At 40.3% G+C, this 63795-nt stretch overlaps 1 protein-coding gene and 1 long non-coding RNA gene across 3 annotated transcripts; one reads left to right on the top strand and one right to left on the bottom strand.

Moving 5' to 3' along the window:
- Window positions 1–19811: 19811 nt before the first annotated feature.
- Window positions 19812–60606, top strand: RAB11FIP2 (RAB11 family interacting protein 2). Of its 2 annotated transcripts, none has more exons than XM_077779514.1 (5): window positions 19812–20325; window positions 25922–26364; window positions 27091–27559; window positions 51893–51954; window positions 57730–60606. In XM_077779514.1, exons 1-5 carry the CDS (start codon window positions 19973–19975, stop codon window positions 57942–57944), a joined length of 1542 nt encoding a protein of 513 aa, XP_077635640.1. In that variant the 5' UTR covers window positions 19812–19972; the 3' UTR covers window positions 57945–60606. The 2 variants fall into 2 exon arrangements, with proteins under 2 accessions (XP_077635640.1, XP_077635639.1); XM_077779513.1 differs by lacking the exon at window positions 57730–60606 and adding an exon at window positions 52226–52473 and having other exon boundaries at window positions 51893–51938.
- LOC144244255 (uncharacterized) lies at window positions 48758–56456 on the bottom strand. The gene is made up of 4 exons (XR_013338882.1): window positions 56266–56456; window positions 55513–55552; window positions 52011–52091; window positions 48758–49328 (listed from the first exon to the last, which is right to left on the bottom strand). It is a non-coding gene; the product is annotated as an uncharacterized LOC144244255 (long non-coding RNA).
- Window positions 60607–63795: the final 3189 nt, after the last annotated feature.

Genomic DNA, 63795 nt, shown 5'->3' on the forward strand with positions numbered 1-63795 from the left:
CAACTGTTCTTATAATTAAATAAATAATCAAGATAATAATAAAATATAAATGTGCATAGGTACCATTGGAAAGATAAAAGAAAAAGGTTTGTAATCTCAAGAGCTTCCCAGGATATGAGAAAATGAGTACTCATATATTTAGTGAAAAGATAAGCTTTTTGGAAGGCAATTTACCAAAACCTATAAAATTTTTAAAAACCTTACTATTTGGCCCAGCATTTTCATTTCTGGGAAACTATCCTAAAGAAACACTCCCACTTTTCAAAAAAGCAATACACAAGGATATTCATTGTAGAATTTTATAACAGTAAAATACCAGAAATAACTTAAATGTAGTATAATAAGGAACCGAATGTGATAGATTCATGGTATGGAATTCTATGTAGCCAATAAAAAGAAAGACTTTGATTTGTGGGTAGTTCCCTTGAAAGAAAGTTCCATGACATATGGAGTGAAAAAGACTAAAGAACAACATATAAATTATGGTCTTATGCATATAAATAAGATATGCATAGATATGTACCTATATGTGTGAAGCACATGGAAAGAAAACTGAAAGCATCTATGTTCAGCTCTCAACCACCCCTACCTTTGCGTGGGATGTAGCAGTGGGAGGGCGAGCAGACAGATTCTCATGCTGTGTTTGTGAACTTGATTTGTTTGGCTCATGTGCACTGAGAACAGGAAATAAATAAAGGTGGTACCACCTTTTTCTTTGCCGTTCTAAATGGAAAAAAAACCCACCACTTCAATAATTAAAAAATAATAAATACTTAAAAAACCAACCACCTAAATTTATTTCTGTCCTTCCTTGCACACTTCTTTCTGGGTCTGCTAATTTTCTGGCTTCTGATAAACATAAGCAGGAAATGTAAAATTTAAGGGAAAGTTCTAGTATCTACCTATTGATTGACCTATCTGCCTACCTATCTAACAATGTCCTAATTCCGGTATGTATGTTCTCTGCCTTTCCTGGTCTGTACTGCCTTGTTGCCAGTCCTAAAATGTATACCATTTTCTCCCTCATAAGTTTTATTTTTCTTTTTTTAAAGCATTTTTGTTTCTTTTTATTTATTTTTTAATTTTTTTAAATTTATTTCTGAGAGAGAGAGAGAAACAGTGCGAGCAGGGGAGGGTCAGAGAGAGAGGGAGATGCAGAATCTGAAACAGGCTCTAGGCTCTGAGCTAGCTGTCAGCACAGAGCCCAACACAGGGCTCGAACCCATGAACCATGAGATCATGACCTGAGCCAAAGTCGGATGCTTAACTAACTGAACCACCCAGGTGCCCCTAAGTTTTATTTTTCAAAAGCCATGAAATAATGGAAGAATAGCAAGAATACAGTAACAAAAGCAACAAGATTACTAGAAGAACTGTATAAAAATACAGTTTTCGAATTGTGGCATCATCTGAAAACCTTTCTTGCCTGTGTTCAGCTTCTATGTCAGAAAGATTCAGTAGCTCTGTTTTCTTAGCGAAATGATAAAAAGCTGCAAGGGGTTTGCCGTATAATTCTGATTTATTTTGTCATTGTAAAGAATGCTTTTATTGTGGACTCATGTCACTTTTTCCTGATATGAGTGTTTATTGGCATCCTTGGTGCATTTTATTATGATACAAGCAACCTTTAAAAAAAAAAAGCGAACCCAACTTCTTTTACATCAAAAACGCAACTAAAGCGCTTAAAAATTAAACCAAAAATTAGAAACACATGGCTTTGGATCTTTGGATTTGATTGGGTAAATATGTATATAAATTATACTTAGACTTGAACGCACTCTTTGCCTATTTTTACTTTATGATTACCTTAAGTCAGCATAGTGCCTTGTAAAAATGTACCTATGCTGCACCCATTCCATAAAACCTATGAAATAAAACACATCTCCCCGGCTCAGTGAAGTTCAGAAAATCTGGGTCTTCGCTCCTATAAATGTATCATGTTACATTTACTGCCTAATAAAGTCTCAAAGAACAAGATTGCCCTTCTTTTCACAACTTGATCCTTTACAAATTTACAAATGTAATGCTTTAACCTATTTGAACTCAACTCTGGCTCCCTGAGGGAAGATGCTTAACCAAGTCAAAGTGTCTGTTCTCGGTTAGTTGGGCCTTGGCTAGCGGCCGTGGGTATCAGGAGGGGTGGCCGCCTGCCGGGGGCGTACAGCTGTCGTCCTGGCCTCTGCTAGAGGTCTGTGCGGCCTCAGTCAATGAGGTCAAAAGAAGAAGACAAAAGGAGTGGGCACTGAGAAAGCAAAAATAAGGCCCTGGTACCAGGAGGCTAGGTCACAAGGAAGGGCAAGCATTGTTATCGAGCTGAAGGCCAACTCCCTGAAAACCAAACACGAGATAAAACCAAATAGGTGACATTCTTCAGAATTGAGGTATTCATTCCTTCCTAGCCGGCAAATGCTTAGAGAACGATTTCTCCCCAGAGCTTCTGGATTTAGACAACCTCAGCCCGAAAAGAAGTCGGGACATTCAGGGGGCTTTGTGGAGGGGCCTGCAATAAAAAGCTCTGACTCGAAGCCCTCCCAGAACAAGTCAGTTTAGTTTATTTCTTTGTTAAAAGGTTATAGTTTAAAAAGAGAAGCTTCAGAGGAGGTAAATATGTGAGGAGGGAACTATAATAACATTGTAGGCGGTGACTTGAATGTGACTTCGTATGAAAATGGAAATTTCTTTATCGAACAACGACATGTTTTGTCTACACAACTCAAAGCATTCTGACCACGGGGCCGTGAAACAAGTGAGTTTGTGTAGGAAGCAGAGGCAGGTGGAGAAAGTAAAGGCCAGGGAAGAGAGAAGAAAGAAGCGGTAGGCAGACTATAGATGAAAACATTCGCTCTCAGGAGCGGGGGAACACTTCACCTGTCATGTAAAAAGAGCCAGGCTCTGCTCTGACCTCCAAGGTCTGAAAATTATCCTCATGTAAGACTGGATATTTTCTGAACTCCCTGGATGTTAGGCATCAAGACCGTGCTCTTAGTAAAATGGACAGCTAAAGCTGTTTCCTAAATAATTCAAAGAATTGCTTGAACCACACCTCCCAAAATGCAGCACATATATCATCTAGATACTTTCAAATCAAAGCAATTGTATCTAAAATGATTCTCTAGCTTCCCATTCTGCCCTGTTAGTTGATGTACACCAGAAAAGGTACAAATGATTTTTTTAGAGTGTGAAATGCATGTACCCCATATGTATTGAAGTTTTTAACGGGCAGATGCTCCCTTCCCTGGTGGTTAAGAGCCCCCTCTAACTACCTTGTTACCTTCTCAAAGAAAAAGCCGCCCATGATCACCATCAAAATGCTGACAATAGAATCTGTCTGTTTCACTAAGCTTCAAAACAGACCACTGCAAGCACTCAATGGCCACTGGCCACCTCATACATGTTTCTTCCATCTTTTAACAATTCAAAGTCTTATGGAAAGCAAGTAATTTTCATCAAAATGGTTGTAGTTCTGGCTGTTTCTAGATGAATGTGGGGCCCTCAGGAAATAACTTTTCATAAGGTCTCCAATGACCAACATTTAATCCAGGTGAAAAATCAAGTTACATGAATCACCGTGGCAACCCTAAAGAATGAAGGCAGATCAACCTGAAGGTGGTATGTGGAGGTGAGGAGGGGCAGGTGAGGAAATACCAAAAGGCCATATTCTCCGAAGAATGTTCTCAGAGAAACAAACACCGCCCCCCCCATTCCCTTTTCTGTCTCTACTCCATTCCCTATGATATAAAAGATGGGTTTCTTTTCTTTCTTTCTTTTCTTTTTTTAAAGCATCGATGGGGAACCACCTCTATCATCCCATGAGTTGCTGCCTTAGCTCACAGGGCAGGGGGCTGAAACGAACATCTTTGATTAACATAAGGAGAATAAAATCCACCCTAGGTTTTTGAGCTGAAATACCAGTTGGTCTTTGTTTTACAAAGCTTTCTGTAGTTTTTTTTTTTTTTAATTTTTTTTTAAGTTTTTTTTAATTGATTTCTAGAGAGAGAGAGAGCGTGAGCAGGGGAGGGTCAGAGAGAGAGGGAGTCACAGACTGAAATAGGCTCCAGGCTCTGAGCCGGCAGTCAGCACAGAGCCCGACGCGGGGCTCGAACCCACGAACCGTGAGATCATGACCTAAGCGAAAGTCGGACGCTTAACCGACTAAGCCACCCAGGCGCCCCAAGCTTTCTGTAGTTTTATCTTTATTTCTGATGCAGTTGAGACGCTGTGTGTGTGTGTGTGTGTGTGTGTGTGTGTGTGTGTAATATTTTGAACGTAAGTGAAAAGCTTTCAGGTGAAAAAATCTGTTCACAATGGTAACGTGCAAAATAATGTGTCCATCTGATCCAGAAGACAGTTGTTCTAGAAGACTATAGTCCCATTCTGGAAGATAAGACTGTATACCTGTAAATAGCTTACTGATTAAGCCTAGCAACTTGTTCAACAAGATTCCCTTCAAAACCCTAGCCTTGCTTTGCCCTTATCCAGAGCCATTCTGGCACAAACTGCCCAATTCCCCCCCGCCCCCCCCAGTGGCCTCCTACTTACCACACTCCCTTCAAAGCACCAGCTCAGATGTTCATCCCTTTCCCAAGTTCTCCACTTTGAGACATCACTGAGACTGTGTCCAAGTGGTGTTCATTCTCATTGTAATAGATCTAATAAACTTCTCTTGGCTTGACCAATTGTGTTTTCTGGTGGTTTTTGAAGATGTTAATGGTTTGCACATCCCTTAACAATATCTGCAGCAGGTTTCACATAGGCCCCTCTGGAATGAAAACACATACCTATCTGGTCTGGTTTACAAGCTTTAGTTTACATCCTCTTCAAAGCCCTTACCGAGCCTCACCTCCCCCAGATGAATGGCTAGCTTAAGGGACCTGAGCTGGGGAGGTAGCTTGGCTTTCTCTTTAAGTCAGGGTGGGACAAGAGCTGAGAGACATGTGGTTTGAGGAGACCTTATCCTGTCTGAAGATGGAACACCTCTCGGAAGAGGAAGGATCTTTTTGGGTAACTGGTCACTAGTCAGCGGTGTGGAGAGGTTCACTGTCATGTTTCTGCTCTGGTAGGTTCCATGTTTCTCCATCTACCAATATGGCGGCCCCTGTGTAGATAGTGCACGTGGCTTTCTCTGAGCAGAGCCAGCACCACACTGGCCCCTCCGTCACGGGTGTCCCACCCAAAGAGGATCGTCTTCTCTATCAGTTTCTTGGCTCCAAAGCCCTTCATGCATTTTTTACCTCTTCTTCCCCTTCTTATAATCTTTGTTCCCCTTTGCAAGGAGACACAGGAACCAATGAGAAAGTGAGAATAAAATGAAATATTGTTCTGAGAATTAAATACACTTTTCAAATGTTTGCCCCATAGGCAGTAACTAGGTAATCTTTCTTTCCTACTATACACAATGCACCATGTTGGCAATATTACTTTTGTAATTAAGAATGAAATGTGAGGCCATTGTATTAATTTACCAAGTTTAAGAATATAAGGAAAGGTTCATAAACATTTATACTTCAAGAACTAAGTGACTTTGATTTCATCAAAACACAAACCAATGCAAATTTACCAAGTATTTTCAAATTCTAGTTCAGATCAAGGAGGAAGAAAATGCTGACGCTGGAGTTGCACTCTCTTTTGGCTTTTTTTGTTGTTGCCTCTTAATAAGTGCTCTTCAGGGGCACCTGGGTGGCTTAGTCGGTTAAGCGTCCGACTTCGGCTCAGGTCATGATCTCGCAGTTCGTGGGTTCGAGCCCCGCGTCGGGCTCTGTGCTGACAGCTAGCTCAGAGTCTGGAGCCTGTTTCGGATTCTGTGTCTCCCTCTCTCTCTGACCCTCCCCTGCTCACGCTGTCTGTCTCTCTCAGAAATAAATAAAACATAAAAAAAAATTAAAAAAAAAATAAATGCTCTTCAATTTTCTTTAAGACATGGGTATTTCATTGTTGATGTGGTTAGATTCGATTCAAGGTGTGAAATTAGTATGCGCCAACATGAAAGGGGGATAGTTCTCTGCCTAACATTTTCCATGACATGTCTTAAGCGCTGTGGCTATTTGGGGGAGACCCAAAAGAGCAGAGTGAGAAATATTTATAGCATATGAGTGTAATAAAATATGTAATCATGAACAAACAATACATTAAATTGGTAGGACACAGTTTACATTAGATCACAGGAACGAATATCAAAAATATAGTCAATATTTTTGAAAAAACAACCAGCAGTGAAAAATTTATTTGTAATACAAACCAGACACTCCAAAATAATTTGTGGTTTACTTAATTCTTACCGTTCATCCTATATTCTTTTGAATAAGTTGAAGGAAGGCACCCGAGTAACTACCTCAGCTGTTTTTAATTTTGATATTGAAGTTTCAGTGAGATGAAAATTCTGGTCTATATAACAAAAAGAGATGGCGTGTCATTTTTAGAAATTTGGATTTTTCCCCCCTCAATGTAGATTCCTATTAAAAAGAAATGTATTACAATAAATTACTATATTTCCAAATTGTCTCATTATTTCTGGGCAAACAATAATTGCAAATAAATTCTGAATAGAGGAATATCACATTGCATCTTATGTGTTCTGCAATATGCACTCATAGAAAATCATTACAGTAACAAAACCAGCTGCATGTAATAGAAAGCAAATGATTTACAATGTTCCGATGAGAAACTACTTTATTTCATATTATCATAAAAAGAGCAGAACTGAATATTTGCATGACAAACAGAAGAATCCAGGAAATTCCAAAAGCAACTCAGTTTTTTTAATAGGTATTAATGCTGGAAGGTGATTTGAAAGCCTTCTACTCTAGAGAATATTAGCAATTATAATTTGCAGTCATTATTAGGCCAGCAATTGAGAAAGGAAAAATCTACAAACATTAATAGAATATAGAAAGAAATACTTGAAGTAGTATGTTGTGTTTCTATCATAGGACATTTATGTTACAAGAGCTTACATTTAGTGATGTTGAACGCTTTCTTTCATTTAAGCTGCGAAGTAGAATGTGTTTTCGTTCCTTAAAGAAAGCTGGATCCTGAAATTTGAACCACACCCCAAATCTTCAACGTCTGTATTTTAGTATGCTTTGCATACTAAACGTATTGCCAATCAACGTATCTGCCTGTCAAAGGTCCAGTCCAAGGGAATTGGCCCCGCCCACATACCGAATAAAAGGGGTACTATGTGCCGCCCGCAGGGCTCACGCGCTCTCTCCTTCCACGCGACATGTGCACAGGGGGCAGAGGCAGAGCTACGACGTGGCTTGCAGAAGAAAAGATGAGCTCTGTCGAGGAGACTCCCTCTCAGCCATGAGCCTAAGTCCTGGCAAGAAGCATTCAGATGAGGAAGAGGTGACACACGAGAGGCAGAGATAAGATACGAGTCCAAGGTGGGAGTGGATAGTTGGCCACACAGCAGGAAGCTGAAAGTAGCCGAGAGGAGAGGGTACATCAGTGCTGGATCACCGGTGCCATACATGCATTCCTGCGGCCAAGAACCCCAAACGTCCCCAACTCCAGCTCTGATCTCCAGGTCACCAAGCCCAGAATTCACTCCTAGACTTAAATATCCAGATCTCTAGTACCCATCTCTAATTTTACTCCATGTATTACCAGTGTACTAAACCATCCTAAACAAATTAACTGGTTGGAGCCTCAGTTTGTCCAGCTCCCCCGAAACCTATAAATTATATATATGTATGAAATAATACATTTTAATTATATATCCTATACATAATTCATAAATAATAGAATAACTGGTATATAAAATGATATGATTGTATATTTTATATATATAATATAGTATAATACTTATCTGTATATTTTTATAATATATTATAGAATAGTAAATATGTGGTAACCACATATATGTATATACTGTATTTACATATATAACATTGTATATTCTTATATAAAAATATATTTATGTATAAATATATAAAATCAGAGAATATACATTGCATATATAAAACTGTATGTTCAAATTAGTGATCACACTTTTTGGAGAATCAACTGGTTCAAGTTATTTAATAAACTTTATGGTGGGAGCAGGGGATGAATATAAAACATATTTTAAACATAATTTTACCAATGCACTAAATGAACACTATATCTCACAGTGACCTTAAGCTACCACACACCAGATGCTACAACAGAGCAGGCCATCCCTTGGTGTTCTTCTAGGATGTCTTTGCTTTATAAACTTGAACATTAATGGTCCCTAAAGGATGAAAGATATAAGTGATTAACTGTGTCAAGTGCTGCTAGTCAGCCAAGGAAGATGACTGAAAATGGACTCAGGCAATATGTAGGTGAAGAGTGGCCCAGAAAAGAATCTGATTGGAGCATGTTCAAGAGAAAATGGGAGAAGGAAAGAGCAAGTATGAAGTCTTTCAGGACATCTCTGTTTGAAAACAGAGAAGTAGAAGTGGGGTGGTAGCTGGAGGGCATAGAGGGTCAAACGAGTTGTTGCTCTAATATGAGAAATATTAGAGAATTTGTATGTGGATGAGATGTCAGCCAGCAGAGAAGAAAACAATTGAGGATGAGGAGGGAGAAGGGATAATGGCAGACGCAAAATACTGAGAACACATGAGGAGATGAGACCCATTACTCTGTGCTGAGGAACTGTCCTCAGATGAAAACACAGATAGGCAATCGCTGTAACAGGAGAGGAGAAGGAAGGAGAGTATTGGGGTGACTTCACGGACTATTTTTCCATGAATGAGCCCAAAATTTGCATTAGTTGTGAGAGAAGCTACACCACAATATCAATTTCAGCGGCAGTTGGGTTCAACCATGGCCCTATATCTCTGTATGCTGTTGAGAGGTCGTCCAGTCCACCTGCAGGTGGTTTTTAAGGCCAAGTTCATTAGAGGCTTCACTTCAGGTTAATACATTTGTATATGTTTTACCTATGTTCATACATTTGAACAGTTAGCCCTACTGCACACCCATAAGCTGACAGAAAAGATCCAACACCATCTCGTAACATCATGGAGGGGCCTCTCAAACCCACGGGTTCTGGCAGTTTCCCCACTTTTCTTACAATGTAGCATCCCTTCTAGCAAGTGTAGCATTTCAGGGCACGAACTTGGGTAACACGCAAGATGTGTAACTCCCTTTCCCTGTCATTCATCTTCATCTCTATTTGGATTCTCCCACCGCTCCTGTCAAAATTCATCCAGAAAATATCCTAACTGGATATATTCAGTCATTTCAGGTTTCATGCTCAGTAAGGTAAGAATCTCTGCCTCCCTATCCTTCTCCCCAGGACAGATCTGAGATTCGAAGGGCTAAATTGAAGTGGAGGCCCCAGGGGAGGAGCCCAGATGAGTCAATGTCTGTCCAGTCTATTCTCACTAGCCTGTCCTTGCGTACAGACATGTCCTGTCATGGTGGGGCCCTGGTCCTTGACCCTTATACTCCATCTATATCTGCCGGATCTCTTGACTTGGACAATCATTTAGGTCTACGAGTGGTTTCTTAGTCATTTTCACAACTTTGTGGGGAAGACAAAATTCTCAGAGGTTATCTGGTGCTTCTGATAACCAGATGCTCCCTGATGACAGGGAGCTCATGCGGTTTCCTCCAGGCTTCTCCGCCTGGGGCATCTCTGCCCTGCTAATCTGCTGCCACTGTTGTTGCTTCAAGTCAGCATGGTACAAGGCACTGGGGTTAGCGGGGGGAGGGGGGAGCTCTCAGACCTTGCTCACTTTCAAGGACCCTCCTAGGAAACAAGATTCAACTGAGGACTGCCTTTGGTGCTCAAATTGGTCTGGAGGCTCTATCAGCAATTTGCCAAGGTCCCATGCCTACAAGGGGGAAACGGAAAGGTCTTGGAGGCATTTAAAAATGTGCAGTAAACTTGATCTTCTCTCCCAGTCTTTTTTTCCTTCCCCCTGACCAGTGACATCTTTGTCAGATGCCGCTCTTTCTTCAACAGGATTCTTCCAAAATTCATTTACTGCATAAGCTTTGGTTTTTATACCTCTTCCCCTACTGGCTACTATGAGATGAGAAAGCTGAAAATGGACCCTGGAACAGCAGTAAAGTCTGGCTCTGCCTAATCCTGCCTGAAACTTGGGAGAAAGGTCACAGGGGACCAGGTACTATCGGAAATGAAAAACACACCACTTATTATCAACATATTATCAACCTTGCAGCCACATGAGCTTGTGAAAGTGTGTTTTTCCGAGAAGGCACTAGGCTTTTCATTCCACAGTAAAGTTTAAATTCAACCTGTCAATACAACATAATCTATCTGTTCCGAAGTGGTCAACCAGGGGTCCCTCACATATAATTATCCACTTAGCTATCTAATTCTTCTTTATTCACTGCCCTTATAAAGTTGATTGTATTTAACACAGAGTTTTCGTGCTTTTAGATCTGTTCAACTCAATCATTTTAAGCAACTGTGGATTCCAGAAGAATGTGTGGATGCTAAGAGGTATATATTTCATAGATACTTGCCTAAAAATTGATAAAATCTTACGTTTGTAAAATTCTTCACAGTTTAACCAAATGCTTTTCCATACATTGTTGTGTTTTGCTCTCCAGCAAATGTCCAAGAAGCATAATGGGTAGGTTGCAATGTGTGAGTTTTGTTCTCCCAAATGAATAAAAATCCAGTATTTTCTTCTTTTTTTAATGTTTGTTTATTTTGAGAGTTGAGAGAGAGGAGCAGAGAGAGCAAATCCCAAGCAAGCTCCGTGCTTCCATGAGGCTCAATCCCACAAACTGTGAGCTCATGCCCTGAGCCAAAATCAAGAGTCAGATGCCTAACCATCTGAGCCAGCCAGGAGCCCTAAGAACCCAGTATTTTTCTACAAGAGACTAGGTATTAGCATTTGGTCTTTTGATTATGAAAGTGGAAGAACGTGGTGATGTAAAAAGTGATTTTTTTTCTCAGTGCGTTCACTAATACATTTCAATCGCTCTGCAGTTTATGGGTGCCCAACACCACAGTCCAGGCTGGGCTGCTTCACAGAAGATGCTGTTGAGTTGCAAAATAAATCAATTGCCTTTTTGCTTTCCACTAAAGCGGTGCTAGGCTCTGGGATTGTGTCAAGGATATTTTGATAATGCTCAAAGCCAATTGAAGTACAAGGGTTGTTTAAAGGGTATGAAGGATTTGGTGTCCAAGTTTCCTGCCTCATCCCCATGTGAACAATGCCTGAAGATGAAGATGAGAGAGTCCACCACACAAACTCCCTTCATTCTTTGTGATGGGATAGGAAAAGCCAATCGTAGTATTGTATTGATTTTAGTGTTACCTCTTTGAAATTAAATGAGATTGTGATGTCACAGACTTTAGCATAAGGTTAGCGATCAGCAAATGTTAGCTATTGCTTTTATTTATTTATTTTTAAATGTTTTATTTATTTCTAGGAGAGAGAGAGAGAGAGACAGCGTGAGCAGGGGAGGGCCAGAGAGAGAGGGAGTCACAGACTGAAACAGGCTCCAGGCTCTGAGCTGGCAGTCAGCACAGAGCCCGACGCGGGGCTCGAACCCACGAACCGCGAGATCATGACCTAAGTGAAAGTCGGACGCTTTACCGACTAAGCCACCCAGGCGCCCCAACTTTTATTAAAATAGATATCATGCTTAAAATTAGAGGAGTACATGGGAGTCAGAAAACGCCGATTAGTTGCTAAATGTTTGCAGCTAGGTGTACCAAGGGGTGTCACACTGGTGTTTTTAAATTCATATTTCAATGTGAAAATCTAGTATATTAAAATAGTATCTGGTATCTGATCTATTACTTAAGTTTCTAATTCAGCTACTTGTAGCGATGGAAGCTAGATGATTTAGGGAGTCATTTTTCTGCAACTCAGAAATCAGTAATTCTTAGGAAGATGTTAAAATGATAGTTTAAAAAAAATCATTAAATTTCAAATGAAGGTTTGAAATATTACTAAGAGAGTAGAAATATTCATTTCTATTTTTGTTTGGAAATGTGTCTGATAGCGTTGGGTTTGGCTTACGACAAAAGTAACTCAGGGTCTCCATTCCCTGGCTCCTGCCTGCTGGGCTGGAAGGGCACCTGCTGCACACCCGGATCCTTAATTACATGGTGAAGAGCAGCCCAGAACGAGCGTGCTGTCCAGTCTGCCTTCAGACACAAGGAGAGCAGTTGCAAAGAGAAGTGGGGTTGATGATCAAACTCACAGCAACAAACATCTTCTGAGCACTTCCTAAGCATCAGGCTGTCCCTGAATTGTGTCCGATCCTTCATTTAATCCTCCCAAAAACCTATTTACATTTAGAGAGTTTACATGATTTGCCCAAAGTCACACTGGTAGCGAGTGCTCAAGGGACAAAACCTATCCTGGGATAGCCACTCAAGGGAAGCTGAAAGAGTGTCTGCATCCTGGGAACTTCGGAGAAAATCTTGTCTTTGAACATGTTGCCAGTCCTTGATTCCTGATGTGCCTAATGCACCAGACTTTGCTTGCATGAGGCCTGTTGACACCTTCATATAATGCACTTCATACATGGATGGGAATAATTTTTTTTAATTTCATCATTTGTAAGACCTCAGTTTACAAGAGTACAGTTACAGACACAAGTTACACAATGTAAATACCCTATCCTCCTGCGTAAGCCTGACAAACAACTACAGTAAAACACAATGGCTCATTGATGGGAGTCTACTGAGAAGACATTTTAGGTAAGCTGAGATCCAAGTTGGGAGGGAGGAGAAATTTACAAGTTGCTGTTTTACTGAGGAAGAATTTAAGCTGCTCAAGGTCATACAAGCCATTAGTTATTTGAACCAAATGACTTCGCTCAGTTCAATATTCCTTTCGTTATACCACTTACCTTCCTGGAAGCAGGTATTTCCTCTCGGTCTACATTGCCCAGCTAAGTCCTATGCTTAATTTTGCATCATCAATGATTCCTATAACTAGAAAGTGATTATAATACGGTCTCATAACAGTCCTGTTCTTTATCATAACCTATAAATGCTCTGAAGGTGACCTAATCCAGACTGGGTAAAAGATAAGCACCCAGTGCCAAGTCAAAACTATCAGATATTCAGATAGACTAAAACATTGTTCAGGATGGTTGAAAATTGCGTAGCAGAAACAGTATAAAATCTGACTCTGGAACAAGGAGAGTTGGATCCATCCCTCAAAATGCTCCACCCAGTCAAGCTTTCTATCACACACACAGACACGTGCACACATCAAATACTTTTAAAGCCCTTTGCTTTGTCTAGCATAGATTAAATAAGTATACAGGGAGAGATTACTAGATCTTACGCAGGGGAAAAAAATACAAGCACCAAATGTTTTTGCCAGCTGCCCACCAGTTTGATGTCCTCCAAATGAACATATATATTAGTTTCAGAAATATTATAAGTCTAATTCCTTATTATTTGTCAAGAAATTCTCCATCCTGGATTGTAACTGAACATGAAAAAATGCTAACATGTTTACAAAGTAGAAAGATACTAAGTTTACATAACTTTGATAAACATTACTTTCAATAATATTCAAAAGTTTCCAGTGTCTGTTAACCTCTACATAAATCCATATAAGTTGCAATGTTCTGGGAGATTTCAGAAAGGCTCATGATGATGAGACCATTGAAACTGGAAGATAAATATCTAAGTTTCACAAAACTTTCTTCCAGAACCATAATCTTTGCTCTTCAGTAATTTTACATACATGTAAATTTATTTTATTTTATGTATAAGTATATAGAAACAAATCATATACAAGTTAGTATGCTATATATATATATATGATACATGATATAACTTAAAAGAATATACTATAAATTGCACATATATATATTAGTAGCATATATGGTTTAATTAGATAATAAATAGTATATATAAGGAATTAACAGATATTATATAGCATATATATGTATCATTTTCAATATATATTGTATGTTAAATTTACTATGTAATATAGAATATGTATTATACACAATATTATACCTAAATACTATATATTTATATATGATAATATACATGTTATAATATAAATGTATATAAAATTATAATACATAATATATACAATATAAATATATATTACATACACTATACTTAATATAAAATACATGTAACATGTGTGTATATATATTTATATATATAATACTTATAGGTGACTTTGAGAATTTTGAAGATGGAAAGAAACTCCGTCGCGCAGAAAGATTATGACTTGTCAGGATTACACTCCTTAGTTATAGATCCAGGATTAGAACACAGATCTGATGTCCTAGATTTTTCACACTACTGTTCACAAACTCATAATAATTTCACTGTTAGTTGTCAAAAAGAGGCACGATTATGAAAAAGCATTCCCTGTACACACGCACAGGAAACATATACAGATATCTCTGCCGCATTGTTTATGATAGTAAAAAACTGGAAACATTTAAACGTCCTTTGGAAAGACAAAGAGCAAATGAGACTTATTCATCGTGCCCAATACCATATAACAGCTAAAGTACAGGAATTCACGCTCTGTGCATTGACACGGGTGAATTTTGTTTAGGGAACAAAAATTGCACAACATAATAGTATGATAGCATGAGGAGGAAATGAAAAGACATCCACACAAAACTTTCTGATGTGTAAATATCTATTCTGGTCCATAAATTCTTGCCCTCCTCAGTCAGCATGTCTTCATAGTTTGAAAAAGCTACAAAGAACACCGATAGAACTTAATGTTTATTACCACTAGTGAAAAGTCTTTCTAAAACCACTTAAACTTACATGTAATTTCTTCTAAATCCGGAGCTGTTAGTGTCAATTTCCTTATGCAGAGTCTGCTAATAAGTTATATGTACTTCCTTTCTGTGATGATCATTTTCATTTGGGAGAAAGAACTCTCAAGACATTTTGAAGACTTTTTCTCCTGAATTAGAAGATCCTTTATTAATAGGTTACATAGAAAGGGAATCTACTTTAGTGTATCGACTGAATTCAATTAGAAAATTAAAATGCAATTTGCTTTTTTGTGTTGTGGGCATACTACTTAGAATTATTAAGTATTACAGAATCCTTTAGTGGTTCCTATTATAGACTCTTATTTTACAGATGAAGAAACAGAGGTCCAAGGAAGGAAAATTACTTCCCTAAAGATATGCAGCGAGTAATAGGCAGACTGGGGATTAAGACCCAAGTTGCTGACTAGAGCTCTTTACATTGCACACCACACTGCTTCCAGTGCACTACAAGCTGTGTCCGTATACTGCCCAATCCCAGAAGACAGATCAACCATCACTGGGTGATGAGAACAAAACAATCATCAACACCCTCCAATAGTATTTTATTGTGATGATAATTTCAAATCAGCTTGCCAAATACTCTTATTTTTTGACTGGTCATGTGAAAATTAATCTATGTATATATCGTCAACGTGATTCTCAAGTTTTGCCATATGTATAAGTTATATATATGTTTGAGTCATATATGTATTTGAAGTGTGTGTGTGTGTGTGTGTGTGTGTGTGTGTGTGTGTGTGTGTGTCTGAAGTCTGAAGATTGTAATGATACTTTGGGAAAGCTTCTTGCTGCCTTTATGTCCCTTATGCCCTTATGCCCTCCAACTGAAAATAATTAACATCTGCTACATAATGTACATGGGAGAGACCTAGTGGGTTATTAAAACACTAAGAGCATTGTAATTGTCCTGCAATAGATTTGCAAGCTGCAATTTTCGAGATGCTGCTGCCCAAAGGGAAGAATCTTTCACAGTGCTTGGAATAAGTTTCCCTATGGGATTTTACTTAAAGGTGTAGCACTTAGTAAATATTTTAAACTGAGAAATCTTCCACTATTGGAGAATAAATAGTGACTTTACTTTCTGATCCAATTTTTCTTAATCATTCCAACTGGCATTGTAACTGTTTAAAATGAGAAATTTCAGCATTTTAAGATGTGTTATTTTCCCAAGCCCTGGTATTTGGTTTCCCAATGCTAAACATTTCTGCACATATCATTAGTCATAGGATAGTAAAAAGTGACCCTCTTCAACTCTGGTATGTTGTCTTATGTATGTAATCTTTCTTCCTTTTTTACAAAAATTTTTTTAATGTTTTTATTATATTTGAGAGAGAGAGAGAGAAAGCATGAGCAGGGGAGGGGCAGAGAGAGAGGGAGACACAGAATCCAAAGCAGGTTCCAGGCTCTGAGCTGTCAGCACAGAGCCCAGTGAGGGGCTCAAAACCCACGAACAGTGAGCTCATGACCTGAGCTGAAGCCAGATGCTTAACCAACTGAAACACCCAGGCACCCCACCTTCCTCCCTTTTTAAATTACCTCCCATGTATATCTTCAAATTAGTAAGAAGGATTTTTAAAACTGTAAGACTATAAACATTTCACAGAACCACTTTGATCCCGGATCTTATATAAACTGTCATTATTTTCCACTGTGAGCCAACCACATATTAGATCCAAAGGACATGTTTTTACTCTCTTAATAAACAATTGAAAAAGAAAAACACTTTCTTATAGGAAATCACTTTGCTTTTACAATGTAATTCTGGCTTCTTTTTAGCTCATTTTTGTTGCTATTGTTTATTTGCTTCCTTGGGACCAAAAAAATATGCTATTTTTCTTCTTCTGGCTTACAAACATTAGGTCATAACTTCTAATCTTGCCAGATAGTAAATCTAAACAAGTGTGGCTCTAGCTAGGTTTTGGGAAAACTCAAAAGAAATTTAGGCGCTACAGGAAGAGATGTTAGTACTTCTAGTGTGTAGCTCTTGCCTTTAGAGTATTCCTTGAATTGTGTTGCAGTATGTTGTTGCGTCGCTGTGAACTACGCTGTGAACTACGGCTAGCAATTCCCACCCTAGAGATGGCTACATTTCAGAGATGAGTGAATTGATACATGTAAACAAGTTGATAATCATTAATAAAGCTTACCAAACAACTTAAGCTCTTTAGAAACACGCATCCACTGTTATAATTAATTGTCTATTGTTTATTTAATTGTAACCTTTAATAGAGACATGAAGACTTCTAAAAATGCAAATTTATAAAAAAAAATTCTGAACTTAAACTTGTTTTTATGATGTTTATCTTGTTTTTGAAAGTTTCAAGTGTCAAATTACTTCTCCCTGGAGATCTTGGTGGAAATTCTACCATTGACTATTCAGTGTACTCTTTAAAAATCCCTAGGAATATTTTCCTTTAAAGTGGACAGCTGCCCACTCTGGGATCCAGATGCTATATTTGCAGTATGATGGTGATTTTATTTTGCATACATGGCCTTTTCATACACTGTATCTCAGAGATGGAAAAGTCCCACTTTTACAAAAAAACCACAGCGGCGCCTAGGGAGCTCAGTCGGTTGAGCGTCAGACTTCGGACCCCGCAGCGGGCTCTGTGCTGAGAACTCAGAGCCTGGAGCCTGCTTCCGATTCTGTGTCTCCCTCTCTCTCTCTGTCCCTCCCCGGCTCATGCTATGTTTCTCTCCATGTCAATAATAAGCAAACATTAAACAAAATAAAGAAAAACACATTTTTATAGCATGCTTTCTTTAGAATGACCTACAACCAGGTCTTTTCTTTCTAGATTGTGTCTAGCTCAGGATTATTCGAGATTCATCTATAGTTTATGTCCCTGAATATTTTGATGGTAAATCAATCCAGTGTCTCTTTTTGGAGTGACTACTTCATGCAGAACTCACGCCAGCCACTGTGTGTAAGCAGCACTAAAGAATTGGGAGTTTCCAGTAAATGAGAAGAAATCTATAGACACTAGCAAGTGTCAGTGGGTCCCTGAAAGAATGTGCTACAATCTGGGTAGTCTTTGACGTCTGTGGTGTTGTCCTTAAATTTCTCAATGGCTGCTCTGGTGATACAAATATATTAGGCTTTCACATACCTCCATTCAAAAAATGTTTAATGAAAAGACTGCGTTCGTTAGTCTTAAGTGCTACAGCTAGTATCCTGTAAACACGGGACATTAAGGAACATGGACAACATAATGTCCTCAAATGGAAAAGTTGTAAACCGTGCCTAAAAATAGTAAACACAATACCTTACTTTTACAGCTATTTTATTTTATTTTTTTAAGTGTATTTACTGAGAGAGAGAGAGAGAGAACACGTGTGGGGAGTGGAGGGGCAAGGAGAGGAGTGTGTGTGTGTGTGTGTGTGTGTGTGTGTGTGTGAGAGAGAGAGAGAGAGAGAGAGAGAGAGAGAGAGAATCCCAGAGCAGGCTCCTTGCTGTCAGCCCCAGGGGCTTGATCTCACAAACCATCAGATCATGACTTCAGCCAACATCAAGAGCCAGAAGCTTAACCGACTGAGCCACCCAGGCGCCCCATTTTACAGCCATTTTAAGTTGCAAAAGGATATGCACATCTATCATATTGTTTCGGTTTCAAAATTAGTCCTATAAAGGGAGAAAAGGCATTGAGTCATTCAATAGATGGAGTGTGAACTGAATGTTAGCCACCGTGAAGTAATGATCCAAAGAATTTCAAATTTCCTTGGGAAGGGAAACCATGAACAGAAAGAAATACAATAAAGGTAGCATATGAATGTCTCTTGTAATGGAGAAATAGAGGGGCAAAAGGAGACTGGATGCCACACTACGCCAGGAAACGTACATTATCTCAGAATACTCCTCCAGACTATTTTATTTGTGATCAAATCAAATCAAATCAAAAGCTATCTATCTACAATCCAACAGCCACTTTATCTACAATTTATGGACAAAGAGATGGAGGCTCCCAGCATCTCAGTTCCTTGCCTCAGGATGCTAAGTGCCCATCACAGGCGCTATAGTGAATTTCCGGCAGAGCATCAAGGAAGGCTCCAGGCTCATCAGCCATTATACCCATCCTTTCCCCCACTCGATCAGGCTAGTCCACAAAAAGCTCAGCACTACCAGATCTCCATTTTCTTCCCCCCAAAACAAACAAACAAAAGAAACAAACAAACCAAAACCCTCCCAGTAAAACTCTTTCCATGCCAGCAGCACTGGAAGCGAGTGCTTCGGTCTTGCCCTAAGGCGCAGGTAAAGCGATAGTCTATCGCCCTTGGTGAAGGAGAATCGTCTCTGGGTTTCGCTTCCCAGGTAGGATAGTCTACCAGACTGAGCCCGGAAAGGTGTCCTTTTGACACTGACCCACACAGTCGCCAGGGGCCTTAGACAGTCTTCTCACCCTTGAAAAAACAGGGGCTCAGGGAGGGGAAATGACTTGTCCAAGGTCACACAGGGTGATGGTAGCAGCCGTGGGGGTAAAACCAGGTCTTTGACTCCAGTCCAGCGTCACTCGCGATCTTTATTAATTCCTGTCCTGGTTCTGGAAGCTTTTATCGGCTTCCCTCTCTTCTTCCATTGAGGTGGAGGGTGGGAAATATCTTTCCAGTGAATTTGAGAAGAGTGGATAAGGGGTCGGGGAAAAGTGTGTTTTCGGTCAATGCATAGGGCCCATGCATCCCACCACCATTTATCTAACATCTGCTAGGTGCTAGGTGCCTGGGTACATCAGGGTACACCCAAAACAGTTTCCAAAGAGTAAAACTGGATCTCCTTCTAGATCGGGGAGGCCCGGGCTTTGCTTGCCACCTTTCGGGAGCGCTCCCTCGCTTCCCCAGAGCCCCCCTGCCGCCCCGTGCAGGTGCCCACGTCCCCAGCGCCTCGCCAGGCCGCAGCAGCGGGCTCGAAACCCAGCAGGAGCACTCGGCGATGAGCAAGGAGCCCGCGCCGCGCGCCCCCGGCCGCCACGGCAACCAGGGAGGCGCTGACCCTNGGGCCTGGGCGGCCTGGCCAGGGGATGGTGGGCCCCTGCGCTTGTGCGGCGGCAAGGGCACCCCCAGAGCAGCCGTGCCCCCGGGCTGCCCCGGCCGGGCGCTTGACAGTGAACCCGGGGGAAGTTGGGCAGCCCTGAGAGTGCCCGTCGCCGTTAAGTGTCCTTAGGATGCAGTGATTAAGGAATTAGGCTCTCCCTCCGGGAGGGGCACTGCCTGCGCTTTAGAGCCCGGTGCAGAGAAGGACAGAATGATGCTGTCCGAGCAAGCCCAAAAGTGGTTTCCTACCCACGTGCAGGTCACAGTGCTCCAAGCCAAAGATCTTAAGCCCAAAGGCAAAAGTGGCACCAATGACACATACACTATAATTCAGCTGGGCAAGGAAAAGTACTCCACCTCTGTAGCTGAGAAAACCCTTGAGCCGGTCTGGAAGGAAGAGGCCTCTTTTGAGCTACCTGGATTGCTAATGCAGGGGAATCCAGAGAAATACATTCTTTTCCTTATAGTTATGCACAGGTCCCTGGTGGGTCTGGATAAGTTTTTAGGGCAGGTGGCAATCAATCTCAATGACATCTTTGAGGACAAACAAAGAAGGAAAACAGAGTAAGTTATATAATTTATTTTGAATTCGGGGGGAGATTAACTATATCTTCTTTATGGATTTTCTGTTCTTGGAAATTATTTGTATAACTGGGGCGTGGGTTTTTGGACTGAAATATGACCTAGTTTTAGGCACCACATTTGCACAAATCTGAAGTAAAAATAGCCCTTGTGAAGCAATATTTTTTTAAATGGAGTCGTTAATGATCCGTTCCTCTCTCATTTTTGTGTAAGGTTAACATCTTAAATCATTGAATATTTTGCATTGAATTTTAAGTAAATTACGTTGTTTCACTACTCATAGGAGGACTGGATCACCTCCTATTGACCAAGTAAAACTTAAAGTATGTGTAAATTGTTATAATCATTAAACGTTACAGTTTGCCAGGAAATGGTACATCAGAAAATGAAATCTTCCAATATAAGGTCACATATCGAGCTCTGAGGCTGTCAGAAGAAAATTTACCAAATTTAGAGCTCACTATTCCCTTTCAGCTTTAGAAACACACTTGGCCTTTATTTTAGCTCCACCATCTTAAAGGTCGGTACGTCTTGGTGGAGTCTAAAGCTGTTAAAAGAAAAAAAAAATAAAAAGTATGTACAAACAGTCTCAACCTTCAATACACGCTAACATTTTTCTTTGAAAACACAATGTACTGGAGGTAGTGTGTTACTCCGGAATCAGTCAGCATGGTTAGAGCCTGTGAAATGCTCTCAGATTGGAGGCAACGATTCAGTTCTTCTGATGAAGTGATTTGATGACATCTTCAATGCAAACATGACCTTTTACCTGTGACTTGCAAGCTTAGGATAGAAATGGTCTCATTTAAAAAAGGATAATATAAATTAACACTGGATTCTTTTTCTGATAGAATTATTCTGTTATCAGAGACCCTTAAGATTAATGGAATGAATGAGGAAAAAAATATAGGTTGAATTTATAAGAGGACTGAAAGTTTCCAAAAGAGCTTTGGTGTTTCAGTCATAACTGAAATTTATTTGCCCTTTTAAAAGCTTTGTACAAGCGTAACTTTCTTGAGGTTCGTGTTAACTTCTTATATTTTAGAACAACCGTGTCTTAGTATTTAGTACTTAGGTATGTATACCGTGTTGAAGTATACACATCTTCCTGCAGGCTTTTCTAGGTTGGAGTTTTTATTTTTACTAAAAAAATGTTTTTAAATCAGAACTATATGTAAGATTTAATGCGTGAAGGGCAAAAGGGGAGAGAGAGAAGTACTAGGAATGCACGAGGAAAAATGGTAAACATTTAAACTAATCAAGAGATAACAATATTCTAAGAAAAAGAGAAAGGGCTTAAAAAATGTAAAGTTGAGTGTCAGTGATGTTGATGACCGTATGATATCTGCAAAGTGGTATTCAGTTCCCTCCGAGGAGTTCTTCATCAAATTTAAACTGAAAAATGGATAATCACCAAATTTGTTTCACATCACCAACTCTGGATGCCACTTACTCTATAGTATTTAAAGTGCTTCAAATATAAACTTCTAAGTGTATTATAACTTGAAATTTTATGCTGCGTTGTTGGCACTTTTTATGTTACCGAATGACGTATTTCAGGCCTTCTCTCCGATAATAGATTTTCTGAGCGAAAGTAGGCCCAACTGTGAATCCAGAAATTCAGGGAATGAACTAAGCTTTTAAAGTTCCTTCTCAGTTTACATTTCATCTTTGGCAGCATCTGCATTACAGTAAACTTGACCATAAGCAACACTCTCTCCCTACAGAAATTCTCTGTTGGCCACTATATAAAATTGATTAGAACTTCCAAGGGGAAAATGCTTTTAAATGTTATCAACGGCGCTTGTGATGTTATTGCATGCGAAGTGATTTTCATATGTTATTAAATCCCATTTTCTTTGTGGATAAATGAAGACCACATATTTGGTGAGATATCTTTATTGGTAATATTTCTAGTTTTTTTAATATATTTAATAGCTTCCTTTTCCAGCACAGCTGTGCACGTGGCACAGTAAGAGATGAACTTGAGCCACCGGTGTATTGCAGAAAAGAGATTTAATATTCTGCACAGTGCTGAGCCTTGTCGACATATCCCCAAGTGCTTTTTAGAAAACCGGTATGAGTGATGAAGGCTACCAGCTGATTTAGAAGTCCCATGAAGCTGCTGGGTGTGACACTTTCTACCCTTGACACTGAAGACAAGTATTTACAGCTTGTCTTCCAATTGTGTCATGATAGGCAAAGAAGTATGATGGCTAGAACTATTTTTTACGTATTTTTAGAATTTGAAACTAAATACCTTTCTTTTCTTTTTTTCCCTTCTCTTCTCTCTTCTCTTCTCTTTTCTTCTCTGGAAAGGGCCTGAGCCAGAACACTTTGAGTAGGGCATGGAAAGAGCACTTCTGTATCTCCCACTTTTATGGGTGTCTGGGTTGGTTCTGGCACAAGATTTAAGGAAATAATACAATGTTTAATAATAGAATGGTAAAATCGTTCCTGCTGTTATGTAATATCGTTTTGTTTTTTTTTTTTTTTACAACAGAACTGGGTGATGTTGATTTTTTTTTTTTTTAATGCTCATGAAAAGTAATAACAATCAGAGTCCCAAGAGTTAGGTATGGCTCAAACACATGCAGATTTTAGGACTTTTGTGTGAGTCTCTGCAGAGCACCTGTGTCCTGGCCCCTGGCACCCTTCCTGCCAATCTTTCCTGTTTCTGACCACACAGCACCGATTGCTTGGGAATAGTTCCCACATGTGTGGTGGTTTTTGAACATGGGCCTGTGCCCACTAAAAATTGAACAGAGGCCATACACAGTGGAAATCCAGTACTCTAGAGGTGAAAAAAACCCCAGCATTAATCCACTAAGCCCCAAATGCTGTGTCTTCAGTTTATCTGTTGGAAGCCTGGGAAAATAAGTGCTATCTCTGGAATGATTCTTGAAGGCCTCATTAAGACTTCCCCATTATATCACTTTCAAAACAAAGCAGCCAAAGTTATTTGTCATGCCTAAATTTTAAGTTTTTATATTCGCTGGAAGTGCTTTGCAGGTTTTTTTTTTTCTTGAAGGGGGGGAGGATGGAAAATAAAACTGTATTTATAGTTGGTACTCAAATACTGACTTGCTTGATACTTTAAAGCTTACCTAAGTCTTTAGTGTTCCCTACCATAAAATAAAACAATGCGACACACGCACACCCACACCCAGAATTGTAGCCTGGCTGTGTGAAAAATACAGTTTTAGAAAAAAATATTCGGTAAACATTTATTGAGTGCCAGGCAGACTGTCTTCAAGTAGCTTACCCTCTAGCAATAGAAAACCTGCGTCGCTTCCTCTTTGGCTGCTGCTGTCTCCTGGTTAAATAGAGCATCCTGTAACACGTGGCCAGCGCTGCCTTTAATGGTATTGACATGTGTGGTTCATCACATGGGGAAGAACAACTGTTTTCATGCAGATGTCGTTCATGCACTTGGATACTTTCCTTATTGAACTTTAATCTGACATTGGGAAGTCACTCACTGTTTGTGCCTCCATTTCTTCATCTATGAAAAATGGATATTAAATTAGATGATTGGTTTGGTCTTCTCTCTGAAATTCTGTGAGGTTTGATTATGCTCACTGTCTTCCATTTATTGGGTTGTTGGTTTCTTTTTTTTTTTTTTCTCAGATTTGCTTTGATTTGTGACATACAGGAGGCCTACATGCTTAGGTTTCTTGTTTGGTTTTCAGAACATTTCTTGCAAAGTGTATTCACTTATTTTGTGTAAAGCCTGAGATGTTACAGAATATTTCCCATGTGTCCCCCCATCAGACGCATTTCTCCACCATTGAAAATGGCTTTATTATCCCAAACTGGAAATTCATAACTGGGTCCATAACCATGTTTTATTTCCAGGCTTTTCCAGTGCTGAATTCTCGATTCCACAGAGTTTATTGCTGTCATTTCGTGTTTCTAGTCCCTGTGTCTTCAGATTTCACCGTTGGCTTCAAGGGCTTTTCTCAGTTTAGGTCTCTGATTAAGGCTTTCTTTTATAAAATATTTTGTTGTAAAAAAATTGCTTGCTTTGATGCAACTAAATCTTAATTGATTGAAATGCCTCAACTTAATGAAGAAAATACTCTTCATTGATATTTCTCTTGCGTGCACATATGCTAAGTTTCTCTCCTGCCTGGAGAGACCTGTGACCCAGGCTTCCACTTGATGTCTAGTAAACATAAGCTGCTTCTTGGGTAACTTCTCAGTAACAAGGAGAGAAAGTACTAATGTAAACTTAGAGCAGAGTTCCTTTGTAGCTAAGAAAATTTGTTACACTTGATTAGAGCTGTATTTAAGTACTAGCCAGCATGCAGTTTATGCTCCATTGTTAAGTAATGGGAAAACACTGTAGGAACTTCCTTCTGGGCTCGATTTTGCAATTTTGGGGGCCGTTTTTCCTGTACAATGACCACTTATAACACTGCAACTGGAGGCTTCCTCATGGATACAAGTACTATGAGCAAAACCAAAATAAACTTTGCCTCTCTTATATTGGCAGCCCCCTCTTATCCCCGGGGAGTCCGTTCCAGAACCCTAGTGGTTGCCGGAAACTGTGGCTAGTAACCCTCCCTCACCCCATATGTACGTACCTGGCATAAAGTTTAAGCTATAAATTAGGCACAGTAAAGAGATTAATACAATAGAACATAACATAGGCAGTAATAAAAGTGATGTGAACGGGGTCTTGCTCTTCACATCTCTTCTGGCCCTGTAATCATCCTTCTTGTGATGATGTGAGATGATAAAACGCCTCCTTATTGAGACAAAGTTGGGGGAGGGGGAGCGATGTAGGCTTTGTGACCTAGCGTTAGGCTGCTCCTGACCTTCTGAAGCTACGCCAGGAGGATCATCTGCTTCCAGAAGGCAGTTGACCACGGGTAACAGGCCGTGCAAAGGGAAGCCGCGGGTAAGGAGGACCCCTGGAACAGCATTCGACAGGGGGCAGGGCAGTTCAGCCAACTGACTAAAAGCATAAGATTTGGCTCCAAGTACAAGAACTTTTATTTGGTGGCGTTACAGTGGCAGTAGCGAACGAAGCAAGTCCGTTCTAACCGGGCGCATTTAAGCTTGCTTTTTTCTTCAAAAACTTTACAAGAGTTACTACTAATTGTCACTTCCTATGTTGTACACATTTTTCAGACTTTATTCAGGAGAAGGCTTTGACCCAGTTCATAGGAATCTAAATTCACGTCGTATGTAATTTTCACGACTAGCGAACTCTCCAATGCAGTGGTCTCCGATATTAACAACATCCTTTCCACAGTGTTTATAGAAGAACTGTTTGGAGGGTTGGAGCTAAATATTTAATCCTTAAAAATGTGATCCTTTATCATTGTGTAGCGCTCCAAAGTAGTTCGTATTGATGAATTCTTTGAGTAGTCGTTACCTCAGTGTCTTTTAACATCCAAACATGTTCCTAGGCCATTAGCAACACTCCGATCAGATGCACACGTACTAGTCATCATGCTTAGAGTGCCTTGATCTGTAGTAGCTTAACCTGAGCAGCTGTTTGTACATAACAAGCACATATCCTCTCTTCGTTACATGTTACAACCCATTTTTTCTCCTTCTCTTTAAGGTGGTTTAGATTAGAATCCAAACAAGGAAAGAGAGCCAAACACAGGGGTGAGATAAAGGTCAATATTCAATTCATGAGGAACAATATGACAGCAAGTATGTTTGACTTATCAATGAAGGACAAAACGAGATCTCCTTTTGCAAAATTAAAAGATAAGATGAAAGGTAGAAAAAACGATGGGACGTTTTCTGATACGTCTTCTGCGATCATTCCAAGTCCCCACATGCCCGATGCCAGTACTGAGTTTTCAAGTGGTGAAATGCAGATGAAATCCAAACCAAAAAAGCCTTTCCTTTTGGGTCCTCAGCGACTCTCTTCAGCACATTCAATGTCTGATTTGACTGGGACCCACATATCTTCTGAGAAACTGAAGTCTGGCACCACCGGTCAAACGCATCTTCTCGGACGCCAGATAGATTCCTTCGGAGCGGTTCCAGAAAGTGGTAGGTGACCCTGTCTAATAGAGCCCTCAGTGATCCGAACCACCCTTTTAATTTTCAAAGTTTTGCTTAGCCAATTAGAAATTTTAAAAAATTGCAAGTTCGTGATAGCTTCTTAGTTATCAAATCTCTGTTGAGTGCCGACCACACTCACAATCGATGTGTATTAACGGCAGAACTCGTCCGCATTCGTGTTTTGTGTTTATGTCAGGTGCTGACAAAAATAAGTTGCTTTTCATAGTCTGGATTCTTTTTGTTTCTTGTTTTTTTTTAATGCTGTTTCTTCAGTCCTGAAGAAAGCCTGAAACGTAAATGAATATTCCATTTAATCAGAAAGTTCCTAGGGAAAAAACCAACAACAACCTTGCATGTTCAGAAGTAGGAAGGTATATTTAATCCTGAGGACGAAAAAAGTCTTTGAGAAATAATAGCACCTTCATGCCCACCAGAACTTCTGGTTTTGACATGATAGCGTGTTTATATGATTGTTTCTTCCTGAACCAAATAAATTACTGATTGTCTAGCAAAATGCTAATTATTAATAGCCTACCCACTCCAGACTGCTGTATTTTAGCATTTTAAGATTGTTTTCCTTGGTTATTTTAAAGGTTAATATCTTTAAATAGCTAATTGCTCTCGTTCTAAAAGCAGCAGTGTGCACACAGAATGTGTCAAGTAGTGTGATGTAATGTGTCACTGATTATGTCCTGACTACAAAATTGTTTGCAGGAAGTCTCAAATCTCCACACAGAAGAACATTAAGCTTTGATACTTCTAAAATGAACCAACCTGACAGCAGTGTGGATGAAGGTGAATCGTCTTTCGGAAGACAAAATGACCCATTTACAAATGTGACTGCTTCATTACCCCAAAAATTTGCAACACTGCCAAGGAAGAAGAATCCATTTGAAGAAAGCGGTGAATCCTGGGACAGCAGCGTGAATTTGTTTTCAAAATCTGTTGAAGTAAGGAAAGAAAACAAAAGGGAGAAAAGGGAGAAAGTTAGCCTGTTTGAAAGAGTGACTGGAAAAAAAGATAGCAGAAGATCTGATAAACTTAACAATGGGGGATCTGATAGCCCTTGTGACTTGAAATCACCCAATGCATTTAGTGAAAATCGTCAGGACTATTTTGATTATGAGTCGACTAATCCGTTTACAACAAAATTCAGGGCTTCAAATATAATGCCATCTTCAAGGTAAGCCTAACATGGGGGAAGTTGGGCTATTTTGAAAAATATTGTACTTTAAAGTATCAAATATCCCTTTTAAAATATATGAATGTTTTGAATTCCTTTTATTTGACTTGAACAAAATTCTTATCTTATTTTTATAATTAATTAAGGAGCCAGGCAACGTTGCATACATCTTTGGAATTGAACTTTTTATCTTAGAAGGATAAAAGATTCTTAATCCCTACCCTCGTCTCTTTCTACTTAAGTGAGCCAGAAACTCACCGAAACTTATGAAGAGAGCAGCAGAGCTTTTGATGAGGCATGGCGAGAGTGAATCACCAGTGGGTGTTAATTCAAGCCAGAAATTTAGGTGATATGTTGTGTTTCTAGATATCATCTTCCAGGGATTAGTTCATGGGCTCTCTGGAGAGGATTATTGGGCCAATAGCAACCCATGGGCTATTCTTTAAGAAATGCTGGCTCACGTTAAGTATTACTGGTTTTCATAGTAGATGTCAACTATCTTTACCAAACGGCTCTTTAGAAGTAGCTTTTGTTTGTGAATGTTTACTGGAGTTTTGTGACCCTTGTGGGTACTGTAAATATATCAAAGTGTATCTATATGATGACTTGTAGTCCTAGGAATAATTGCTCTCATGGTAATGATAAAGATTAGATTTTCAAAATCTGAGTTCTCAGTAATGTATATAACAGTACTCTTCTTATTTCTTAGTACAAGTCGGAACTACGAGTATACCTTTAAGTGAGAGTATGGATTTTGCAGAAGTACACTCTGCAACAGCTGATAAAGAAACCTTAAGCAAAGACTAAGATGAATTGATTGGAATCCTAAGCAGTTATAGAATAGTATCGTAGAGTGTTTGTCTTGGGATGTAGAAGTTTTCCCTCAAGGCAGTAGTGTATAGAAGGAAGAGCTGAGAGGGAGCCCTGGCTCCCTGCCTCTGTGACATCTATAAACCTCACCGTCTCCATCTTTGAAACCAGGAAAAGAATACCTACTTGGTAGGACTGGTGATGATAAATTATAAATCAGGTACATGGTATGAAGCCAGGGCCCAAATAGGGAACCCGGGAATGGTAGTTATGTTTTATATACTGTCATATCACATTTTATTCAAAAACAGTGCTTTGTTTTGCCCCACTATACACAAAAAAATACAGTATTAACAAGCACCCGGACTCTCCTGTCTTCCGATCTCCTAACGATGTGTTAAAGTAGGCATTTAACATTTCCAAGGTATTTCTTTCATTTAGCAATAAATATTTGCCATGGCTTTACAAGGTATTGTTCAGTTTTCTTTATAAACTACACTCCAAAGAAATATGTTTTTATCATGTGGAATTAACATTTTATTGGGGAGTCCATTGTTTTGTTAGGCTGCTTTCAAATATTTGATCTTGGGATTTTACATAGTATATTGTATTAAAGTCCTAAATTACAGGGGTAAAGAGGAATATATTTGCTTCTCCCTGCTTTCACTGAACTGTTTTTTGAAGAAGATGATAATTGAAAACAACTGTCTGAGAGAACGTAGAGATTGGATAATTTATATAATTTTAGAGTCAAAGGCAGGAAAAATAGGAAATGATAGGAAAATAATATTTGTAAGTTATGGTGGCATGTGGAAAAATAAGTGTCCTCAGCTCTTTAATTGCCCTTTACTTGGGCTGTTTACATGGACCGCCACAGATTTGAAAAGTGAGTGTGGCATTTTGCCAGATTTAGGCTTTGTTTGGGGGATTTCAGTACAAATGCTGTTTCTATCAAAATTAGAGCTGTTTCTTGATATATGCATAAAATGCTTGCAAGCGAGTCAAAAAAAACAAAAACCAAGACTTAAAAATTTTAAGTCTTTCTCGTCTTCATAGTCTTTGAGATGCCAGGTGTAAGGATGAGAACCATATAGGTTCCTGGGAAGTCCTCCTTCCTCTGTGTAAAAACCACGTTTGTGTTAAGTGTAGTACATTTGCAGTAAAAGGGTCGCAGGTTGCTCTAATTTATAGTGTAAAAGAGAAGGATTGACTATAAGTAGATCTAGGAAGAGAATGCAGTTCATACTTCCAGAAAGCAGCTTTATCTCCAGTGGAATTTGGAGAATACGGTCGGGGCAGTTTTGTCTTTAGGGAGCAGTCCATTCCCGTTTCTCGTCCCGACATCCGCCCTCAGTGATAGGAGACATTTTCGATTTCTCACATTAATATCTCAACCAAGTGCGCTTTTGAAGCTACAGACTCCTTCCTATCACTGGGACATGTGCTGTGGGTTATTTTTTCCAGCCGTGCTAAATCGATCTGTTTTGAGTCTCCTGGACTCTCGTGACTGGATTCTCTCCACAAGAATGCCGAGCAAAGCTGAGGCTAAGCCAGGTAGCTGTGGAACTGGATCGTGTTCTTTGTGACGTCGCGGGCTCACCTGTGACCGCGGGTGCAGGGGTGCCGTGCTACTGCCCCGCACATGCGTAGCGTAGGATTAGAACTGGAGAGCCTTCGTGACTCCAGACAACTGGAAAGGACCAAGGAACACTTGCTGAGATGTCAAGGGTTTATATTTCTTAGTAAAGAAACAGTGACATCCACCCGAAGAAATCACCTTGTAAACCACAGACAAATACCATACTTTGCTTCGGTTCTTGGAATGGGTCCTACAGTCTTGCATCAAACTGAGAGGAGAAATGAATCAGCGTTTTGTTGGATTCCTCCAACAAAGACCGGGGTTCTTTGAAACCCTCTTCCTCGCAGACACTAATTCGCAGTCTCCTTGGTCTTCCTGCCCCTCTTCTCCCAAGCCCAGCCTGCTCTTGCTAGGGACGTGGGGAGGGGTAATCATCCATGTGCTGCAGCATTTTCTTACCTAAGTCTTACTTTTTATGGACATCCCATCATTCGCTAATCTAGAGCGGTCAAGGTTTTCCCTCCCACCACCGTGGACAGCTTGAGGGCAGTGCCTGCATGCCGTTCATCTTTCTGCCCTGAATCTCCAGCCTGATGCTTGGTAGGTAGCAGGTGTTAGGAAAGACGTTTTTGAATGATGAACACACAAGGTAGCAGACCAATTTCCTAAAACGTGCTTTTATTCCTTTAGTCTCCTCTCCTAGCCCAGGGTGGGCTGCAGAGATGGAGATCCTCTGGGACGCTGGAGACAGCCACAAAGGCAACTACCTGCATTTTTTGTGTACGACTAAGCATTATTCAGAACCTACGTGAGTTTAAAGGACGTCTGAAATGTAATATGCATACCCTAACTAGCACATTTTCTGGAGTTTCTTAAGAACTCAGTGTTAGGCACGTTATCAACTGTAACGTAAGAACCCCAGATCTCAGTGGCTTGTCGCCTATTGCTCCGTGTTGCTGCCACCTGACTCACGATGCCGGGGACGAGGGACACCAGTGTTTTGTTCCCTTGTAGCCATTCAGTGCCACCCCGTTATTTCAGAACCAGGCTCCTCCTCTCTTCTGCCACCATTTACCACCTTGTCTGCAAGGTTGGGTGGCGGGCAGAATGAGTGGAGGGTCCCACACAGCACACCTTTATGTGCCAGGCCCAGCCGTGCTGTGTGTCCCTCCTGCACGTGTCCCCTTGACTGGCGCAAAGTCATGTCCCAACCTCAGGGCAGCCAGGGAAGAAGCCAGCCCAGCGATGGACCCAGAGGAAGCTGAATGGAGTGCGGTGAGTGCGCTGCATGGAGTTTGTGGTCTGGGCCACTTCTAAACAGTCTGGATGCCGTCTGCACTTGGCATGCGGCGGAAGTCCTCCTGCAGATGGCCTGGAAAGTGTAGTTGGGATTCCTGTCATTTTCAGGAAAATGTTCCATCGCTTCATGATGGGTATCGAGTTGTTTGTGATTTAAAATCGCTGCTACGCTTGCTTTTTAATGACAAATCACAGGTAGTTTGGCATTATCAGTATCAACTAGTATGTTGTGTGGTTCACCCCACAATTTGTAAAGTCATGTGTGTCTGCATCAGCAGTATATAATTTTCCAAAAACAAAAAAACCCCTGTTTGTTATACCATTTTTTAAAAATTGTTCATAGCCATTTCTTCTTTAACACTGGGCTGGTCTTCCAATGGAATGTGGAAATGGTGGGTGTGTTCACCAAACAAGACGCCTTTTTTTTTATTTTTCAAACAGAGACGCAGCTAGACCCTTAGGTGGGGACATGTGATGAAGTTCTGGCTTCCTGAAGAGTTAGCAGCAGAGATGTCTACCACTTCCAGGTCTGACCTTGAAAACGTCCTGTGCAGTCATCAGTATTGCCTCTCTTCCTCAGTACCTTAGACCGGGGGGGTGGCAAACAGGGCTCGGGGGCCAGATCTGGCTTGCTGCCTACTTTTATAAATAATGTTTCAGTGGGGCCCAGCCTACCCATTGGTGTGCGGGTCCTTCTGTGCTACAGCGGTAGAGTTGAGTAGTTGTAACAGAGACTGTAGGGTCAACAAGGCCGAAGCCAAAGATATTTATTATTTGGCAGTTTACTGAACTAGTTTGTTGAGCCCCAGGCTAACTAAGTGGGGATCTTTGAGAAGGGCAGGGCCAGAAGATAGGGGCAGCCCGCGTCCCTGAATGCGTGTGGAAGGCCACCCAACCAAGCAGAACTGATTAAACCTTGTCCGAATGATACATTCTCTGAATATTAAGTGAACTGCAGTTTTGGCATCTACTTACCACAACACTTAGCGTTATTATTAATAGTTAGGGCACAGGGGCCATGGTAACTTTGGTGTGTTTAAAAAGCCTAGTTCAAAAAAGTTTAAGAACCACTGATTTATACCACCAAATCCAGATTTGCTAAGCTATCTAAGCTTCTTAACAGCTATCCCCATAGCACCTAGACCAGTGCACATCCTTAGTGCTGATCATCAGGGGCTCCTGGGGCCTTCTTTCCAACTACAGTTTATTGGGTCCTATCTCATACTGAATTAGAATCTTTACCGTGAATGGGCCCTGACAGAAACATCAACATTTTTAAGACTTCCCACTGATTCTCAGTCAGGCTTAACAATTACGAATCCAAATTATATCCTGTATTTCCAAAGAGTTCAGTAAGTACTAACTGATGAATAGGAATTAGGAGTCCTGTTGGTGAACTCAGAATTAAAGAGATGACAGAGTCACATTTGTTTTGCTTCTGGGGCCCTAAGCGAGGTGGAGGCCAAGGTAAGGAGATCAGCTTGACTATCACCCACATGTGGGGTGGAGTATGAGGTTTGGCCAAATGGCTAAGACACATCTAAATTATGATAGGCGTCAAACAGCAGGCAGAAATGTCCGACGGCTTACTATTTATGGCATCTGTGCATGAATTGTGTCTCAGGATTCGGGTAAAACCTAGGCATCCGTAGTGATGGACAACACTTAACCAAATGTGCTTGTGTTTATACGCTACCTGGAATAACTTGAAGAGAAACTCTGTGATGTGTGTTCTTCTGAGGCTTCATGAAAAAGTTTAGGATTGAAGAACTCCACCCAGTCAGGGGAATTCATTAAGGAGAAAGTTGGTTTGTGTATGTCTTATTCTACAATTTAAAAAATACATAGTCAATGATACCAGCATACCCTGTATGAAGGGCTGATGTTTGATGTTAGAGAGGAAGCTCGTTGGAGAACAAGAATTTATGGGCAGTATTTTATATGCCGGAGAATTTAACTTTGGGGAATATCCTTCTTTTGGTCACTCCCACAAAGACCATGCTTTCCCTTCATTATTTTCTACCATGTGACAAGCTCTCAGTTGCTTTGTGTTCACTTGATGGTGTGTTTTATAATATCATTCTGGGTGTTTCTGATTTTATTAGAGCATAGAAACATATATTTCCATTTGCTGTGGAAAGACCTGTTTGCCCCTTAGCTGTTTTTTGTTTTGTTTTGTTTTTTTTAGGACAGTACAGAAATAGCATCTGAGATCAAACATTCCTATCTATCCCTAGTATTTTATAATTTTGCATGACCGTATGCCTTTTGCTTTTGGGATCACATTGACCTACTTCCCTTTCTCCCTTCCTTCTTTCCTCATAGACAGTCCATTCCTGTCTATGATTGTATCATACCTTTCTTCAAAGCTAGAAAAAAATTGGTCACCTAGAATGTGTATTTAAATGTGTTTCTTATTTTCACAAATCACCAATCACAGTAGGCCTATAAGCATGTAATCTTTATGGAGTTACAGAACATGTTCATGAAAAAAAGATGGACTTTTTTTTACTATAGGCCTACATTTTGATTTTTAAAAGTTATAGTAAACAAGTGCTCCTAAAGAAATAATCCTATTCATAATTTTAATGTCTTCATTTTATAACGCTCCTTATGGACCTTCCACCCCCTTTGTGTGAATTTAAAACTCAGTCTTTGACATAGTAAACTTTAACTTGCATAAGGTTTATTTTAATAGCAGTATTTATTTTTTTGTTCAAATTTGTACAGTATTAAATCTAATTTTGCCTGTTATTCATGACAGGCTATACGTCTTTTACATGGCTGAAAATTTATGGCCTCATTTACGAGACAAAAAACAAAAACTTTTGAGATGATTTTTAGAGCCATTAATCCATTAGTGTGCCGGGGTTTGCAGAACGTATCCAATGAAACAGTGACTGGGAACATGGAATATGCCATGTGATTAGTTCCCTTAACACTAACTAGAACTTTTATGCTGAACTCCCCAGATACTACTTGAAACTTTTTTACCCTTTGTCATCCTAATACTCATTATAATGGCTCTCATTAATTGGTACATCTCCCGATGGGTTAATTTGCAGATACCAACCATGCCATCCTTTTGCTAACTCACTAATGCAAATTGATATTTATAGACTTCAAAATTGAAAACAAAAAAAGCTCTGTAACAAAAAAAAGACAAAACTTTGCTAAGTTGTTGTTGTTATTATTATTATTTTGAACTGAGAGATTAAGATACAGAGAGATTTTGTGAGAGAAGAAAACCAGCCAAAAAAATCCACAAAAACTACTGTAGGCTAATAAACTGATGTGAAAATTTCTCAATTTACAGCACTTGACAGGTGCTAAAAGAAAAGCATCTTTAATTTTAATGTGTTGTTAGGACCTCTTTAGAGAGACTGTACAAGTTATTAACAAGGTCCTCTGAGACAGGAGACGGGTAATTAACAAGACCTATGGAGATATAGTTTAGGTAATTAACGAGCTCTTAGGCACTGGACACAGGATAACACGGCGAGTCCAATAGTTAGAGAGAACAAGTTGTTATGATATGATCAAATACAAGATATAGTACGTAAGTCCCCTTGAGATTTCTGATAGGAAAGTATTAAGATTATATTCTGGTGACCCCCCGTGCACCAAATTTTATAAATCAATATATAAATTTTAACTTTTAAGATAGAATTTGAGAGGATTATTTCTTTGTAAAACCAACAAGCAGGGAAGCTTGTTACATATAGATTAATAATCTTTGTTAATTGCCATTAATGAACACGGACATTATGAGAACAATACCTTGGAAAGACATAAATTATATGATTCAAATTCTTTTCGACATTTATTGTTCTTTTTAGTTACCTGTTGGTGAAAATTCCAGAGGGACCTTGCTTTCCTCATTCCCTTTAAAGCTCTCAGGATCAAGGCCAGAAAGGCAACTGTCCTTCACCAGTGTAGTTTTTCTGTAATATGCACAGGTCCCTCCAGTCATGCTCTTGGGGTACTTTCTAGAGATGTCCAATTTCAGACATTCGGTGTGGTTATTTCCTACATACATTTGAAATTGTGGGGGTATGAATTGATTTTTGGTTCAGAAGACTCCCACAGTCAGCAGACCTTTATTATAAACATGTTATACTCTGAAGATTGAGAATAAAAAGAAAGCCCTTGCAGGTCTCCTGATTCATTCTCTTGCCTCCTCAGGGTGACTAATCCAGTCCTTCCGGATGATTGACTCTAAAGTTCAGATCTGATAATCAAATGATATTTTCATTTGCATTGTTTTTGGATAGTTACTATATACAAGAAAATCAGAGGTTATTAAGAAGATATAAATCCTGCTCTTAGAGTTCATGGAAGCAGTCATGTACATATTAAGCCTCAATTCCATGCTAAGGACCGGACATAGGCACTGGGGAACCATGAAAGTTATTTAACTTAGGTTGTAATATGATCAGAGTAATAGCTAGCCCTGGAGCATGAGGGAGCCTGGTGGGGACAGGAATGGGAAGGGGTAGGAAAACTAGTTAGAAAGTTAGAATAATGGTAGAGGCGAGGATGGAAAGGAAACATCTTGGAGATGTGTTCCTTGTGTATGTGGAGGTCTGGGTGGTGGAAGACTGGTAAAGGAGAAGAAACCAGGATTATTTCAATGATATGTCTTTCATCAGTGTCTTAAATTTGATGAAACACAACTTACAATGGTTCCGCTTATGAATTTTCAAGTTTATGATGGTGGTAGAGTGATACACACTCAGTAGAAACCATACTTCAGAATTTTGAAGTTTGCTCTTTTCCCGAGCCTATGAAATGCTGTAGGATCCTCCCTCATGGGGCTGGGCCACGGCAGTCACCACAGCTTGCAGTCAGCCACTCGATTACGAGGGCAGACAACTTAACAACCACTGTGTACCCATACAGCCATCCTGTTGTTCACTCTCAGTATAGCAGCCAATAAATTACCTGAGATATTCACCACTTTATTATAAAATATGCTGCGCGTTAGATGATTTTGCCCAACTGTAGGCTCATGTAAATGTTCTGAGCACATTGAAGATAGGCTAGGCTAAGCAATGATGTTTGGTAGGTGAGGATTATTAAATGCATTTTCAACTTGTATTTTCAGTTTATGATGAATTTATTGGGCCATGACCCCACTGTAAGTCAAGGAAGATCTATATTATAGCAGTGTCAGCTCTGTTGTCTTTTGAATCAAAGTTGGCATTTTAGTCTTCATGGAGAAGTTCAAGTTTGTTTGTTTTTTTTTTAATGAGGCATTGTTTTATTTTAGAATTTTATTTTAGAAATTGAAATTATGTGTTCTGAGTTGTTGAAGACAAGTTAGTATCAGCACCGTGATAATAGTGCTTGAGAGCTTGTGAATACTGAAACACACCTGGCTTCTTTCAACACAACAATGCAGATTTCTGTAACTGCTTAACGGATTTAATGCATTTAAAGTATGTTCACCGTAGCATTGTAATAACTGCGTGGACTTCTCTGTAGCAGTTTTACCAAATCGTGTCCCTGTTAGAACGCTTTTGTTTGTTCCTTATAAGAAAATAACTTCTGTTTCTTTTATACTTAGCCCTTACTTCTGCGTACACTGCTTTTCCAGGCTTCTGCTTCTGTGTTTAGAACATTTTCTTTTGGGCCACTATATCACCCATGGCTACTTTTTGCCATAACAGTAAAGCTTTAACTTTTGAAATACAGGTACTGTTTCCATGTTTCAATGTATATGGTAGTAGTGTTAACCTGTGCCCAGGTTGTTTTAAATAGCTGCTGGTGATAGAAAATAAAGCAACTGATCTGATTATGAAATGACTTCCTTTTTATACATTTAACTAGTTTCTAGGAATGTTAGGATCTAGATATTTGACATTTGTTTCCTTGAACGTTTATTTTAAGGACAAATTATTGTTCTGTAATTTGATGTGTTAAATATACAATTCTATCATATAACATAATTATAATATGAATATTAAAATGTGATATGGTAAATATGTCAGACATCAGACAAAAATGTATGTATTTGATATAGTAATTTTCATCTTAGAAAACTTTCTGACAAAAGTGCCAATCCCACTTAAAGAGCAGTTAGATGAGTCAGCTTGACCTAGAGTAAAACTTAATTCACCAGTTTTTAAAAATTGTTTTAACAGCTCTAGTAGGGCTGAGGGTGGGTAGCTCGAAGATAGAATTCACAGGGGACTAAAGTCTTAGTGACCACAGGAGCTAGGGTCAGGGATGTATAAGCAGTGACCCATAATGCAGGCAGAATGCACTGGATGTTGCACACAGAGTTCACTGTAGAAAAGGCAGAGGAACACTTCGCTAGAAATTGAGAGATGCTTCTTCAAGGAAGAGGCCTTTGAGCTCATTCTTGACAATCAAAGATGATTTTGTAAGTTGGGGAATGAGTGGAGAGACAGTTACTATAGTAAATAACAAAGCTTATTTTAAAAAGTTGAGATGTGTTTTGAAAGAATGTTTTATACATAGTGACTCTGGACTGTTACACCATTAGCTCTTTACTCGCTACTGGGTAGTTCTACCATTTCTTTTTTAGTTGGAGTCTTGGAGCTATACTCTATGTCTGACATTCTCTGCCTGGTAGCTTCCTGAGGAAGTACGTTGGCTACTTTAGGCTACTTTAGGCGACCAGCGAGCCAATTAATGAGGGCCCTGCAGCAGCTCTGCGTTAAATATAAGAACCTCTTTGTTGTGGATCCTGGAGGGAGGAGGAGGGTTCATGTTAATCCCATGTTTTGATGCCTAGACGTATACAGTATACTTGTTTCATATAGATTTTTTTCATTTTCCAAGAAATTAAATGCTCTGCATTAATTATAAACGGAACTCAACTCATACAGAACATAATCTAATATTTGTTTCAGAACATATATTTGATTACCTTCTTCCACTCATAGGTTTTGCGGGATAACATGAAAAGAGAAACACGGTAAGAGTAGACTATTCCGAAGAAAATTTAGGAGAGGTATTAAGAGTTCAAATTTCGGACTCAGGTCTGGATTGAGACCTGTATAATCTTATTTATTATTTAGCCTTCCTACACCTCATTTTTTTTCAACTGGAAAATGGAATAACCACTGTCGTGACCTTGGTGTTATAGAAGGGATTAAATAATGTAGTGCACATGCAGTACTTAGGGTTGTTTGCTCCAGGTCGAACCTGACGATGGGAGCTCCTTGCGTGTCATCTACAGAATATGTAATAATAGCTTTAAATTATCATTAGAATCATATTATTTCTAATAATGTATTCTCAACTTAAAGTAGAACTTAGGGGCCCACATTTCTCATTGATAGATATATATTTGACAGAAAACAGTAAATTTGATAGTTCTTCTAGTTTCTTTCAAGATATGTTCCGTAATCACCTTTGATAAAATGAACTAAATCACATTAAATAAAATACTCTGTATTAAGTAGAAAATGTATTACCTTGCAAGGTAAAAGTGTTATCATCAATATTGCTATAAGACCTTGCATTCCAAAGTTCTTGCATAGCGCTTGTGAGGACGGTGCAGCATAAATATCTAAGCTTTGGCTTTACCTTAAATCATGCTGAATGTTTTCTAAACTCACGCGGCTGAGCTTAAATTGTTAAAGGAGACAGTTCAGACTGTTGTAATAAAGTTAGACACTGCCTATGGAAAACCCAGAACATTCCAGAGTCCCCTTTGGGAAAAGCGTTGCTGCCTCAGGAAATTCACACAGGCGCTAGTGTATTCCTTCTAGCCAAGATTTGAAGGTGGGCTCATTCATTCTTTGTCAGGGGAGGTATCCTCTATTCTCACCAAGAAGATAAGATTCTGCTTGAGTGGTCTCTTAACTCAAGGCTCTTTAATATCCCTGAAATAATATTAGCTGGCATTTTTAATATTCTGTCATTCTGGTTTTAAAAAATATTCCTCGGGGCACCTGGGTGGCTTGGTTGGTTAAGCTTCCGACTTCAGCTCAGGTCATGATCTCACGGTTCATGAGTCTGAGCCCCACATCAGGCTCTGTGCAGACAGCTTGGGGCCTGGAGCCTACTTCAGATATTATGTCTCCCTCTCTCTCTGCCCCTCCCATACTGGTGCTCCGTCTGTCTCTCAAAAGTAAATAAACATTAAAAAAAAAATTTTAAATAAAAAATATTCCTCACTTAAGAGAAAAAAATATAACCAAAATTTAAATATATTTTTGTATTGTCATCAGCTTATTTTTTCGAATAATAGGGAAGGGTGGGGTCTTATATGGTCATCTTTTTGTGCTTTATATCTTTAGACTACAAGACAGTATGTATTAGGGTGACATCCTAAAAACAGATGTTAGTTTTAGAACTTGATGATAAGGGATGGACATTGCTCTCCTGTGTCATGGGACAATTCTGTGCATATTGTGAAACAAGGATGCATAAGACAGTGCCTCTGTCTTTAGAACCATAGGCAGGTGAATACAAAATATGTAATTAATTGTCCTAATTGGTGGTGCAGTTAGTAAATGCTCACAGAGCTAAAAATGACAGGAGATTAAATGGGTGAGGTGAGGCAGTCTAGGCATCATGGTAAAGGTAGAATTGGCAGAGTCTCAAAGGATGGGTCTCTGCAAAGAGAGAGGAAAGTGTGTTTCTGAGTGGAGATTAAAATGAGACTGGGCAGTGTTAAAAATTTGTGTTTTAAGGGGCCGTCAAGAACCCAGCAGGCCTGAAACTGTAAAGGTTGGAGGTAGCAGCGGAGATGGGACCTTGTTAGTGGGAACTTAGCATATCAGAATGAAGAAGTTGCACCTAACGCTGTAAGAAGTGTAAAGATTTTTTTGTCTTATGAGTGATGTGGTGGAAAAACAATTGTGGGGACAGCCAGAGAGCAGTGACATGGGTATTGCGTATATAATATGGGCCGGAATAGGAAGAGACACTCATGAAATCAGAGAAAGATGCCATTGAGACCCCATTTCTAAGTTCAGTTTTTAGGTTTGAATAGGGACTGTTTGCATTGAAAAGTAATTTTATTTATATAGCTTGTAGGAGCAAGAATATGGGGAAGTTATGGTAGCATCAGAAATTTGCACATATGACAAGGTGCACTCTTCAAATCAGTGGATTCCTATGTTTAAAATGTTCTTAGTGGGGCGCCTGGGTGGCTCAGTTGGTTGAGTGTCTGACTCTTCATTTTGGCTCAGGTCATGATCACAAGGTTGTGGGATTGAGCCCCGCTTTAGGCTCCTCACCAAGCATGGAGCCTGCTTGTGATTTCTCTCTCTCTCTCTCTCTCTCTCTCTCTCTCCCCGCTTCCATCCCTCTCCCNCCCCCCCCCCCCCATTTCCCCCTCTCCCCCCACTCATCTCCCTCTCTCCCCCCTGCCCCTCTCCGCCAATTATGTGCCCACATTCTGTCTCCAATTTAAAAAATAATAAAATGTTCTTAGTTTTAAAAATATTAATAATATTAAATAAAAACCATTGTAATAATAATAAAGAACCATTCAAAAAAACTGGCTGAGGGATACAGTATAATGTGTAATTTCCAATAAAAATATTTACCTACTTTTGGAGAGACTAGGGAGTATATTTTTATACAAAACAATATATTCTCTTCCAGCAAAATGTTATAATTTTGTAGCCCTGTGAAATCAATTCTTGGTCACCCAGAATGTCTTTTTTCTTTTTAATTTTTTTAAGTTTATTTGTTTATGAGAGATTGAGACCGCGTGAGTGGGGGAGGGGCAGAGAGAGAGGGAGACACGGAATCTGAAGCAGGCTCCAGGCTCTGAGCTGTCAGCACAGAGCCCGACACGGGGCTCGAACTCACAAACTGTGAGATTATGACCTGAGTCGAAGCTGGACGCCTAACCGACTGAGCCACCCCGGCGCCCCACCCGGAATGTTTTAAGGCTGGGCTTCTCAGCTGAAGATGAGGAGTGCCCAGAAGTCTCACACTTGCCCCAGCAGCTCTGCTTCCTGGGAGTGCGCACAGCAGTCTGGGGTCTATATCACCTAGTGGAGGGGCCCTGGTAAGTGTGGCTGCCTTGGGCGCCCCCCCTCCTTGAAGGCTCAGCGAAGATGACGGGGCTTGGGAAGCTTGTTGCTTTCTGGCCAGGGGCTTCATTGCAGGCTGTACTTGAACATCTGGGGCCTTCCTGGTGACAGAGGGCACCGTGACTTCCTCCCCACAAGCTGATTTTGCCCCAGATACAGAGCCAGCTTGGTACTCCTGGCCCAGGGCATTGTGGGCTCTCTGGCCTCTTTGCCTAGGCCAGAGGGACCCAGGGCCAACTTGTCTCCCCTCCCTCTCCCTCCATGGAGGCGTTTCTTTTCCGCAGGCCCTCAGGCCCTCACAGGAAAAGGCTGATCAAGGGTGCTGGGTAGGCCTTGATCGTACAAGCCATGGGGCTTATGTTGGGAATTTTGTGGATGGTTTGAGCGACTGTTATTTCCTTTCTTCACCAGGAGAAAATGGCAAGTTAAATTGGATTGAATATGATAGTCTTGATGAAATATACCTTAATTTCACAGGTCTCTTTAAGTCACCAAATTTTAGGACATCTTCCACAATATACCCGTTATTATTCATGATTGAAAAGCAGCTGGCTCTGAATTTGCTGCCCATGATCGCTGGTGTCACTGACCACAATTTTTAATTGTCTTGCCTAGGAGATCTTATGAAAGACGTCCTGTGAGAATACTAATAAGTAAATTACATCTAATCCCCATAGACATTTGTGTATTAGGTCTTGTTTTGCCATTCAGGTTATTCAGTGTGTGTGCCCAGTCCCAGGAGAGACAATGTAGTATTTTAATCTATAACATCATTAATTTGATTTGGAGCTGACTTTTTTTTTCTTTTTTCCTAAGAAGGAAAAACAATATTGAGTTGCACCTTGCCTCTTAAACCCTCTTGAAATATGCTAAAGGTTGTGTTTCCTAGTGGCAGCTCTCTTTGGATACTTTATTTTTTAGGACTTTTATAAAGAGGATCATTAAAGAACATTTCTTTAAACCCCTTTACATTGGGCCTCTGTGGAATAAATGTTTTCGGGACTTGCCAGAAAAATCTCAGATATCTGCATTGTGGTCAAATATCTGAACTAGTAGACCTGATTGGGAAACTGGATAGATTCACTAGCTGAATTGATTTTACTCTAAGGCACCAATTTGCAACTTATTTCAATTCATATTAGCAGTTTGTAAGTATCAGAAGAATTCTTCCTATCTTAAAAAGAACTGAAAGACATTCCATTAATATACTGTCAGGTCTAGATATACTTAATTAATCTTTGTTACTCAGAAAAATGATTTCCTTTGCTCTTTGGGGACTTGAAGTCTTGTTAAAATTTGTATTGGCCTACAGTTGATTTACTTGGTCAACTATTAGCCCAGTTCTTAGAAATTGTTATTAAGCACTGGCAATTTTCAGCGTATATTTGTTAAGCACCCGCCATGGTCTAGGCACTGGGTCAGATGCCAGGACTGAAAAGATTAATGAAGTATCATTTCTTTCTTCAAGTAATTTATAGCAGAGGGAGCAGGGAATCCAGGCATAAGATGGAGTCCCAAAACGCAAACTTAAAACATAAGTCGTTTATTTTTTAGAGCGGTGTTAGGTCACAGCAAAATTGAGCAGACGTTGCAGAGATTTCCCATAGGTGTCCAACCCCNCCACTGGGGTGGTACCTTTGTTATCACTGATGGACTTACAGTGACACATCATCACTCTGCAGAGTCCATAGTTTACATGAGGGTTCACTTGTGGTGGTATATATTCTGTAGGTTTGGGCAAATGTATAATGACGTGTGTGCACCTTTATAGTATCATACAGAGTGTTTTCACGGCTCTAAAAGTCCCTTGTCCTCTGCCTATTGATCACTTTCTCCTCTCTGACCCCGAAAACCACTGATCATGTTACCATCTCTGTAGTTTTTACCTTTTCCAGAATGTCATAGAGTTGGATTTCTATAGTCTGTAGCCTTTTCAGATTGGCTTCTTTCACTTAGTAATATGCATGTCATGTCATTTCATGGCTTGATAGCTCATTTCTTTTTCAGCACTGGATAGCATTCCATTGTCTGTGGTACCACCATTTATCCATTGACCTACCAAAGAACATTTTGCTTCCAGGTTTCGGCAGCTATGAATAAAGCTTCTGTGTGCAAGTTTTTGTGTGGACATAATTTTTGACACCTTTGGGTAAATACTATCCAGTGCAATTATCAGATCGTATTGTTAAGAGTATGTTTAGTGTCGGGGTGCCTGGGTGGCTCAGTCGGTTAAGCATCTGACTTCAGCTCAGGTCATGATCTTGCAGTTCATGAGTTCTGTGCTGACAGCTCAGAGCCTGGAGCCTGCTTCAGATTCTGTGTCTCCCTCTCATTCTGCCCCTCCCCTGCTGGTACTCTCTCTCTCTCTCAAAAAAAATAAAAAATAAAAAAAGTACGTTTAGTGTTATAAGAAACCGTAAACTATCTTCCAGAGTGGTTGTGCCATTTTGCATTCCCTCCAGCAATGAATGAGAGTTCCACATCTTCATTGGCATTTGGTGGTGTCGGATCTCTGGATTTTGGCCATTCTTATACGTGTGCAATGGTATCTCATTATTGTTTTAGTTTGCATTTCCGTGATGACACAGGATATGGAAGCTCTTTTCATACATTTATTATCTTCTGTATCAGTTCCCTGGTGAAGTTGTCGAGATTTGGGGCCCATTTTCCAGTGGGTTGGTTTGTTTTCTTATTGTTAGTTTTAAGCGTACTTTGTATATTTTGGATAATCCTTTATCAGATGTCTTTTGCCAATATTGTCTCCCACTCTGTGGCTTGTCTTTTCATTCTTTTTAATGCCTTTCACGGAGCAGAAATTTTTAATGAAGTTCAGTATATCTGTTCTTTCTCTCATGGATCATGCCTTCTGTGTTGTATCTGAAAAGTTATTACCATACCCAAGGTCATCTAGATTTCCTCCTGTGTTATCTTCTAGGAGTCTTATAGTTTTTGTTTTACATTAGGCCTGTGATCAATTTTGAGTTAATTTTTATGGAAGTTTTAAGGTCTGTGTCTAAGTTCACATACCTTATATTTGAATAGCACTTTGTCATAAAAAAATGTCATATTCACTTCTTTTATCCTTCTTTCAATCCTAATATTTTGAAATAGGCAGTGGCATTTCTTATTTCTTGGTTAAAAATCTGAAATGTAGAACAAATAGTTGTACTAGGTGATGGGCAATAAGTTTGGAAAGATCAATGAGTCAAGTCCAATAGGCTTTGCAAACCAGGCTCAGACATTTGTTTTTTCATGAGGAAGTTGGAGGCCAGAAGTTTTTTGACAGATAACTAACAAGGTTCGACTTGAGCTTTAGAGTGTCCCACCCAGCCATGCTGCGTAGGCTGAATTGGACAAGGAAGGACTGACAGAGATTGTTAAGAGGCCGTTGGATTAGCCTGGACTGGGGGTGATGTGGTGGCAGTGACCGCAACTAGCAAGGAAACATCGAGAGCTCTATGTCCAGAATCTGGCAGCTTACTGATGAGGCATACAAGCTGCAGGCTGGAGTCAAGGGTATCTCTGAGGCTTCACCTTGGGGAACCAGGAGGCTTGGTTGTACCAGAAATCAGAAAATCAGACAGAACCGATAAGAAGTCAAGATGATGATTGGTTTGGGACATATTAATTTTCAGGTACAGGTGGGATATCTAATCCGAGGCTTTAAAGAGACATTTGTAAGGGTGATGTTGCAAAAGAATCTGAAGTCACCAAGGCAGAGTAGAAAGAAGTCCGAAAACAGAACCTTAAGAAATATCCAGGGTGAAAAGACGAAGATGACAAGGAAAAAGAGGAATTGGTAACGTAGGAGAAAATCTCGGTGACCAGATATCACAGAAGAGAGTCTCAAAAAAAACAAACAAAAAAAAACCAAAACAGTCTCTGGTGTCAGATGGAGCTGAGAGGTTAAAGACAATGAGGCCGTTGCCTTTGGTAAAAATAATTTTTCAGTGACAGTAAAGCAGCAGTGAGTGTTGGTGGGGGGGGGGGGTTGTTTCAGATGATAGAAGGTGAGTGAGTACCAAAGTCAGCCAGGGTTACGTGGGAGGGATTAGAAATTGGCCAAAGAAAAGCGGGACAGTGTCAGAGGAGCGATGGGCTGTAAACACGCTCTGGTTAGAGGATTAGGAAATGACTGGGATGGTAGTGGGTCCACCGAGCAGGCCCGTCACAGGGAGCGAGGAGGGGAAGCAGAAGGTGCAGTTGATCAGCTGGGGTTCTGACTGAGTGGATCTGGCCGTGGGTAGCCATATCCCACCTTGAGTCCTCTCCCTTGGGAAAACATGTTTCAAGAAATTCTGTTCGTGAAAATGTGTTATCAATTGTAAGGCCGTATACAAATATGAGGCGGTATTATTCAAATTCCGGTCACTTGGATCAGTTACACCATTTCAGAACTGCAGGTGCGATCAGTCGTTAATCATGTATTTCTAAGTTGAAAATCATTCTGAACATAAAGCACTCTGGCTTTATGAGTGTGAAAAGTGTTGTTAAACGAAGGCCAGGAACTTTCCTGTGGCCGGCCCATAAATGTGAATTGTCATTTACAAAGTAAGAAGACCGTGTATACTTTGGGAAGAAAGAAAAGAGTCTTAAAATAAGTAGTTACAGAGCAAAAGCCAGGGTCGCAGGGAAGAGGGTAGTGGAGCTCATTCCTAGGAATAATCGTGGTAGGTTGTTTTTCTTTGGTTCTCTCTTTCTTCCTCCTTCCTGATAGATAAGTAGGACAAACCTGTGTCTTTAACGACTTCAAGTTACGAAGTTAAGAGGTCATGGTTTATTGGATGTTCTTGTATCACGTCTAGAGCCCCAGCAGGAAACAGATGACACACGCAGAACAGATAATTGAAGAATGTTGGGTGAGAGACCAGGTACCGAGGGGTGCCTGGGGTTAAGGACACCGAGGAGGGAAGGGACAGCACCAGGAAGCGGCAGTGTCTCAAAGGGACAGCTGTGGCTGCGTCTGTGGTTGTTGATAGAGAAGCCAGTGCTTCAGACTGTAGTGCCTCCCCTTTCGGTCCCCTGTCTCCTGCAGGTGCCTCCCAGGGCCAGAGAGGAACCGGAAGCCACTGAGCAAGGTGGCCCGAATGATGCCCTGCGCAGAGGCCAGCCTCCTGGGGCGGAGGGAGGGCAGACTGGAGCAAGGAGGGGGAAACGGAAAACAGTGGGCACCATTATTTCAAAACCTATTGCTTGTCAGAGCCTGTTTCCCAGCTCTTTAAGACGATCTGAATCTTAGGCTTCGTCGTCGTCATCTCTGACTGGGAGAGACCTCAGGAGATTGTCCTGGACTCCCTGAAACCAGCCCTCTCTGAGCTCACAGTTCAGAACGCCTGTGGGGGAGAAGTGAGGTTCATGGCCCCAGAGCTTGGGCCATAGAGGAGCTCAGCTGCCTTTCTTTGAATCCTGACTCTTTCACTTAGTAGTTACTGTGTTAGCCTGAGTCAGCTTCTTAACCTCTCTGTGCTGCTTTCCTCTTCTGTAAATGGAAACAACACAGCACATCACAAGGATTATGTGAGTTAATATATCAGGGGCTCTGAAAGTTGCCGGGTACCACAGTTAAAGTCAGTAAAGTATCAGTTGTTGGGGTGACCGGGGGGTTCGAGGAGCTCAGTTGGTTAAGTGTCCGACTCTTGATTTCAGCTCAGGTCATGATCTCATGGTTCCTGAGTCAGGCTCTGTGCTGACAGTGTGGAGCCTGCTTGGGATTCTCTCTCTCTCCCTCTCTCTGCCCCTACCCCATGCGCGCTTGCTCTTTCTCTGAAAACAAATAAACATTAAAAAATATATATTTTTTTAAGTATCACTTGTCATAAGGCTTACCTTATCCCTTGCCTTTGCTTCACTGTAAATGGGGTATTTTTTTTTTCCTCTTTTCAAGTGTCAGGTCACGTGTAATTCTTAGGACATACTCCTCTCCTAACTACATTTGCCACCAAGGTGAAGCCCTGGGGGTCCAGTCGCTACTCTCACAGTTAAACAAGAAGATCGGTAGGATAGTATCCTTTGAAAATGCTGTCAGAATACCGCCCTCCCTCCCTTCTTTGCCCCCTTTCCAGCTAGGTGGGTCGCCTACCTCCTGGGTTTTGCAGGTGACTTGAATTCACTTACTAAAGACACAGGGGGCACCTGGGTGGCTCAGTCAGTTGAGCATCCATCTTCGACTCAGGTCATGATCTCATGGATCGAGCCCCTCAGCCCGGCTCTGTGCTGACTGCCAGCTCAGAGCCTGGAGCCTGCTTCGGATTGTGTATCTTCCTCTCTCTCTGACCCTCCCCTGCTCACATTGTCTCTGTCTCTTTCTCAGAAATAAATAACACATTAAAAAAATTTTTTTTAAATAAAAACCACAGGTGGCAGGCCAAAATGGCTTTAGCTTTATAATTTCAGAAGTAACGGGGCCTGGAAAGAGGTATTATAGGAGACATAATAATACTTGTTTTTAAACGCCTTCAAAAGAGCTTCAGGCGTTGCTATGTGACTTGTCACTGAAAGATTTAAAATCCTAGAACTGGGAATTTACACAGTTTGCATTGTCTTACACTAACAAGACAGTTAATCAGTTTTAATAGATCTTTGTTCTTCTGTGGGGTTTTTTTGCTTTTTTTTTTCTTTTTCTTAACAAGCCCTTTACACATTTTCGCTCTCAATAGTGTCTACCCTCTCGTAGATATTCTTGCTCCAAAGATTGTTGTTTGTTAGAGAAAATGAAGGACAGAGAAGAAAATGATCACTGCTCAGTGGCTTAGTGATTTGTGCGGCGATCAGTTTGATCACCTTGTAAAGACCAGTAGGCTTTTCTGGCTTAGCTCTGGAAGGCTAGTCTCCAGCAGATATTTTAGGACAGTTTCAAGTTCTCACCAGTTTACTTATTTTCTTACTCAGTATTTATTTTAACTTCAAAATACATTAACAAGTGCTGTTACAGAAGAGGTACTGATGGCGCCTTGAAACCTATTTGAGTACTATTAACTTCAAAGTTGTCAGGTAGAGTTTACTTGGAAAAATTTGTTAAAATCTGGGAAATAGCACGAGGCAAAAAATAATCTTTTATGTAAGAACTCTAGCGTGTTTAAGTAAAATACTTCCTTGGCTTAAAATGTCTTTGAAAACATGAATTTAAAATATTTTCATCAGTTTAAAATTTGCTTTAAAGTTCTTTATAAACCCCCCCGATTCCTTCAGTTTGGGTTTCTAAAATTAATTGTGTTTTAATCGTAAGTTGAAATTTGTACAGACGTTTTCAGTAGGAGCGTGTCTAAGTTTATCCTACACCTGGTTAAAAACACACCGTTTTCCCTAACCTCTCAACAGCTTAGCTGAGCAGTCAGACTGTATTATTCGATATCTTGTCTGACCGGAGGACAGCCGTCCAAAGAGAAAGATAACACAAATTGGGGCCACACTTCGATAAATAGAGACATTTTATTTTTCACCAAGCTCATTCAGTCCAGTTCAGTTAACTCTTTTTCTCCCCCCCGTAAGGACAGATCAAAAAAGGCAGCCGTGAATGACTGAGTTTGTCATGTGTTTGACACGTCAAGTGTGTGAAAATAAAGCCGACCACAGGGGAGGGGCTGTGCCTTTAGATTTCAGACAATGTGCCGTGCAAGAGCCCTCTCCCCCTCCACTCTGCGCCGTGGGCCGCTGGACAGTCCCAGCCCTGGGCCAGAGTGGGGGGCCTGGGGGCTGCTGGCATGCTGCACACGATCCCCGTTTTCCCTTCCAGTCTGCGACATCGTGATGTAATCCCTCCTGAGAATTCCCAGGCAGTTTTCAGGCTGGCATAGAGGTTCACTTTAGTTCCGTAGGCTAACGCCGTTGGTCGTTACATATTGGTGGTTGTGGGAGTTTGGTAAAACCTGTGTCCTAAAGGTCTGTTTTCTAAAAAATCTTTATTGCAATAAGCACAACACCTATATTTCTCTTTCTCAGTTCAGGAATTTCTTCCCGAGACACAGAGTGGGGGCGTCCTGTTGTTGATGAGATTCGTATGGTCGTAATCCTTATCTGTGGTGATGCTGTCACCGTACCGCTGAACATGAGTTGTCTAAATAGCATTTATGAAAGAAAATTAACATTGTCGAAAACCTGCCTGTTGCTTTACAGATCAGGTCTAAGAGCCCCTTCTTCTGCACCTAAAGCCTCAAGGGCTGCTTCCCACCGCGGCCCTGTGTTCGCGTCCCTGTGGTGTCCCCCAACGGCACTGCTGTCTCCCAGCCCCGGGCCGCACGACGTCTGTCTCCAGAACCCTCTTTCTCTGCCAGACCTATCCCCCACCTGATTTGGAATCCTACTTTTTCCTTGACTTTGGCCCTCCTTAGCTAACTGCTAGGGGGGTCATTTCCTCCCTCCATGTGATCTAAACATCAGACTCCCAAGAGCGTGCTCCCCACCTCCCCAGCCGCAGCTCTGCCCGGTGCCCACGCAGAGTGAGGTGACAGTTCCTTGCTGGGGAACCTCCCTGTCCTGTGAGTTCAGGGCTTCGCCAGTGTCCACCGAGCAGAGAGCAGGGCCCGGGCTCTGTGTCACAGCGAGACACCCAACACATTCTAGGGCCCAGCACCCCGCCCCCCCTTACCAGCTGGAGGACCACATCCAAGTTCCCTAATCTCTCTGTGACTCGTGTCCTTATTCTGAAAATGAAAATCACCCCCATCTGATGGGCTGTAGAGATTAAATGGGTTCATTTCGGTCAAGTGCTTAGAATAGTCTGTGGCACAGCCTCAGTGCTGTGTAATGTTTCCTAAATAATTCACTGACCACACCTGTCAGTCACTGCGCTCAGTGCTTTCCGTGTTGCTGACTCGCTCCGTCTTTACACTAGTCTCCTGTGCACGTGCCGTCTCCACCCCCACTTTACAGACGACACCCAGGGAAGTGACTTAATCAGGGCAGGATTAGGGCAGACTCGGGATTGGAGTTGACGCTGCTTGGCCCCAGGGCCCTCGGTCACTTCTCCCTTTTAACCACCGTGGTGAACTGCAGCCCGGACTGAGCCGCGTTGTCCTGGAGACTCTCGGTTGGATGGAGAGATTTGCGACAGGATGTGTCCCTTGACCTGTTAGACGGCTTGCTGTGAGCGATTGGCAGGGACAGATGAGTCCCACTGGACCCTGGGGTGAACCGCCTTGGACTGAAAGTCAGGGAGGACGGGAACCACACGCGTCAGCAGCTGCCCCCGCGGCACCCCAGGCCTAGCTGTGCCTTACGATACCGGATTTTAGTTTTTGTTATTTTCTCTGAAGCCGTGCTTCTGTCAGGCACTTGAGGCTTTGCTGGTACACTGGCTCTTCTAGTCTGGAACCATCCAGAACACCATAAAGACAGGGAATGAGAGAATGGCTCAGCTGTGTCAGCCTGTCGATGGCGTGTTCCTCTGTAGGTATTTAAAACGTGTTTTAATCCTCCCTGCCGTGGCCCCCGGCTCTACTGAAATACTAAAGCTTATCCATAGGAATTCTAGCTAGAGAAGGTCAGCAATCAGTTCTGGAAGCTTGTCCTACAAACCTTAGTCCTCACAGATGAAACGAGGGATGTGTGAGGTGTTCTCCCGGGCAGGTGGGTGCGCGGAGACCCTGAAGATTGACAGCTTGGGCTGCGCCCCTGTAGTAATAGGGATTTTCCAGACATCACATCCAGTGTCCAGACTTTTCGTGCACACCATCAAAAGTTTTTAAAGTGAATTTCTTCAAAGGATTCCAATTATTTGGCCGATAAAGCACGGATAATGAAAAAAAAAATGTATATTTTACAGTTAAGTCTTTTTGTTTGGGGGAGGGGGATAAAAAGGTTCCTAGGACAGCAGTGCTTTGTAGAGGCTCCAATGTCCAATACTCTTAAGTGCCGGGTCAGAGTTAAACGTGAATGGCAATGATGAAATATTTACTCATCAGATGGCTTTGAAGTTCAGCCTCTTTTTGGTCACAGCCCCTTCCTAATGGACACGTTTCAAAGAAGAAAATGATTATAGCATTCAGCTGTGAAGTTCCCTTACTCCCTGCATGGAAGAAACCCATTTTGTTTGGGTCCATTTGGGTATTTAAATTTTGAAGACCAGTTGCTTAGAAATCACATTAACAACGGAAATCATTCCTACGACTCTGAATTCGTTCTCATTGAACAGATAGTGCATAAAAGTTAACTTTTCTAATACCTGTATAATTTTTTTAAAAGATTGTTTTAACTCATGTATTCTACAGTCTTTCCAACCTAAAGTTTTTGAATTCTCTGTAGTTAATAGTACAAGACTTGAGGTGAGTGCATGTGTGTAAAATGAAGAAGTTATAAAATTCGGTTTCATGAACTGTCTTGCTGGGCAAAATCACTTATGTTTAAAGATGTTTAGAAACTATATATTTATATACAGTTCTTCAGTTCTGATAATAACTGTAGGGTTTTCCTTTAAAGTTTAAAAGTATAGACACTTTAGGATGTTGAGTAAATTCTGTTTTTCTTCTCCATCCTGGATTAAGTTTCACTCGGCCAAGTAAGTTAGGACTTTAGAAATTGTTGTTGCAGTGTGGGTTAAAAACGTTCTGTTTTTCTGTTTCCTCAACCACTGTGGACTGTGTGATACGCTTTTAACCTTTATGTTTGTCTTTCGTTACTTAGTTTTCATATGAATCCAACAAGCAATGAGGACCTCAGGAAAATCCCGGTAAGTGGCCGAGAAAGTGGCCAAGGGGGTTGGGGGGTTGGTGCATCATCAGGAGAGAAACCACAAACTGACCTTCTGCCTGGCACACACGTTTCCAAAGGCCTTCATGCTGAACCCCTCAGTTACCTTTGGCTTATAGCTTAATGTGGTCATCTGGGGAGAAAGAAGACAAGCAGAATTCAAGCTTAGTCTTTAATATACGCTAGCATATGATCTGTAGAGATTCAAGCAATATTACAGTTACACTTGAATGAAGCTAATTTAGAATCCACACATTTTGTTTACAGACTTTTAAAATTGATGTGAAAGCCGTATGTCAAGGCCAACTTTATAGTTATGAAATAAGAGCGTGGGGGAAAAATGAACATTTTTTGTTGTTGCGACAATGATGGAAGAAAGAATGAAACGGCCTGTTAACTTTCAACAACAGGGAAAGCATCTTGGCAAGAGATCTAGATCCCCAGGAGAGTCTTTGAAGGAACCTTTAGGACACTTACCTTCTTAGAACAAAACCAAATATATTAACAGGCTTGGAGGCGACCATCTAAATTAACTCCTATTTTGCAAGGATCAGTCAGGTATCTCAACTTCATTTTATTGTTGTTTGAAGTCCACGTTTGGGTCTCTGTTCAGAGTTACACTGCGTCTTCAGTCAATTCTAAACGCGTTAAAATCTAGAGAGTTAAGTTACTTTACGAAACTGTGGGCACATGTTCTTGGTGGAAAACTGAATTCCCATTGAATAACAGAAATAGAGCCTTTATTCCAAGAGACTAGTGGTTGCTGTTTGAACCATCTGTCCTTAATGTGTGTGATCCAGATGTATAATAAGAATTTTTAAAGCAATAACATATCACAATTTCCTATGATGTGATATGCCTAGAAGAAACTGGTGTGGTGTACGATCCATCCTGAATATAGTTATTTGTATTTAAAATTATAGAAAACATTATAGGAGCAGAGGACTTTGTACTGCGTTTTTGCCGTTTTATGTAAATGATTTATAAGTTTTGATGTTTCATAAATACTCAAGCCTTTATAATATGGCAGTCTGGCGAGAAATGTCAGAATATATGAAGTCAGCCTTTGATCAGATAGTAAAATGAATTCTATCAGGCGGTTACTTAATCTCAAACAAAATGCAACATCAAAAAATCGATTTAATGTGCAGCTATTGTTTATTAAGTAACCTTAATTACAATTTCTATGTGCTTGTAAATGTACTTTTCCCAATCGTGTAATTTATTGCTGTAAAAGCATCCTTAGAATTCTTTAAAGAAATAAAACGTGAAAATTGTTTTAGTTAAAGGATTTAAAGGTGATAAAAGAATCCTTGATGTGTGATTATTTTTCTCTGGAATACTAACTATTCTAAATGACAGTTGAAGGATTACTAGGTGTTGTTAATTTACCGCAGGATACAATTAAGAGGAGAAAGCTCATCCTTCTGCTGATCGTTATTGAGGAAAAGCGTTTGAGCAATTTTTATGTTGAAGATTAGAAGATGTTTGAAGTAATTTACATTAAGTTCTCCAATAATAGCCGTCCACCAAGTTATTTTTTTTCCCCTTCTGGACCTAGTATTTTGTAATTAAGTTTGTATGTCTTCCATGCTGGTGCCAACACCTGTCTGAAAGCGCAGTGTTTAAACAGGAGCAGTAGCCAGTTGAAAGGGCAGTGCGAGCTCTTTAAGGCCTAATTAAGAACTGAAAGGGAGATGAAGGCAGTCGGACAAAAGATGTGAAAGTAGCTGAGATGATATTCCCAGAGCAAAGTTCCTCATTAGAACAATAATGAGATGATCAGAGAATGCCAAGCCTTCATCTTATCTCTCTCTCTTTCCCCTAGCTGCCCGGGACGGCAGTTCGTGCCCCACCAATATTTGGTTGCCAGGACAACCTCCCTTTAAATCTCCAGTTATTTTGAGTCCTGATAATTTGCTTTTGTTTAAATTTCAATATTGCAAAAAATATACATTTCCTGATTTAAAAGGCGAGGCTATGTGTGTAAGCAAAAATAGATCCCTGGTAATTCTCAAAAGTCTTTTGTACCACTGTGTTCTTTAAAATTCCGATTAGAAAACTTCACGTAATGATTCTGCCCCGTTCTCTCACCCCATCCCCATTTTCTGATATCTGCATATGGAAATTTCTAGCTGAGGTTCCTGGGGATGACAAAGGATTGGTCGTGAAAGGGGAAGAGAGAAGACAAATTTACATTAAATTTCAATATAAGAAGACATCTTAAAAACATATGTGCTGTCTGTACGGAGTGCTGGAAGAATAAATACCGAGGACTCAGGAGCCCTGCTGGAGGTTATTTGAGTCGCCACCAGTTTAGAGGTTTCTCCGTTTTAGAAGTTCTTCTGAGAACAGTATTAGAAATACCTTTTGGAAAAATAATTAATTTGTATATTTGCCTGAGAGTTTTCATCTTCAAGCAAAATAATTTTTGTAACCAGAAAATTATTCCATTTACTATTGCCTGTATTAATGTTAGTCGGTCTTATTTTATTGGGAAATGTATCAACAAACAGAAGGAGACATATATACGCATTTATTGAATAGACCCGTCAGTTGAAGCATCTTATGCCGAAAATTAGAAGGGTTAAATGGTTTTCAGATATGGGATGAAACCTGGAACTAAGCACAAAACTGTTTTTAATTACTGTATATTCTTTTCCAGAATATAGTTTATAGTACATGTGTTTCTAAGATGTTTTCCTGCCTAGAAACCTGATGCAGAAATGGGGAGGGGGGGGGGATCTTCACATAAAAGGACAAAAGGAAAATTTATTGAGAAGGTCAGAAATCTATTTCCAGGAAATCTGTCTATGTATAAAGTATTAGATGGTCGTGAGGGGAAAAATAAGCCAAATAGTGGCTTTTCTACTCCAGATTATGGCTGTAAAGCATTGAACAGTATTTATGGTAATTATTTTGAGAGATTAAATTGTTAGGTTGATTCACATCATGCCATTAATATAAACTAGACATGTCAAAATAACAGGTTTTTGACATGTTCTTCGTCCTCATTGTCTTTACAGAAACGTTAAAAAAATTTTTTTCCGTGACATTATCCAATAGTCCTGGTGTGGTGTTAAATAGAACCATCTAAATGATTTTCTAACTGTATATCGTCACTTAATTAGTTTGGAGAAATCAATTCATATATGTGTAATTTGATTAAGATTAGAGAGGCTCAGGCTGATGCCGTTATTATGTTAAACCAAGAAAACACATAAAACAGTCAACTAGTCAGTAATGAACCCCATTTAGTGCGATTTCATTAACCCCTGCAGTTCGCACAAGAACTCTATTTTTCAGTGAATGTTTTATTAGATAAGTGAAATCACATGAGTTGGATGTTACTACTTTTTCAAAACGCAGTTTAGAAAAAAATTGCTTTGCAGACCAGGAAATCTTAGAATTGAAAGGAACCGTGGAGAACATCTCATTTATCAGATAAGGGAAGTGAGGCCTAGGCCGGTATCTATCTCAAATCTATGCAGAATTACCTAGGTTATAGTAAGAAAGTTGGGCTTATTTTTAAGAAATTTAAAAAATATACTTACCTCATTATCGACTACTGTGTCTTCTCTTTCCTTTAGAAATCTGCTTAATATAACAAATGTTTAACAAGAATGTGGTTAGGAACTTATAAGTTTTAGATCTCTAAACTGCTCATGGCCAGTTATGTAAATTAGTAAACCTGTGAGTGTGTGTGTGCGCACTCTTATTATTACAAAAGATTGAGAGAGAAGAGAATAAAAAGTAAACCAACACTTCTCTCTCCAGAGTTGTTGTAAAGTAATATTCTTAAATATTTTTTAGGGACAGAGGTAATAATATGACTCAGAAAGTTGTGTCTGTTCCCAGTTTCTAAGAAGTTGTTTTAAATATAATCTGAGGAAATTTAAGCTCACTTTTCCGTTAGCATCCCCTCTATTCATTCTCTTAATCTGGTGGAGGCTTTTATTAACTTGTCTTTAATGTTTCGTTCAGTAGCTTTACAACTAATCTCAGCTCCTCCAAACGATCCTACCCCACGGCTGCCATTTTAATTTTCCTAGAACTTTGCTTTAATCATATCCTGCCTCTGTTTAGAAACCTTCCATGGCTTCCTATTTCCCATTGCAATAAGTCTCAAAGTCCCTAACAATAGTATCCAACATCCTTGACCATCTGTTGGAACCTACCTCTTTGTGCCCTGTCCTGAACCTTATTTTCCAGCCATTCTCCACCGATTACCTACTATGGACCCTTGTGCCTTGAATCACGTTTCCTCCTTTAAGTGATCAGAGCCCACTGCTGGAGGTGCCCCATACCATTTCTGCGTGGCAGAGTCTCTGAGGGCCTAGAGCGAGCTATATTTGCCCTACAAGACATGGGGGATTCCACGGGGCTGGACCAGTGTTTGGCCCCGAATTCTTCCTTGATCCTTGAGAAGGCAGGGACTTTGTGAACCTAAGCATCGAATTGGTATCTGTGCTTCAGGTGTTTCTCTGGACGGCAAAGTCAAGGTGCCTGGGGGAGGAGGGGACAAAAAGTTACACTTTGACTTTCCTGATGAGCACCAGCCATATATCAAATTAAAGTAGGTCTGAAAAAGGAGTAAAGACCAATGTATCCCAATGAAAAAAAAAGAGTAAAAGGCCTTTCTACATTTACCTACTCGTCCCATTCTCCACCCTCCACTGAATAGATTAGGTCAGTTAGTCCTTAAGAGACCCGTTTCCTCAGTTTTATGGGTTTTTTTCCCCCTTAAAGCCAAATGGAAATGTTTTGAAAGAAAGTGATAAAAACCTTTTTTAAGTTCTTGATTAAGGATGGAACTATGAATAAAAAGACATAAAAGTTGCCACTTTATTTTCGGGCATTATATATATATAATATATATATTCATTATATATATATATAAAATGAAAAATCTATATTTGTGCATTATATATTATATATAATGTTCCAGTGCTGTTTTGATTAAATTTCTGACAGAAAGTTTTCTTTTAATATTAGAATGCTTTGTAATAAAAATAAAATCAATATCTCTTTCTGTTTTGTTTATATTATTTTTGTGTAAAAAGGAACATTCATCAACAGGGTAAGGTTAGCAAAATAAGTAAATGAGTGAATGAGAGAATGCAGACACACTAATCCTAAGTATCAGTTAACATAATTGTAGTTGAACTGTGAGTTTCCTAATTACCAGGGCAAAAAGGGAAATGAGTTACATGGGTAGTAGCCCTAGGAGGAGGAAATAGACTAGTTACTGAGTGGGAAAAAACCTTTGCCTCTAAATTAAAACAGAAATTACTCCCATGGGGCTTCTTACAAGGCTGCTCATTAATTTAATTCTGAATGACGAACATTTTATAGCAAATTGAAGCAGATTTGATAGGGCTGCTTTTCGAAACCAAAGTCCTAACATTAACCACAGTTCAGTAGAAGCCGTTCCATGAGTGTTCAGCTATTGTGCAAATGCATAATTTCCCGTAGCTACTTTGAGTTTTTCCAGGTAAAATCTTACAGATCTTCAGTTTTTATCTATTTTAGTTATATTTGTTAGAGAGCATTTTAAGTCATAATCCTAAATTGTATGGTCAATTTCATGAATTAGGATGCCATCCGCAATGTAAGAAACGGTTCTAGAAAGATTTAGAATTATAATCAAGGCTTTGGTGCGTCTGCCCTAGTTCTTGCCTCAGGACTGGCTGGTTCTAGACAAGGACACAGAAGAAACTTGATGAGGGTTTGAAAAACCAAAGGTTGAAGTTCAAAAGAATTCTTAATAGGCCTNGCCACTGCAGGGTATCGTGGTCTTACCTACGAGGAGGTTCTCCAGGAGCTGGTGAAGCACAAAGAGCTCCTTAGGAGGAAAGACACGCACATCCGGGAACTCGAGGACTACATTGACAACCTCCTCGTACGGGTCATGGAGGAGACGCCCAGTATCCTCCGGGTGCCCTACGAACCGTCCCGGAAAGCTGGCAAGTTCGCCAACAGTTAATAAGCCGGTTGTACTGCACGTGCGGTTAGGGGGCCAAAAGAAAAGAAGAAAGAGACCGAGAAAGAAGAAAATCTTGGTACTTCGAGAAACCATATTATCAGGCTTCCTTACATACTCTCCTTCATTGCGAAAAATTACTTTACGTGTAAATAGTAGCAGGGACTATCAAGAGTGACCTTTGAAGTGAGCTAAGTTATTTAAACCTTTAAAGTGAAAATGGGCCAGGTTCTCCATGAATCAGCAGTTCCTTGGGATTCACTTAGGTGCTGGTGTCGGCCCACGACCCGCAGTAGGCCTAGCGGTAGCTTCGGAAGTCCACGACTTCTTATTCCTCAGGAATAGATTTCCCCTAAAGCAGAATCGATGTTCTGGCCGGTTTCTCGGAAGTTGTTTTGTAGACCCATTTAGCTGCAGGAATCCTGTTCATTCCAAACACTAAAAAGAAGTTCCTGTTTTATATGCATCTGTATGTATACATGAATGTATGTTCATGTATCTTTGTGTATAAAATACATGCATATACCTCATATATACATGTGGTTTTAGAACATTTAAAAACAACTGGCTGCCTCTAAAATTAGGATACCAGTTTCTTAATGTGAAAAATCTGTGTGTGCTCTATCGCTGCAGAGCACAATCATGATGGCTACTATATTACGTTTTGTTATCGGGAAGCCGCTTCTGGTCACTCTTGACTTTGTGAACCTTGGTTTCAAAATGAGCTGCTCCTCTGTATTAGTCCAGTATCGGATGTTTGCTCTTTTTTCTAAAAGGAATGATCCAAAAGAAAAAAATTTTTTTAAGGCATGACCTGTTTTAGGCAACTTGATTAGCTTCACGAGAGCAATTTTTTGTATCCTCACATTTGAGTTTTGTTCAAGTGAAAGAGAAGCTGAGGTAGTCTGTTTTGTTGAGATTCTGAATGCCTGTAAGTCGCTGGCAAAGAAAATGCCAGGAAGTGAGATCTGAAAATACTTCTGAGGGGAAAAAAGGAGGTGATCGGCTGATGCCTGATCACCCAAAGCAATGAGCAAATTCTAGGAATGAAGAATTAGGCTTGGTTTCAAGTTACGTAAATAATGGAACAGATGGTTGCATTTGGGTCTTGAACCAAATAAGAGCCACTGAAGGAGGAGCGAGTGGTTGGAACAGACCTTCCGAGCCCGGCCCTGGACACGGTTCTCCATCTGCCCTTAAAAATTGGTTTATCACAAAATTCTATGTTGGCTCTTTCCTTAAGTCGGTTCCCCCCAAATGCCGAGTACTTCCAGGATTCATCTTTAGATATTTGTACGAAATTCACTTGCAATTTACAGTGGAAAACAGTGGTATAAAAATATTGCTAGTCACCGGCTTTTTTTTTTTTCCATTAAAACCTAAAATATGAAACACTGAATCTGTGTCTCCGGTTTTGAAAGGGAAAATTCACCTGCAAATGGGGACATATATTCTCTAGTCTTTTAATGAATTGCATTTTTTTGTCTAATATTTATGTCTGTGAAGACTTCATTGAAAGTTCAGTGCAAAGCAGATAGAATAGTTTGGCTCATTTTAATATTCTGAATCAGATAATACTGGGCCAGGCTTATATTCATGAGCTGAAATTGCTCATTTGTGTTTCTGAGTTTCTTTAGTTTTCCGATGAGAACATACATTTTGAAATTCTGAGAACTTTTCCTACATACAAAAAGTTAAAAATTTCTTTCCTTTTTTCAAAAATTAAATAACTTTTTAAATGAAGAAATGGAGAAGGAAAAATAACTGCTACCAACCTTCTCCTCCTCCCCATACATTTGTGTAATAAACCTCAAAATCTGGTTTATTATTTTATTTTCCCATTTGAGGTCTTTGTTATTATTTTTTTAATACGGTGCCACTTTCAGTTAACATTTTATTAAATGTGACAAAACTCTTAGCGTTTTTTCCTGATGTTAGTATAACTGAAGCTCTTCTTATACTTTTTAAAATACTAAAATCCGTGCGTTTTCAGTATTGTGATAGATTATCGGCAGATATTTCAATATGCTTTGGCCAAAAGATGTCAGTTTCGTATTGGGCATATGTTTTATGTAAATCGAGTTCATTAAAAAGTATTACCCAAATACTGCTGTTCTTTTTATGAGGAAATTCACTTTTAAAGAGATTCTTTGCCAATATGAAACTGTCAAGGGTTAGATCTATCAGACGTGAATGATTTGGTTACAACTGAATCAATATTTTTACTTTTAAATCTTTTCAATACAGGACTTGTATTGAAAACGAATCGCCCTTGTCACTGCCTGAAAATGTCCCAGTGTTTATGACCTTCCACTCGTGACCCAGAGCTCCACTTACTGTATATTTTCGTCATCCGTCCCTACAATACACTAAAGGCAAAAAGTAACAATGAGTTTCTGAGTAAACCCTTGAGCCTTTCCCGTGTTTGAACAGAAGTGCACCCAGAGCAGTTGTGGTTTCTAGCATTGTAAGGAAAAGGTCATGAAGATCACCGTTAGTTAATTTCTCCAAAATGTAACTTTTCAGTATTCTAATGGTACGTTTTATTAGTAGCTTAGAAACAGAAGTACAGTACTTGTGCTCATTAAATAATGCGCACAGCACAATAGACTTTATAAACATTTACTTTTGCTTTGATGCTGAAAACTGCATGTGGGAGAACATCTTACCCNTGGGTGTTTATCCCAAACCTGTCTTAGGCGAACATACTTCTGTTACTGATAAAAGTATTTCTGCTATTAGTTTCAAAGCAGTGTTTTACAGTTAGTTCCCTTCCGGTTCCCAAAATGTGGCTTTGAAAGTTGAACATTCTTGTTCCTCCTACCACTCAGTGCTTCAGGCTTCATTTTCTGAATACCAGGGTCATACCTTAGAAATGTACATAAAGTGACGTGTCACCCATTCATGAAACACGTTTGGATATTGCTTTGTGCTGCTGCATTCTGCCCTGAGCCTAGTTTTGCCCTCCCCCCGTGAACGTCATGTTATCCATAAACTATGCACAACGACGTCTGTTGCTTTGGGCAGTAAATGAAGATTTAGTTGTAATTTTCCCGCTGTGAAGATGTTGCCTCGTACTGACAAGGATTTCATGAATGGACACCTAAGTAAATAAAACCCAGCTCATTAGTGACAGACTGGCTTTCCTCACCTCCGTCCTTCACCTTCTCCTCTGCCCTGGCCTCCCTCCTGCCTCCCACCCCCATCAGGGTGCTTATTCTTTATCAAGGAGGATCTTAAAACCGAAACACAAGAACTGTTGTTTTCAATGTATCTAGTAATTGTTACGCTGGAGCTTTTATTTGCCTCTGTAGCTTTTTAGGAGAAGCATCCTACCTTAGAGTGTAAATGGAGTGGAAACTTCTTGCCGCCCATGTACTCATGTGTCTTATAGATGTGCTAGTTTTCACGTGTGTGCGTGTGTGTGCGCGCGCGTGCGTGCATGTGTAAGTGAAGTACAAAGCATGCTCATTCACTTGATCTCTTTGAAGTAGGAAGGGAAGGGCCGCGGTGCCGCTGGTTCATGGAGATGTAAGGGTCTGTCAGCGCACATCGAAAGCCCCCATTTTCACAGATTCAGAACTTGAATCCTCCAGATGCAATCATTGGAAGTATTTAATATGCAATAGGTAGCACCTTAACTAATTAATCTGCCTATGAAGGGTTTTCTGATGTATTTAATAAGTGTAGAAGCTTTCGAGCATTAAACTAGAGTTGACATTTTATTTCGTGTATTTCCTATGTCGACATTTTCCACTCTTACAATGGAATTGAAGGCTGTAAAAAGAATGGACCTTGGACCTATTAATCTTCGAAGCTTCCAGGTGGTTTGTATTTTGAGGTACAAAAAATGCTGCAGATCTGTAAGTGTATATATTTAGCAGGTATTTGAAAGATAAAAAGCATTATTTATAACTGAAGAGTATTACACTTAAGTAAAAAGCTCTGGTAACTCGTATCCATTTCCTTTTTGCAGGTACAAACTCAAAAGTCTGTAAGCATTCCATAATGTGACAGTTGTATAATTTATGTAATCTGATGCATGAATCAGAATTTTATAAAATATATCATTATTGATTTATTATAGTTGATTAAAGTGTTTAATCTCCACTCAGTTGTCATAATTTCTTACTGCGGAGAAGACTGTACGTGAGTGCTTCTTGTCTTTGAAAAATACTTAGAGATGCCTCTTACTTGATGTATTACAAGATCAAGTGTATTTTAAGACCTACACCCACTTCCCTGTGAAAGCCGTTTTGAAAAGTCACTCAGAGAGTCGTTTCCCATCGCCTTAGCACGGCCATTGTTCAACAGACGGGTGAGTGCCCTCTGTGCGTGAGGCGCCCCCTCACAAGCCTGGAACTTACGGTTTGGTAGAAAATGACATTGGAGTATTTAGATGGAGGCCAAGGCCCATCTCCAGTGCTTTCTATTTATGCATTTTTAAATTTTTTTTATTTTAGAGCGTGCGAGTGGGGGAGAGGGGCGGAGAGAGAGAGAGAAGCCCTAGCAGGTCTCATGCTCGGTATGGAGCCTGACGCAGGGCTCGATCCCACAATTTTGGTATCGTGACCTGAGCCGAAATCAAGAGTCAGATGCTCAACCGACTGAGCCTCCTTGGCCCCCCTCGTTACGCATTATTTTATTTACTTCTCACAACGACCCTGGAAGGTAAGAACTGTACAGGCTTTCAAAGGACGTTGAAGACCACTAATGAAAACCCTATTTGTGAAACTCAAGAGTAAGTTGGCAAACCCTTAGCGCTCCTCCCCGCGTATCGTCCAGCTCATGTGTCACCCACTCATGCATCACCACTTGCATCCTCTCGGCCTAGCAGCCCCAGGGCGCACCTGTCCACCAGCGCTGGCTGCGGGAGGCAGGGATGGAAGGAGACGGCCTGGGTGTAGTTACGTGTATGGCAGCGTGTGGCCAGTTGTGTTACTCCGCATGGTGAGCTGTGGTCCATGTGTAGCAGTTTGGGCCATAAATTGTACACATTTGGAGCAAGGGATTTCTCTGCAGGCCGGAACACCTTCGTGTTCTCTTAACTGCTGTCAGTTTCAGAGGGGCCCCCACTAACATCCCTGCACTCACCCCGGTGCTTCTCTAGGTTGTTCTTCCTGCTTCTCCCCACACTTATGTTTTCTTAGTCTACTGAGACGAAGATATTTGGGGTTAATTTGGGAAAAGGGACATATTTAAGTGTTTATTATTATTTTGAGAGAGAGAGAGAGAGGATCTGAAAACAGGCTCTGCAAGAACAGCAAAGAGCCCATTGCAGAGCTCGAACTCAAACTGTGAGATCATGACCTAAGCTGAAGGCAGACGCTTAAGTGACTGAGCCACCGGGGTGCCCCAAGTGTTTATTTATTTTGAGAAAGAAAGTGAGAGCAAGGGAGGGGCAGAGAGAGCGGGAAAGAGAGAATCCCAAGCAAGCTCCGTGCTATCAGCGCAGAGCCCGATGTGGGGCTCAAACTCACAAACCATGAGATCATGACCTGAGCTGAAATCAGGAGTCGGACGCTTAACTGACTGAGCCACCCAGGTGTCCCGGGAATAGGGACATACTATTCAAGTGGACATTTTGCTAAATCTGGTCTTCCTAGAGAAACTACAGATTTCTGTATGAAATATTTGCAAATGTTAACAACTGATTCTTTTTTTTTTTAACAAAAAAGCTGAGGATCACCAGTCTTCTGCAATCTCATCCTTAGTCACTGGTTCTGATGTGCCGTCATCAGAGCAATTCAGAGCTGTTTTACGTCCCCCACAAATGACTTTGTGTTTAATCCAAAACTGGGTTGGCCAAGGGCCTTGGGGAGGGGGGTGAGAGGTAAGAACCCTGGCTCAAGGC

The sequence above is a fragment of the Crocuta crocuta genome, unplaced genomic scaffold, assembly GCF_008692635.1.
Source record: "Crocuta crocuta isolate KB4526 unplaced genomic scaffold, BGI_CrCroc_1.0 scaffold138, whole genome shotgun sequence".
Lineage (NCBI taxonomy): Eukaryota > Metazoa > Chordata > Mammalia > Carnivora > Hyaenidae > Crocuta > Crocuta crocuta.